Raw genomic sequence first — 72,089 nt, 5'->3', positions numbered from 1 at the left:
CAGTGAATAGTTTGAAGTTCATGATTTTTTCTAGGTTTTTTACTACTAGTACTTTCTACAGCTACATCAGTAGCTGCACGCTTTTTCCCTACTACTACCTGAGGGCAAGTAGATATTTGATGTACCTCAGCTAAGTGATCCTCATATCGCTCTACGTTAGCGAAATACACACTACAAACTTTACATAAAGCAGATGTTATGCTAGGGTGTTTTGTTTGCATATGGCGCATGAAGTTATCACGCCATGCAAACGTTACATTACATTCCTCGCAGCAGGGGGACATCTGTTCATGATTTTTTCTAGGTTTTTTACTACTAGTACTTTCTACAGCTACATCAGTTGCTGCACGCTTTTTCCCTACTACTACCTGAGGGCGAGTAGATATTTGATGCACCTCTGCTAAGTGATCCTCATATCGCTCTACGTTAGCGAAATACACACCACAAACTTTACATAAAGCAGATGTTATGCTAGGGTGTTTTGATTTCATATGGCGCATGAAGTTATCACGCCTTGCAAACGTTACATTACATTCCTCGCAGCAGGGGAACATCTGAAAAGAGAACGACCGATAGAGATTAGGTGAAAGTTACGGAAGAAGCCAAGTTTCAACGTATAGAGGTTGGGCATGGCTGTGAGTTAGGCCTATAGCATGAGGATTGAAGAGAACGACTAAAGTTATGATGTTCGGAAGAAACCAAGTTTCAACCTGTTGAGGGCAGGCATAGCTATGTGTACGTGTTTGAAATTATACCACGTCTATAGCGTGAGGATTAAAGAGAACAACTATTTATCAATACTCTAAAGTTACGATGTTTTAGAAGAAACCAAGTTTCAGCCTGTTGAGGGCAGACATAGCTATGTGTGCGTGTTTGAAATTATACCACGTCTATAGCGTGAGGATTAAAGAGAACAACTATTTATGATTAGCTTAAAGTTACGGAAGAAACCAAGTTTCAGCCCGTTGAGGGCAGACATAGCTATACCTCGTCTATAGTATGCAAGAACAACTATTTATCAATTGCTTAAAGTTACGATGTTCGGAAGAAACCAAGTTTCAGCCCGTTGAGGGCAGACATAGCTATGTGCATGTGTTTGAAATTATACCTCGTCTATAGCGTGAGGATTAAAGAGAACAACTATTTATCAATACTCTAAAGTTACGATGTTTTAGAAGAAACCAAGTTTCAGCCTGTTGAGGGCAGACATAGCTATGTGTGCGCGTGTTTGAAATTATACCACGTCTATAGCACGAGGATTAAAGAGAACAACTATTTATGATTAGCTTAAAGTTACGATGTTCGGAAGAAACCAAGTATCAACCCGTTGAGGTCAGACATAGCTATGTGCACGTGTTTGAAATTATACCACGTCTATAGCGTGAGGGTTGAAGAGAACAACTATTTATCAATAGCTTAAAGTTACAATGTTTTAGAAGAAACCAATTTTCAGCCAGTTGAGGGCAGACATAGCTATGTGCGCGTGTTTGAAATTATAGCACGTCTATAGTATGTGGATTAAAGAGAACAACTATTTATGATTAGCTTAAAGTTACGATGTTTTAGAAGAAACCAAGTTTCAGCCTGTTGAGGACAGACATAGCTATGTGTGCGTGTTTGAAATTATACCTCGTCTATAGTATGTAGGTTGAAGAGAACAATTATTTATGAATAGCTTAAAGTTATGATGTTTTAGAAGAAACCAAGTTTCAGCCTGTTGAGGGCAGACATAGCTATGTACGCACCTCGTCTATAGCGTGAGGATTAAAGAGAACAACTATTTATCAATAGACTAAAGTTACGATGTTTTAGAAGAAACCAAGTTTCAACGAATAGAGGTCAGACATACCTTAAAATCTTCGCGCTGCAAACTGTTACTCGGATGTATAAAATGCGTGCGTTCAAGCCTGAAACTCGAATGATAATATTCTGGTCGTACCTAAAGAAAAAAAGAAGAAACATATATGAATGTAGTGTAGGGTGCATCATCTAACCTAATTATCTTTACAACTCAAAGTTCGAAAACATACCTTTTAAAAAAAAATGCACGTGCTGCAGGCTGTTACTGGGATGAATAAAATTGCGTACTTTCGAACGGTACCTAAAAAAAAGAATAAACAAATATGAATGTAGATGTCTAGCGTAGAAGTTGCTTTGCAAATAAAAAAGTAACTAACAGTTCTACCTTACCTTAAGATAAAGGCTGAAGAATAATATTCACAGCAGACGGGGGATGTGTGTGTGTGTACGTAATAAACGCATACAGAGAACTGTGAGCACTTCGCGCAGACTGCAGCGGCTAAATATTCTGCTTGTTACCAACCGGATGTGAAAAAATCGCTGACAAACTGCGGGTACAGTCGGAACGAAGTGTTTATGCAACAAGAGTTCCCACCTGCAGGCTGACGTATTCGAACCTCCTGTTGATGCCGAGGTGTCAGAATTTAAGAGTTCGAGCCTTGGAAATTTAGCGTGTGATCCTCGACTTCTCGAGGGTACATACGCGGTATTCCTTACCTGTAGGTATTGAGCTAAAGCTAGATCATGTAATGACGATCGCGCAGGCCCCTCGCCTAGCATTTACGGCTTCTAGTTCGAACCCGCTATCTACCGAAGTAGCGAGAATGATTGAAGAATGTTGAGGGTGATTCATTTGTCGGATGGAGGCGTTAAGCTATGTGCAGGCTTCTTCTAGTCGGGGTAAGCGATTCAAATCCTGGTAACTTATGCCGTCGGGAAGGGCATCCGGCTAGATCATGCAATGACGATCACGCAGGTCCCTCGCCTAGCATTTACGGCTTCCAGTTCGAACCCGCTATCATCCGAAGTAGCGAGAATGACTGAAGAGTGTTTTGAGTGTGATTCATTTGTTGGATGGAGGCGTTAAGCTGGCTTCTTCGGTAGGAGTAGGCTATGTCGGGATATCGATTTAAAATCCTAGTCAGGAGGGGCAACCGGTCGTATAAAACTATGGTGTGAGGACGTTAAACCTTGTGCAGACTCCTTCGAAAATGATTTTTTGAGTACAAGACTTGACGGTGATTCATTTGTCGGATGGAGGCAATAAGCCTTGTGCAGGCTTCTTTGGTAGGAGTAGGCTATGTGTCGGTACCGGGATATCTAGTTATAAAACCCGCTACAACAAATTTATCGCGTATACTGCGATCTAAAATCCTAGTCAGGAAGGGCAGCCGGTCGTAAAACTATGGTGTGAGGCGGGGTGTGCAAAAAAGCCAGCATTAAGTAAGGGCTGTTGATAGGGAGAGCGTTAAACCTTGTGCAGGCTCCTTCACCAGGAGAAGCCTACATGCCGGTACCGTGCAGGTTCTTTCGATAGGAGTAGGCACTGTGTGTGTTTTAACCTCTCCGTACAATCATGATATTTTACGTTAGGAACTTACATAGGCTAAATGCTACACATTCCGTGGCAGAGCCAGGAATCGAACTCGGACCTCCGAGGGTAGCAGCTAATTACACTAACTACTGCACTACAGAGGAGGACTATTTCAGAATATTTTACAACCTTAATTAGTACTATGTTTTAAGAGCTTACATGCTACTCAGCTAAGAAGACGTTCGCGAGTTACAAGCACGCCGTGTCCTCGTTCAAGGTTGAGCCGGAAGATACGTGTACAATTTCAGCTAACACATGCATTCCACACAACTCGCTCAGAATGACTGTGCCGATACTTCGAGGACTGTAGAACAAATCTATAGCCTACAGTATGCATGCCTCTCACCCGGTAGTCTCGGGTTCGATTCTCTTGGGAATAAAAATGTGTTTAAATCACATGAATTTGTTGAGTTGTCCTTCCTGATGCATAACTAGCAGTATCTAACCTCATACACTATAGTTTTCAACCGGTTGCCCTTTCTGACAACTCGGATTAAGAATCTGTTTTACAACGTCTAACACGGGAATCGGGGATTTACAGCTAGATGCACTTCTTAGATTTTAAATCACGAACTATTGTTTTACGGCCGGATGCCCTTCCTGACTAAGATTTTAAATCGCAAGAATTTGTTTTAAGACTAGTCGCCCTTCCTGATGCAAAACTGGCAGTATCTAGCCTCATACACTATGGTTTTCGACCGGTTGCCCTTCCTGACGTCAAAGAACTCGGATTAAGAATCTGTCGAGAATCGGAGAGGATTTACAGCTAGATGCTCGCCGGATACCCTTCCTGACTAAGATTTTTAAATCGCATGAATTTGTTGGGTTACCCTTCCTGACGCAAAACTAGCAGTATCTAGCCTCTCACGTCATACACTATTGTTTTCGACCGGTTGCCCTTCCTGACAACTCGGATTAAGAATCTGTTTTACAATTTCTAACACGAGAATCGGGGATTTACAGCTTAAAGATGGCGGATGACGGCTGTCAGAAAAGCACATGGGTTTGTAAAGCACGTGGAATTTGCCGTCACCACATAGAGGGCAGCACGGTGATTAAAGATGGCGGATGACAGCTGTCAAAAAAGCACATGGCTTTGTTTCCAAACAGGAGCACGTAGAATTTGCCGTCACCACATAGAGGGCAGCACGGTGATTAAAGATGGCGGATGACAGCTGTCAAAAAAGCACATGGCTTTGTTTCCAAACAAGAGCACGTGGAATTTACCGTCACCACATAGAGGGCAGCACGGTGATTAAAGATGGCGGATGACAGCTGCACATGGCTTTGTAGAGCACGTGGAATTTGCCGTCACCACATAGAGGGCAGCACTGTTCTCTCTGGATTAAAGATGGCGGATGACAGCTGTCAGAAAAGCATATAGGTTTGTAAAGCGCATAGAATTTACCGCCACCACATAGAGTGCAGCACTGTTCTCTCTGGATTAAAGATGGCGGATGACAGCTGACGAAATTGCCAGCAGCATAGTGCTCTGTTGGTTAAAGATGGCGGATGACAGCTGTCAAAAAAGCACATGGCTTTGTTTCCAAACAAGAGCACGTGGAATTTGCTGTCACCACATAGAGGGCAGCACGGTGATTAAAGATGGCGGATGACAGCTGTCAAAAAAGCACATGGCTTTGTTTCCAAACAAGAGCACGTGGAATTTGCCGCCACCGGGTAGCACTGTTCTCTCTGGATTAAAGATGGCGGATGACAGCTGTCAGAAAAGCATATAGGTTTGTAAAGCATGTGGAATTTACCGCCACCACATAGATTGCAGCACTGTTCTCTCTGGATTAAAGATGGCGGATGACAGCTGTCAAAGGTAAGTAGCTAAAGAGGGCAGCACTGTGCTCAAAGATGGCGGATGACAGCTGTCAAAGGTAAGTAGCTAAAGAGGGCAGCACTGTGCTCAAAGATGGCGAATGACAGCTGCACGTAGCTTTGTTTACCTCATGCTAGTTAGGTTAAGTTGGTACCACTAAGGTTTAGGCCCGTCAAGATGGCAGCACTGTCGATGACAAGTGATGAATTTTACAGCTACTGCGATATAGAGGGCAGCATAGTGCTCAAAGATGGCGGATGACAGCTGTCAAAAAAGCACGTAGCTGTCAAAAAGCACGTGGCTTTGTTTACCTCGCGCTAGTTAGGTTAAGTCTGTACCACTAAGGTTTAGGTCCGTCAAGATGGCAGTACTGAGGTTAGCGATGCGTTGTTGTCTGTCAAAATGCACGTGGCTTTGTTTACAAATCTGTCGAAAAGCACATGGCTGTCAAAAAGCACGTGGCTTTGTTTACCTCATGCTAGTGAGGTTAAGTTGGTACCACTAAGGTTTAGGCCCGTCAAGATGGCAGTACTGAGGTTAGCGATGCGTTGTTGTCTGTCAAAAAGCACGTGGCTTTGTTTACAAATCTGTCAAAAAGCACGTGGCTGTCAAAAAAACACGTGGATTTGTTTACCTCGCGCTAGTTAGGTTAAGTTGGCACTACTGAGGTTTAGGCCCGTCAAGATGGCAGTACTGAGGTTAGCGATGCGTTGTTGTCTGTCAAAAAGCACGTGGCTGTCAAAAAACACGTGGCTTTGTTTACCTCATGCTAGTTAGGTTAAGTTGGCACTAGTGAGGTTTAGGCCCGTCAAGATGGCAGTACTGAGGTTAGCGATGCGTTGTCGTCGATGACAGCTGTCAAAAAGCACGTGGCTTTGTTTACAAATTCAAATCTCCCGCCAAAATTCAAATTTCCCGCCAAAATTCAAATTTCCCGCGGGCGGCGGCGGCGGCGGAGGAGGCGGGCGGCGGAGGATGCGGCGGAGGCGCCAGAACCATCCAATTATACTACTAGCGTAGCTAGGTTAGCCTTCCACAGCTGGTCCTCTTAGCAGCATGTAAGTTATTAGGAACGCTCTGCCATCTGTTGAATGTGTTTGGAAGCTGGGAAAGGTTAGAGAATCAAAGAGTATCTAGCAGGGAATAGTATTCTTCCGTAATCAGAGGAATTGTATACTCTCTGGCTTGACAGGTATTAATCAAGCATGGATGCATGAAGTGACTTTACTGAGGATGAAAAATCATATATCAGAACATTAATGAAAGTGCTAGTCGCTTAAAAACCGTCTAAGTACAGACTGTTTTGTGGGTTACGGTAAGCTTTCACCTGCCATTATTGGAGTAATCATTTAATGATTTGATTTTACGATCACTCAAAGTTGACTGAAGTTAGAGACCTATCAATGTCTCATGATTCACCAGCAGGTAATTTCGGAGAGAATAAAACAAAAATGAAGCAAATCGATCCAGTAGAACGGACGGACGGATTTGCCAAACCTTTTTTTTTAGTAAATTCTTTTAATATATGGATTATTATTGTCGTATTTGTTAAGCACTTTCGTGTATGGAAATAGAAAAAGAAATAACAAAGGAGAAATTCAGAATCGTCCAGTATATTCTTCTCTTCTTCAATCTTCCTTATGAAGGAGAAGTATAAGATAAAGAAGAAGAAGAAAACGAGAAGAAGAGGAGGAGAAAGGACAATTTTTAAGACCCTCCCGTACCTTTTCTTCTTCTTGTTCTCCAACCTTCCTTAAGAAGGATAAGAAGAAGAATGATTTTCGCAGTTTTCTACCCGTACTTCTTCTTCTCTTATTATTCTTATTATCTTGGTACGCACTCTCGTGTATGGAAATTAAAGTGGAAGAAGAAGAAGAAGAAGAAGAGAAAACGTATTGGACTGTATTTCTCCTTGCTAAGAGTGTTTCGTTCCACCATTTCCAATCTCTAAAGTACACTTGTTCTTAAAGTTATGAGTTCCTGCTGCGTATAAGGCTTCAGAGTGGCTTAATTTCGCATTAATATAAGTATTCTTCTTACTGTAGACGTCCATAGTTTAAATTCTAAATTCATTTTGTGTATTCGAGATCCCATTGATTATTTTTCTGTCAGCTAAGTTTCTATCTATTATTCTGGGTATTTACATTTCTCCACCTGAATTTTCCCACCTTCTCTTGTCCTCTATCATTATAGCTCTTCTGGTAAGAATGTGTTAATATAAAGGATGGGAAATTACATCTTCTATCATGTTTGCTATGTATACACAACCGCACAGAAATTGGCTTTCATAAAGGATGACTTTCTTTCAAAATCCGCTGGGATGGGATAGGATGAGCATATTGTGCAGATGGTAGGATTTCAGGTATAAACTCTTCGGCCTCCGGCTATCCACAGTTTAAGAGAACCTCGCGTTTTGAGGATGTATAAACTTATATGTCTTTGCCGGCCAATATTTATGTGGGGAGTGTACATTGCTTAGATAGAATTCTGATATATTTGTATATCAGTGAAAATATAACAATAGCAAACATCTCCATTGTCATTCCTCGTAAGATAAATAATCGGGGCAGGCTGAGATATTTACGTAGCCCCCTAGTGCGGAGGGGCCTGAAAACGTCTGCGCGTAAGGAAAGAAATAAAACTCAATTTCCAATGCGTTCGGAGAGATGACAATGTGATCAGTATCCTTCAAAGTTGTCAGAATTCAAACATGTTTGCCATATAACTAAGGGAAATGCTGTACCTAGAACTAGCTTTTATCAATCCTCTGCATCCTCCTTGTGCGTGCGTTATATACTGTTGATAGTGTCGTGCCTCGGTAGTCCTTTCTTGCAGTATTGAATGTGTTTGTGACGCAACCTCGTCGTGGGTTTGACTTACCAGTTATAACCTCATTGTCGCATAATTTCGATCCGTTTTTTTTTTTTCAAATAATTATTTTATTTTCTAGAGCAAAGTAAAGGATACATAATTAATCACTTTACTGAGGAACGGGAAGGCGATCCACTTTCGTCGGTGACCGATACACTATACAATTACATCGTTAATTTAGATTATTAAATGAAGAAACAAATAAATGCAAACAGAAACAAAGTATTATTTACACAACCTGTATCATCACAAGTTAAGAACAGAAAGTTCATTGAATTTCTCCTGACCTCCAGAAGCACTATACACTTTCAGTTTTTGTCTCGCTGTCTTGAGAAACTGCCTAAAACCTTGTACAGAGCATTTCTCGTTGGTCTGCGCATAATGAAGAAAGCCCATTGCTAGCCATACTAGGGCAAACTTGTTGTTCCTGTTGGGTACGTCCAAAGCTAACAAGATACTATATATATCGTTAGGGTTATTGGAAGATGTTAGCTGCTGCACCAAAGTCAGTGTCCATCGCCAAACGTCCATCATACCATCACATCGAGTTAGTCTGTGGAGTTGTGTATCAATAGTTGGAATCTCACATTTGTGGCACAAGGGTGACTGGACCAAGTTGTGGCGAAATTTTTTCTCCTCGGTTGGTATGGCATCTTGGATGGCTATGTATGCTGAACTTTTCCAGTCTGTTGGGATCTCTTGTGTTGTGAACTGCTTCCAGATGTTTTTCCAATTTCTGTTGGGGAATTTTACCATGATCTGTGGGGTAACAAGTTGACGGTTTAAAAGACGACGGTAGATGATTTGCGTGGGTGGAATGCACTGTTGATTCACATGAGGATAGAAAGATTCAATAGTATGCAGTACTCGTTTAAAGCTTCCAGTTCGAGGTGATGTCCAAAAATGCATATCATTAATATCCCCGAATCCGTTCTTTGCCAGTAGAATTGACCTCAGAAGCAGAGCTTGGCATTTAGCGGAGACGGCGATGAGACCTAGGCCCCCTTGATCAACTGGCCTTCTGAGCTGATTTCTTGATATGCGATATATGTATCCTCTCCATAGATAGTAACTAATTCCAAGTTCTACTCTTTGTGCATGTTTCTCTGAAATGGGGAAGACCTGAGCCGCGTACCATATCTTGGACAGAGCGAATGAGTTAATGTGCCATACTTTCTGTATTAGATTAAGATTTCTGCTGAGATCCTTCGTCATTGTGTTCCGGACAGTGTTGATGACTGCAGTCCAATTCTTTTCGACTGTCTCCTGAAATTTGCCTGTAAATTTCAAACCGAGAATTGTTATTTCTTCTTTGACAGGGATTCCAGCAATTGTGATGTGGTTTGGCCAGGCACCGAGAGGTAACAAGACAGATTTCTGATAATTCACTTTCGCGTTGGCGGCTCTTTCGTACACAGATATTATGCCAATCAGCTGATCCGCTTGGGCTCGGTTCCGTAATAAAAGTGTTACGTCGTCAGCATACGCTCGGACGGTAAACATCTTGTGCGGATTTGGTACATCCTTTAGGAGGTGATGGACAGCTCGAATGAAGGGTTCTATACTTAAGGCGAAGAGGATCATAGATAGAGGACATCCTTGTCGCACTGAATTTCGTATTGGAATAGGCTTGGAGAAATGACCATTGAGGAGAATTCGGGAATGAGCATGAGTGTATAGAGATCTAATGATACTACATGTTGACTGTGGAATACCAAACTTATCGAGAATCGTAAACAAATAACCATGGTGAACTCGATCAAAAGCCTTTTCAAAGTCAAGATTAAGTATTGCTGCGTCATTGTGAGGGTAGTGTTCACATAATAATATAGCATCTCTAATTGCTTGGAGATTAAAAGTGATTTTCTTGTTCGGAATGCCACACGTCTGCCCTAGCTGAATGATGGTTGCCAGAAACGGCCGTAACCTGTTGGCCAGAATTTTCATAAATAATTTGTAGTCTGCATTTAGTAAGGTTATAGGACGATAGTCTGATAAAGTTCGGGGCATTGACACTTTTGGAATAAGAATGATTATGCCTTCGCTGAATCCAGTTGATTCTTCGGAGTTGTTTAATAGAATGTTCATCAATTCTACGAGCGTATGTTTAATGACTGGCCAGTACTTTTTGTAGAAGGTGAAGCTGAGACCGTCTGGGCCAGGAGCTGATCTGTCACTGGCAGTGCGCAGGGCCTTTAGAACTTCCTCCTCGGTGATCTCACGGGTCAGCTGCTGTTTTCCTTCCTCAGGCAAACGTTGATCTAAGTAAGAGAGTATTTTGTTTTGGTCGGGTATCGATATCTCACTTTCACTACATGTTCTCTGGAAGAATTTTTCGGCTTCAGTAATGCAGTCTCTTGTAGTGGTAAGACTCCTATTGTCATCTGTAATTAACGAGCGAATGATTGCTCCTCGGAGAATAGTTTCCTGTATTGACTTGATTCGGCGTTTAACAGCGGTCAAATGATTGGATACGTCATTTCCGGCTTGCTGACGGGTGACAAGATCGTGAAGAATCACGTAATAAGAATGCAGCGTACGGCGTCTGTTGATGGCCTTTTCTACTCCCTTTCGTTTGAAAAAGCTCTGAATAGCTGGCTTAAACTTGTATAGCCAAGATTTGATCGAAAGTTGTCCACCTCTTCGCACTCGAGTTTCCAGATCATTCCACAGGAGTGAAAATTCATTTTGTATATCGTCGTCAGACAGTAAGGAGCTGTTTATTTTCCAGTAACCCCTTCCCATCTGTGCCGCCGGTCTATGCCCCGCAGTCTTCATCACTACTGCATGATGATCGCTGAATGGTGCAACATTAACAGTTACTGCTCGGATATTATTCTCTGATTCTTTGTTTACATAAAAGCGGTCGATACGTGAAGCAGCCGTACCTCGGAAGAAAGTATATTCGACTCTGTTACCATGAAGAACTTCCCACACATCACAAAGCCGAAGTTCGCGATATACTCTCCCTAATGCCAGGGAGGGATGGAATTCACCTGTCTGATCTTTTGCATTTAATACACAGTTGAAATCACCTCCGAGAATAATATTATCATAATTGTGACGCAGAAAATAAGGCAGTTCCTTCTGAATGAAATCTTCCCGTTCTTGGCGTCTGTGTGTTCCTGAGTGTAGATATATATTAATCATCAGTGTATTATCTTCGGTAAGTATGCATGAAATTCTTCCACTCGGGTGACATTCACTAAGTTTTATATTTATCCCAGCTCTATAGACGATGGCAGTTCCTCTTAAATTTTCTCCGGCATTGATTATATAACTGTATTGAGATCCAAGGAAAGCTAAGTTCGTGACGTTAACCTCTTGCAAGAAAACTACGTCTAAATCATAATCTTTAATAAATTCTTTTAGCAAGACCTGCTTGCTCTGACTTCGGAGGCAGTTCACATTCAGAGTACCGTAGCAGCTAACTACTGACGTCACAGCTAAGATTACCAAGAAAAAAACATTAGCACATTCCATACTCGTTTGGCGTTACCCAACAGCACGTAAATATTCTTCAGATTAGGTTTGTGAAAGACATTTACTTAATTTTATTACTTTCTTCCTATCATTCCCCTCAACCGATCTTTTTAATCTTGGATCCCTGTGACTAACTGCTTGGTTGGATTTTGAATTGGTGGTTTCCGTTTCCATTAAACTACCTTCGTCACCGCCTACTTTATTTGTGCACTGTGCGGAATGCGTCTGCACAGACTGTGTGGTGGTGTCATTTTTTAAGCCATTCATGTCACTGGTAGGTGTCGGGGACGGTTCGCTGACAGGTTCACAAGGTTGTGTCTGGTGCTGTGAGGGTGGTTCTGATAGTACCGGTACATCATTTAACTGGGTATTATTTTGGTAGGTTGATAAGCTGAGCGACTGTTCCACTGGGGAATTTCTATCGCAAACAGGTTCTGTTGTCTCCTCAAGGTGGTTGTGAGCTGGCTGCACTACTTGTGTCTCTTCCTCTTCTGTGGTTATTTCTGCCTGTTGTGCGGACGGTGTGTTTACACGTGAGTCTGGTGTATCAGCTGATCGTGTGTCCACCTCTGGAAAATCTGGGGTGAGTTGTGTTGTTGTGAGAGGTATACGTTGCGTCGGTAGCTTCCCCAAGGCTGAAGTCAAGGTCGCCCAGGTTGGCTTGTCGGGTGTAGCAGGTGTTTGAACTGGTAAACGGCGCGTTGGGCACTCACTACGGTAATGACCTATCTTACTGCAGCTGGCACAGGTTGGTGGTTGGTTATCATAACTTACTAAAGCCTTATTTCCTGCTATGTCTACGTAGGAAGGGATATGTTTTTTAAGCATGATGCGTACTGCACGTATGCCATTGTGCACCTTATATCGAAAATTGGAACTCCACGTTTCATCACTTACTGAAAGTACAGTCCCGTACTGACGCAAAACGTCTGAAATGTGTCCATGAGATGTTTCGGTGGGCAGGTTAAAAACTCTCACAAGTTTAATCCCTAGGCCGGCCGAATCAACAGTTATTTTACTACGATAGCCATTGCTATGAACAAAATATTGCTCACCTGCATAGTGCTTGAGAAGATGATCAACTGTCTCTTGCCTCCTGCACTTAATGAAGACTTGTCGGGAAATTCCGTTGAGCTGTAATGTTTCGATGTCGGCTTCATCAAGTTTCAAATTTTCAAAAATCCACTCGTGGATTTCGTAGGGGGCTGGTCGTGGTATATCTCGTTCTGTGAAAGTGATGACGATTGTATTTTTCCTTTCAACTATCATCGTTCGGTAATGTCGTTAGTTCCCTAAGCGTATAATACGCAAAACACTGAAACCAAACGGGCTTTCCCCACTTCACTGTACGGCTCCACACTTGTACACACTTGCTCGAGATACGTGTTGCTCGGGCTAAGGCTAAAGCGGAACTGGTTCGCACTTTCGGTCTCCCCCTTTTTACGTAACTTTTTCTTTACAGTACTTTCTGGCTCCATGGCCAAATGTTTAGCATGCTGACCTTTTGTCCAAGAGGTTATGGGTTCGATTTCCGGCCGGGTTGTGGATTTTAACTTCCATTAGTTTATTCCTTTGGTTCAGGGGCTGGGAGTTTGTGCCGTCTTCAGAATTAGGATTCTTCCTAGATAGCGCCCCTTCCTCACAAACGCGCAAGTCACCTATACGGCGTCAACTAAAAAGACCTCTAACAGGCCCCTCCGGAGGCCACAGGCGATTGGTACCAGGACATTTAGGTCAATGAGACATTTCGATCCTGCGAACTCTTTCGTCCATATTCTCCAATCCCTCTATGATTCGGTCATTGTTCATTTTCTGTCATCTGGTTCCTACTGAATGTAACATATCCTAGCAACGACAAACACAATTTGAAACTTATAACAATACTAGCTGTAGTACCCGGCGTTGCTCGGATAGTTTCTGAATATTTACCTTTAAGATTTGCATTACCAGTTAGTTATGTGTGATGTGAATTGTTATAGAATTCCTTTTTGACTTGCAGATTGATGTGTTACGATCTATTATGTAGTTTTAGAATTATTCTCATTAGTCCAGCCCGGAGGCCACTCACGCGTAGCGACTGTCGTTTGTTTCCTCGCTCGCGGCCTACTCGGAAAGGATGTTCTCTTGCAGTGCTTGTGCTGCCAACCTCTGTACTTAGGAATTATGCTTGCTTCACTAGCTGGTGGTGGTGATTATTAGATTCTTGCCTCTGGACGGAAGACGATTGGTCTGGACGGTTAGGATTCTTTCCGTGGACAAGACCATTGGCCTGAATAGTTAGGATTCTTGCCGTGGACAAGACCATTGGTCTGGACGGTTAGAAGCCGCGAAGCGGCGTTAGGCCCCTAGTTTCGTAAGGAAAGACGATTGGTCCGGACGGTTAGGATTCTTGCCGTGGACAAGACCATTGGTCTGGATAGTTAGGATTCTTGCCGTGGACAAGACCATTGGTCTGGACGGTTAGAAGCCGCGAAGCGGCGTTAGGCCCCTAGTTTCGTGAGGAAAGACGATTGGTCTGGACCGTTAGGATTCTTGCCGTGGACAAGACCATTAGTCTGGATAGTTAGGATTCTTGCCGTGGACAAGACCATTGGTCTGGACGGTTAGAAGCCGCGAAGCGGCCCTAGGCTTTTAGTTTCGTGAGCGCGGCCACTTGCGCTTTTATTGTGCTGCAGTTGGTAACGCATTATGATTAACTTCCTTCACGGGAAGGAGATCACGTGTCACTTTACATTGACCAATAGGAATACAAGAAGCTACTTGAGAAATGAATATGGCGTGTAATAATCTTAATTAGGTTATAAAAGTAAATGTACTTCTTTGGGCGGGTTGGCGGGTTCCTGGACATCGCAATGAACACATCTCTCCTCTCAGACGCTCTCCAAGTAAGATTGCATTAATTTCCACTCACTTATAACATTACAAATGTAGTGGCCCCCGGGCTGGATTAATACCGAATTATTTAGATGTGTTTGATTTCAAGTTTTAAATTAATTTTCGAGTAAAACTTCGTCCTTTTGGAAGCTCGAATCGACTGGGAAATATTTGATTCTGTCAAAAATTAATAAGTGATAACTATATGTATATAGCCGTCGCACTATAGACACGATGTACAGGATTTCATCTTTTAATGAGACTGTCCCCCTCTCGCCCCCCACCCCTAAGAGATAAAAAGTCTGGATTGTCACCAGTCATCTCAGTAACCCAGAAAACTCTAGATTCGACACTGTTTTCGATTATTTTTATATCTCACTCCCCCCTCAACCACACCCCAAAGGGGGCTGAACATGAACTTTAAAAAATTCGGAGTGTCAATATTCATTTCAGCGACCACGTAAACTATGGATTCGATAATATTCTAGATTATTTTCATACCAATCCCCCTCGCCCTCTGCCCATAAGGGTGCTAGGGGTGTCTTATCCACACGCGGTTTGTCTCCTGATACTAATTGATAAGTGTACCAAGTTTGGTGAATTTGCTCCGGTGGTTTAGGAGGAGATGTGTCATTTACACACACACACACACACACACACACACACACACACACACACACACACACACTGAGACAATATTAAATTGTGTGAGCCGCCCCTTTATAAACATTTTGAACTGGCCTTGCGCCCTAGAATATCTGTGTCAATTGGTTGCTCTGAAATATACCGTTTTAAGCTAATGTATCCCGCGCGGCTTTGTTCTGGCTCCGTGAGGTTGCGCATAACTGCGCATGCGCCGGCCTACTACGAGAGAGTCTTGCTTCTTCCTCGCGTCTGACGCGAAAGCCAGTTCGCTTGGGTCAGCCATGACGCTCGCTTGTGTGTTTGAGTGCTACGCCATGGAGAGGTGGATTTCCAGAAAACCCCCGTGATACCTCCATTAACGGGGATTTTCCCCGGGTGAACTAGTTGGAGACCTCCTGCCATTTCTTCTGATCATATTTTTTGATTTATTTTTCGTCTGGATACTTCCCAACGAGGTCTGGATGCCGGTCGTGTGACTGTATTCTTCGTCAACAATGGTCAGGTTTAAATTCCTCTCATTTCTTCATCACCAAAGGTATGTACCAGTGTTTGAATCATTTTAAACGTCGTCCAGAAGAAGATTTTGATATTTTCGAAGATTTCAGGAAAAAAAAAAAAAAAAATATTTGGACTTCGTCGTTAAATTAATTCCTATTTGCGTGTGTGGTATTGAAGATCTGAAAAACAGTTTCGGCAACTAATCACAGTAATGTGGAAGGTTCACAGTGAACTGAATTGGGATTATTAATTTAAAATTTAAAAGGTTTCTTTTTGGCACTTTAAATTGTAACTTTCTTTGTGAACCAAGGTACAGTCTCCAAGGTAGTGAGCTTTACCTTCTTCGGCTTTCTGTTTGCTTTCCTGTGTTTGTTTTCTAATTCGTTTGGTATGTTTTCTTCTCCCCTCCCCCTTCTGGGGTTTTGGGTGAATTAAAATTTTTTCTCTAGCCCGTTTTCCTCCTTGTTATTTGGAGGCGTTGCTTTTGTTTGGTGGTTACCTTGGCAACGTTTGGTGTGTGTATTGTTGTCGGGTTTTAATGTTGTCTGGCGTATGGAGCCTGTGTGCATCTAGAAGTATATATTTCTGAGTTGAGTGTATCGTTCTCTGTTTTAAAGTTAATTTATTAATTTCGACCACCCTTTAAAGTTGTGTTACTATTTTCTTCCCCCGGGTGGTGTGTATTTTTACGTAAAATTCTATATGTCTTGGAAACTGTCCTTGGTGGAAACTGAACGTTTTTAATTTTGGTAATTATGAGAAGCGGCCGCGTTGAAGATCCATTTTATTGAATACCTGTTAACTGAGTTTTTATTTAATTAACTATCCGTGATCGATCACATTTTATTTCAAGGTAGTATTTATGTAAGGAAGTCAATTGGTTTTCCGTTGTTTTCTGATCACATTTTATTAGGTACGGAGGTCATCCTTTTCCTTTCTTTGTTGTTTTCATAAAATTTTCAATTTATTATCTGTTAAAGAGTATTTATTTACCATTAATTGTTAATTAATAATGAATTAATTTTTCTTTTAAACCATACCTGGGTATATTCTGATTTATTTTATTTATTGTTAATTACCTTTTCCACCTTTCAACTTTACGTTGACTTTATTTACATTTTTTCTTTACGTCTTAAAATAAACATAGGTTTTATCAACTTAATGACTTGGTTTGTTACCTACAATTTGCCCTTCAATTAAAATTCTTTAACTTCAATGACGTGCTGGTTTTCATTCGCCACGTTCGGTGGAGCACTGCCACCGATTTTCTTGTGCATTAACTTCCACGGCCTTAAGTCGTCTTCCTCCGCTGCTTCCGGTAAGTTATTTCTATGGTTTCTTGTTTTTTATTGTGCTTGAACTTTGGTTGTTGCTCTTCTTGTGCCCATCTTCTCCCTCGTGTTCGCTGTAACTCCCATTTTGGGGCGGACACGCTAGCAACCTTCTCACCAGGGTCTCTATCTATCTCTCTCTCTCTCTCTCTCTCTCTCTTCCTCTCTCTCTCTGTCCTTTTTCCTCTCTCTTCTTCTCTCACCCTGGTGGGTAAGGTTATTCACCTCATCATCCCTAGGTCGTACCGGGGTCCTAGAGGGTGGTGAGCGGTGAGAACACACACACACACACACACACACACACACACACACACACACACACACACACACATTGTTATATATAGTAAGATTTTTATACTTCACCCCCTTTCCACCCACGCCCAAAGGAGTCCTATGAGTGCCTTACACAACAGTGTATTTTTTTACAGATAGTAAGTCTTATATGTACCGATTTTGGTTGGCAGCTATGCCCAAACGTACATACATAATCTCGCTGCTCTAGAATCCTGGACCTGACGTTGCCATGGTTACGGCAGTTCATTTCTTTTATCCGATTCCTAGAGCAGGGGTAGTGTGGTGCCAATGTCTCCGTAACGGTTGGTTTTGGGGCCTTAAAACATGGTTTTCGGGCCCATAGGGCTTACCGAGTTTTGTTCTTTGCGTCAAGTGGATTAAATTGAGATTTGTCTCGTCCTTATACCACAAATTCTATATTTTGCATATATTAGCCTATTATTTCTAAATCTCCCCCCCCCCGTTCCCCCCATCTCGAATTGTTTTGAAAATAAAATACAGCCCATGTTACTCACTGGAAATGTAGCTTTCTATAGGTGAAGACATTTTTAAATCGGTTCAGTAGTTTTCGGGTCTATACGCTACAAACAAACAAACAAACAAACAAACAAACAAACAAACAAACAAATTTTTCCTCTTTATAAAATTAGTATAGGTTTATGAGTGAAAGTAAAATCAATTATAATATAACCTGGCTGAAAACAATTGTTCCATGAAAAATAAGTCTACGCTGGTCTTGAAAGCATTTTGCTTAATTTTTCAAAACTTTAACAAGCAAAGAATACGTCGTCATTGGAGATGTAAGGTCAGGGAATCATGAACGGAATCATGCACAAGTGGAGTTGATCTGACCAACACAGCCATCTTTCCGGTGTGAATGCCGATATGCGTAGAGTACGTAGTGCTTTAAAACGACGTGCTGCAGAACAAGGAAATGAATCTCTCTGGTCCAGGTTAAATATACTCTAACCCTGAGGGTTAATATGTTAACTTATTCTTACGAGTCACGCCTTTCACCAAGCTATTTCGGCAGAGGGTCAACTTACACCGCATTAACCCTCGCCGGAAACAGCTGTCATACCAATCAAGGTGGCAGTGACTAAAAATCAAAGATTATGAACACACTTCTTGCGTGGTTCTTCTGTTTATTTTTTGCGCAGTATTTTGTTTTCTTCCTCAGTTCCGTGGTAGATATTATTCTTTCGTGATCGTGACAGAACTGATTGCAGTGATCGAAAATGGAAGAAGTTCAGAAGAGAAATAGGGGCACGAATTTTTCTGCTTTAGAAAAATGCTTCTACCAAAGCATTATAGAATGCAAGAAAACTGGCGACGTAAAATTAAAAGAAGAAAAGGACACATCGGAAAATAAACAGTGTAATTTAATAGAATTGCCCACGTTACAGGCTATCTTGCAACTATATAACGAAATTTGAGGTTAGATTCACTGATTATTTGACGACAAAAAATAACCCTTGTTGTCTCCGAGCATTATACAAAATGACCCTGTGGCATGAAACCTTAAATGCAACCAATACCTTAAGTATAGGAGAGAGAGACCTGTTTCGGTCAGTTGTGTATTCTATCCTCTCCCGAATTTCATTGACGACTTTACTGACGACGGTTTGTGACAATCTATTGTACCGGTTACGACGTGTACATGCATATTTTTTTGAGAGTTGATCGTATTTTATCACCACGCGTATTACTCCGTGCAAGCCTGGTTTGTTTACATTCAGCAGGACGAGCGAGCAAGCTGAGAACAGCTGTATGCGTGACGTAGCCGCAGGGGCTAGTTAGATCACCCGCCTGGCATGCCACGTGCAGCTAGCCTGAACTCGTATGTTCCAGATTCAAGCGTCACACCTTCCGGAACATTCGATGGAGAAAAAATTTAAAACTCCTATAATAATTGTGGTAGCGACTTGATAAACATGTCATTTTAAAGGGAGTTACATAAACGTCGCTATGCTTGAATTTCAAGAAAATCCGTCGAGGGATTCAGGAGATAACCAGCTTCACGGCATATGCGACGTAGATGTCCCAAAACCAAATATAAGGAGGGCTCAATATAGCCTGATATCTCAGTCAGTCAGTGACAGTCGAGTAGTCAGCGTGGCTCTACTCGCTGCCATTATCGTCGGAAGCTATCTCCGTGTGGTTAAAGTCTCACTGGGGAACTCTGAATTTCCTCGAAGTCTTTATTTACGTGTGTTGAGGAACGAATTCTTCTAAGTCTTTCTAAATGTGACTTGTATTATTTGCATGTGTTGAGGAAGGAATTATTCTAAGTCTTTATAAATGGGACTTGTAATATTTACGAGTGTTGAGGAACTCTGAATTCTTCTAAGTCTTTATAAATAAAACTTGTAATATTTACCAGTGTTGGACTCTAATTTTTCGCCAGTAAGACTTGTAATATTTACCAGTGTTGGACTCTAACTTTTCGCCAGTGATTATTCAAAGACTTGTCATATTTAGCAGTGATGGACTCTAACTTTTCGCCAGTGATCATTCAAAGACTTGTCATATTTAGCAGTGATGGACTCTAACTTTTCGCCAGTGATCATTCAAAGACTTGTCATATTTAGCAGTGATGGACTCTAACTTTTCGCCAGTGATTATTCAAAGACTTGTCATATTTAGCAGTGATGGACTCTAACTTTTCGCCAGTGATTATTCAAAGACTTGTAATATTTACCAGTGTTGGACTCTAACTTTTCGCCAGTGATTATTCAAGGACTTGGAATATTCGTAGTTTCCATGAGCATAAACTTGTGATTCTTGCCAGTGATTACTTAAAGACTTGTAAATTTTGCCATTGATGAACTATAACATCATTGAAAGTCTTCATGAACACGGACTTGTCATTTCCATGAGTGTTAAAGAGTGAATTCTTGAAAGTCTTTATAAACATTGACTAGTGATTTTACTAATGGTGTGAAAACTAATTATTTAAGGTTTTCATGAACTTTGACTTATCAATTCTGCGAGTGACGAAGAACGCATTTTCGGAGTTTTGTGGGCATCAACCTCATTGTACTTGGGTAATGTGATTACCCTCAACATCGTCAGGAACCAGCGGAGGTCATCACGAGCATCGGGAATTTGAGGCGTATTCCATGCAACCAACCTGGATGGTCCGTCCGCATCTTGACGGAGTATTTGGGCATTTCTGGAACGCGTTCCAGCCGGTGCGGCCTGGTGAGCTGGAGACCCGGGCCATTTAAAGGACAATGTGGAAGATAACCCCTATCAACCATGCGGTAATGTGGAATTTAATATGCATTACATGAATAAACTCTTATCAAATCAGATTCAAACTTTTCTTGTAGATAGGACCCTGCCTCCTGTACCAAGCCCTAGCTAATATTCATCCAGTTTAGCCCTGAGAACTATTCAATGCTTACGTTGACAATAAATCTTAAAGTCAGGCTCTTCTACTGGTACACTATACCTCTTCAAAAATTGTTCCTCAGATAGATTTTGAAAGTTGTTCCTTCTTGTCGTAGGCCTATTTCTGTTAGGAACACCATTTAACAAATCTAAATGAAGCAACTTTGCACCAAATGCATGATTCACAGCGGCCATTTTGCTTTCAACCTCAGGTAAACAGTTTAACCTAGGGAAAGGAGGGGTTAACTCAACTCCTGGACTAACCTAGAGGTAAAATTAACCCTCCTTGATGAAACAGAAGGAATAGTCACACAGTTAAAACTGTATGACTCGGGTTTAAAATTTAAACCATGTCGATGAATATTTTTAAATTAAACTTGAAAGGACCGTTCTTTAGTTCTACTATTCATTGTACGACCTAACACACAGCAGAAGAACGCATAATTTTAACTGAGTATCTTGAAAACTCCTGGAGTTATCAGGGAAAGAGATTCGAAGCAAACGTTTTACAGAAAACGAGCGACAAACTCAATCACGTGTTGGAAAGCTTCTAAAATTCAAATGGATGACCTGAGTGATGAGCCTGCACTCTTTGAGCAAAAACGTGGAAATTATTATAGATATCTATGAAATTCCAAAACTGTTCCGAAAATGATTCGTAATTCAAGAAAACTTGAAAAAAATACATTTTATGACTCCGGAAAGTGTTGTCCCGCCTTAAGCATCTATAGCGCAACTTCTGTTAAGTACTGTGAGTTTACTGTGCACTAAACTTTGGAAATATCTTTGGAGGCAATTAAAATATCAGGACCACATTCGATGACATAGAAGCAAAGTAGGAAAAAGGGAGAGTGAAAATATGTTTTACTGCAATGAATTATGCGCGGATCAATTAAACGGGAAGAACGTCAGAAAGGGAGTTGTACATTCGGGTGGTACCGATATCAGACTGCCCAGAAACTATTCGCAAAACAAGACATGCACAAACATTTTTATTTGCTTTCATGAAACAAACTACATTATTTCTACAAAATACATCACAGGCACACCTGCCGACTCAAGGCGAGAAGCCCCTTCATTTGGAATATACCAACCTCCTCGTCTACTGATAGTCGTTCAGTTGTGGGCAACTACAACCTCATTTCTTCGGTTTGTCGAAAACCCATTTCCAGATCGCTTTAACTATAGTTTTCAGGACTACGCTTATACACGGGGTATTGTCGCCGGTGTTGGGTGATGGCTGTGGTTTCGGTTCTGGTTTCGGTGGCGCTTTCGGGGGTGGATTACCCTTGGGCTTTGAGGGTTTGTCCACTAGCGGCTTCTTCTCCCCGTCCTCGACGACATTCCCATCTTCCTTCTCATCATTTAGCGTCTTCCGATAGCAGCATACCATTAGCGTGAAGTAGGCGGAGAACACTGCAACAATTAGACAGGCTCTAAAGATGAAGGAAAATGCTCAAGAAGTGTGGTGGTTTCGGAACTGGTGTCTTAAGAACAGTGACAACTTAAGTAGGAATATCAAAAATTTCCAGTACCTCTAAAATTCATTGGTTTTGATAAAAGGGAAAAAAAGTCTACGAATTACACCTAAATGATATACTTTCGGGATCTAATCATCATCATCATCATGATCATCGATTTCCACATTTGTAATTTCTTTTGATCTAGGTATTTCAAGATCTTTCTCGTGGATATTTTACTTCAACGAAGCCCTTAGCCACAGTTCTCAATAAGTTGGAGTGGAGAACTGTGAGACCCCAGCAGGTCAGGTGTCTGTTCTGGATTCTGCGAAGGACAGGTCTCCATTGGTTCACCGTGCCTTGACCCTGGCGCTTAACTTTTTATCCCTCCATGTCACATTTTAACATTTTACGATAGCATTACATGTCGAAGGCAGCAAGACGAGTCCTTTTACATATTGTCTATGTTTCAGAGACATACAATACAAATTTTCGTACACATGCATGAGGAAGAAATTATGCTGGATGGCCGAATGTAATATCTTACTTTGCGTGAAAGCTGTTTTGGCCTGAGCAGTACGAAATTTACTTCGGTAGAGCACCATCTGTCGGGTGTCAGTGTCAGTTCTGAGAATTTCCGAACTGTCAAGTATAAACTTGCAGAGCTAGAAACATTTAAAGCACTTAGTTTTGAAGAGATATGAAAGAACTGGGGAGATCAGAATGGGAATTGCATTACGACGGAATTTATATGACGTCATTTGGACTGCCCGAATATCCATTCAGATGTCCTGCCTTACGCTGCCAGATCACGCAGAAAGTAGAAAAATGAATTTTTGTTGATTTTGTCGCGTAAACTCTGGAAGTGTCCCAGACATCGTGTATTTGTCAATATCATACGACATGGCGTGGCATATGGACCCTTCCCGTCATTCAAACATATTTCTGTCGGTTTTTAAGCTACGGTCTTCCTATACGGAATCCTTCACTATTGGAGGGCTGAGAGTGTGACTTGTGTTCCGTGTTCCACCAGTCAGTGTTGGAGTTTAGTAGTCGGAACGGGTCGACAGTAGTTTTGCTTGCCGTCGGTGTCCCAGCGGTGTCAGGATACCTGAGTGGACGGTCCGTGTACTGTTCTAGAGTACTGACTGGAGTGCTGTACGTGTACAAAGGTGGAGTGTGCGGCTGGAGCAGCTGTCTTGAGTGTAATTGGAGCAGTGTTAATGGTCGGTGTTGTGAGGAGTATTATCCTGCCGTTTATCATTGTTGAGTAGTTGCTGAGCAGTACGAAATTTAAACTTCAGTGGAGTATCATCTGTCAGGCGTGTCCTTCTGACGTTTAAACGAAGACGTTCTGAGAATTTCCACACTGTTAAATAATACATGTAAGTGGAGTGGAATTCGATCTTTCTACTGCTCTGGAGTACTGACTGTACGTGTGCCGACGCTGAGTGTGCGGCTGGAGCAGCTCTCGTGCTGCTGTCTTGTCGAGAAGAAAATGATTCTATGCTCATAATTCAATTATTTAGATCGGATTCTTTGCGGATCAAACTCAATCTGCCTCTAATAATATTGGCTACCTGACCACCGCACTATTTCATCCCATAATCCCATAATACTCCGTGGATAGGGGATATCCGTATTTTTCGTTGGGGAATCGACGAGCTTACGCCATTTTTCCACCGATGTCATATAAGGAACTAATCACCCTTTGCACACACACACACACACACACACACACACACACACACACACACACACACACACACACACACACACACACACACACACACACACACACACACACACACAGTACTGGTGGGAACTGTTTGCTGGAATTTTGTGACTACGTCGCTAGACTGACTTTGAGTGAAATGAAAAACACAACGGTACCGCTTCGTATTATTCTGAACCAGTTGGTATGCGCACTTATGTAAGACGGAGGATGCCGTGCGATAACAGCTTCTGAAGATAATTCTTCAATCCTATTCAAATTTCTCTTTCTAATTCAGGGCCTCTCAAACGCCCAAAATCTCACGCGTGCAGATCGAGGCGCAAGAGCTCCGTGCACTGTGCATCGGTGCCGCTCGGCATGGTTCGGATCAACGCTTCGTCTCTGGGCTACTCGGCTAAGCTCGGCTCTACTCGGCTCAACTCAGCCCGGATCTGGAGCGCTACGGCGCAAGTGGGGCAGAGGGAGACAACGGAGCGAGCGAGACAGACGTGAGGAAAGAGAGAGTAAGCGGCTATTACTCCATATCGAGGAGTAGGGGGTCTGCACTCTGGTCAACCAAGCCAAGTCGTCTTTTGCACCGTGCACAGTGCATGCACCACGCGCATGCACCCTGAGAGGCCCTGTTCTAATTTCTCTTTCCAATATCTTATGAATATACAAACATACAAAACGAAAACTGAACAATATTGACGTAAGGGATAGGCGTACGACTGTCCAGCCATTGTATGAGAAGCGTCCAGAAGTTGAAAAGGCAGATCAAGCGAAAGCTCTCCTCGGGTACTCGTAGACAATACAGTATGTTAGATGAGGGATTGTTTAAGTTTCCCGCAGCCACAGGCAGGGGATAATAAAATATTCCTCTTATTATACCCGACAGGGGCATAATCCGAAGGATATAAAATATATGGGAGAGTTAATTTCATTGTCTGTGAAAGAAATTCAGCGTGATCTGAAGCGTGAAGTGCTAAGAAGTGTCACCCAAACCGTCCTCAAAGCGGGAAGAAAAGATTGCGGAACGAACCAGGGAACCCTCTAGAGTAAAGGCGTGGTTTAATTCAGTCACAAACCATCAGACTAGTGAGTGAACTCTCCAACCTCATCGTAAAACAGTTTGACCAGCTGTGATTTCTTTGCATGTATTTGAATTATCTCATTACCGCATCGTGTGACACGAAGTCAGAAAGTGAGGATATTATTGTTTGAATTTATAAGGAACATTTACTCTGTTTACTATAAATGATGTGAATAGGTATTTGTGTGTTACATAACAGCGGAAAATTTCACTAGGCAACCTAGCAATTAGTAGCCAGGCACTTCAGATAGGAGGTTCGCCTCGAAAAGAAAATGATTCTATGCTCATGATACAAAAATTTAGATCGGATTCCTTACTGACCAAACTCAATCTTCATCTAATAATATTGGCTACCTGACCACCGCACTACTTCATCCCGTAACCCCCGTGGACAGGGGATATCCATATTTTTCGTGGGGGAATCGACGAGCGTTCGTCATTTTTCGACCGATGTCATATAAGGACCTAATCGCGCGCGCGCGCACGCACACACACAGCTATTCGATCTCTTGCGGGAAAGATGAGCGACGGGTCTCGCAAACTTTCTCCTTTGTGAAGCTTATTTATGTGGACATTGCGAGGGAGAAACATTATTTGAATGATATAGATTCGCTAACTTGTGCCCGGTAAAGAAGCCGTGAGCGCGGGCGGATTAGTTTATTAATTACTTTATACTCAAACTTACAACGTTATTATCACTCCTGACAAAGGAAGTGAGGCTTGAGCTGTGATCATGACAGGAAGGAAATACGCAGAGATAGACACTAAAAAAACGTAAACAAATTAACTAAACGTGAATGCTTAAGGAGAATCCCTAATTTGAGGACCTTATTTTCTGGACATTATGTCAGTAATATCCGTGCCGTAATGTGCGTGTTAGAGGGAGACGTGCAAACAGGAGATAAATACATGGTGTATTTTGTCGCAGCCATAGGATTGTAAGGACTACAGGAGCATGGATTCATGTGCCAGGAGTGAGGACCAGGACCTCACCATCGTGGAAGTCAACATGGAGGAGATGTTGAACTAAGGACCACCATCATGGACTTCTCGACGTGAGCGCAGGCATCAAAAGGGCTGAGGCTGAGTACAGGTACGAGTACATTGTACAGCATGGCATATAGTGTAGCGGAATTTCCTTTCAAACTTGTTAATATGTAAACATGAAATGCTAGCAGCAAAAAAGGACTTAAAATCTCATATGAAGAAACTAAATTTATGACAAATATCCAAACTGATCCTCCTGAACTTACCATTGATATGAATAAAATTGCAGCATTAAAGGAATGTAAGTGAATGGATGACTGAAAATTGCAGCAGCTTCAAGAATTCAGAAAATGGAAATTGCTTTTCAATACACAAAGCATGTTCAGAACGAAATATTGCTTGTCCTCGAACAGTAAAATTCAGTACTTAATGGTGATCAAACTTGAAGCTCTTTATGCTTCAGAAACCTTAAATTTGCATCATAAAAATTTAAAGGAACAATTAGAGATTAAAGAAAAGTAATGGGAAATATTTAAGTTCCAAGAATTCAAAATGGAATCAAATCAAACCCAATTCAAAAATATACTTTAAAATATTTCAACTTACTGATAGAATGAAAATGCGACGGATTACATTTATTAGCCATTTGTAAAGAATGAATAAGAATAGACTTACTATCAAATACACAAACTTTTGAAAGTCGAACGCACGAGATCAAAATGGTATAAGCAAGTAGGGAAAGACCTCACTGAATAAGGATCAACAAATCTGCAGGATAGAAATGTAATCAGGAAAATTGTTCACACAAGGGGATTTGAGAAAGATGAGAAGAAACCAACACGACGTACGAAGTTACAACAATCGATGAAAATGAAGACCTATTGGGCAAGGAGGAAAGCTCAACAAATATTGATTCCGCGTGGTCCTAAGTGACCCATTCGCGCAGAAGTAGAAGAAGAAGAAATGCTGGGTTTTAGACTAAATGTGCCTATAATGCAAGGCACGCGTGTAGTTTAAGAACAATCTGAATGGCGTTAAAATTTTTGTAAATACGCATATCGGTAGTTTTTATAGGAGTTTATTCTCATATTTGGGATTTTCACTGTATGCATTTTTAGTTAGATTTGTAATTCATGATTGTGGGTGCCCGTAGTTTTTGGGGGATATTTAGCTGTTGTATAGATGTAAGCATCGTGGTAATATTTACGCCGAGGAGACGGCCAATTCAATGAGTAGTTTGTGTCACTTGATTACACGTCATAGTGTGTATTTGTTTTTTGAATATGGGAATAGGACTGGCATTCCAAGTCTTAGTATGATATACATGCGGGTATGTTTAATGTAGAATAGTCATTTTACACTGAATGCTGTATTGGAGATATGCATCGTGGTTTGAGCTATAATAGGTAGGTTTCCATCTTGCAGACGAATGGTGTTTTGCATTACTCCATTTTTGTCCTTTGTAAGAATTAGCTGTAGAGAAAGATTTAGGTTGTTAACGGAGGATTGATGTTATTCTATGATATCACAAGTTTGTGAAGGCAGGACTTCTGGTGTGGAATATGAACGCTGTTCATTGTGTCGGTATATGTATTGCCTCATTGAGCTGAGTAAGTTAATTGTTTAATTGTGTGTTACACGAGTGCATGCCAAAGGAAGACAAATAAGAGATCGAAAGAGAGATTTTTCAGGAAAGAAGGAACTATGGCTCTCCGACGTGACGTCTGTTTAGCGTTCACTGATATCCCGAGTGAGCCATGCGACTTACGTAGCTGAGGAACGCCCTCTCAGGCTGCAGATGGAGATGTCAATAATTTCCCTCTCTATGAAGGCATAAGTAATATTTGTGAGCCGACACAGTGAAGTGGGAGTGTGAAAGGCGACTTTTAGAATCTATTCATTACGGAATGTAGATCGTTCAATTTCTCAGCCTAATTTAATGAGAGTATCAAATGAGGCGTTAGGTTTCCCCTCTTAAATACTCTTTGCAGGGTTTTCCCAGTGCCCCGTCGGACACCACTTGCTCAAACCTCGAAGACAGGTGCATTTGGTGGTGCCACCCGCAAGGAAAGCCTTACAACCAGCTATATTCATTGCGTTTATATTATCTTATGTGTTTTTTAAATATGTGAACAGTTTACATATGGATGATACGGGTTCTGCATCGTGATCATTTATTTTGTTTGTTTATGTGCCATGGATTATTTCCTCGAATAAGGAAGTTTTGGTAAATTAACGTTGTTTATTTAAGGATATCTTGATGTATTCCAGAGGGAAACAGGTGTGGTAGAATAGCCTCCCAATCAGATTTGCTTATTACTTTGTAATATGATCACAGTGTTAAAGGGATCGCTTAATTAACATGTCTCCTCAGGCAAATGTCTATGATAAGAGCATTTCTTATAGAAGAATTCCTTCTTACCCTCGACAACATAATTCACAAAATCTTTTCTTTGGTAAACTTCCAGATCAAATATTACTTTGCTCCATGATTATATTATTCGTTATGTATTCATTTTGGTTAATTTTCATTCATTTTCCGTCGTCATCAAGAGGTAATAAACCTTTATTTTACCTGCTACCATTCTCCTGCCCTTGTAGGCTCATACATTTATAACAACATCCATTGAACGGACCGAACGCGACCCTGAGCCAATGACGGAGCACTTACTGGGGCAGGTTCACGGGTACCTTATAAAGTGAAGAACCTCTTCTTCTGAGTCCCACCCATAAAAATTCTAGAAAAACGTTACCAAAACATATTAAATCAACTGACATGAATATTTTGACTTTTAGGACAAATTAGAATACGAAAAATCATTATTACTAAGATATGTTGAACACAGAGAGTTAAACATCGATGGAGCAACTTCTGTTAGATGCTGTGACTTTATAGTGCATTGAAACTCTCTTAATTTCCTTGAAGGCTGATGAAAATGCCTATGCCACATTTGGTGACATAAAAGCAAAGCAGGAAGAAGGCAGGGTGAAAAAATATTTTTCTGTGGTGAGTCTGGTGCTGATTACAAATAAATAGGGAAGAACTTCAGGAACGAAGCTGGACACTCGTCTCGTACCGATGACTTTCAGAACATTCCGGAAACTATTCGCAAAATAAGACATACGGCATATATATTTACATTTGCTTTCATGGAACAAATTACATAATTTGTGCAAAACACACCTTAGGCATTCCTGCCGACTCCAAAAAGGAAGTCTCTTCATTTGGAATATACCAGCTTCCACGTCTACAGACAGTCGTTCAATTGTAGATGGCCACAACCTCATTTCTTATAATGCTCGGAAATCCATGTCAAGATAGCTGGAACTACTGCTCTCAGAACTTCGCTTAAACGCGGGGTTTTGTCGTCGGGTTTGGGTGGCGGCTGTGGTTGCTCTTGCGAGGGCGGATTAGGTATGTCCACCAGCGGCTCTTTCTCCCCGTCTTCGACGACATCCCCAGCGTCCTCCTCATCTTTTAGCGTCTTGCGGTAGCAGCATATCATTAGGATGAAGTAGGCGAAGTACACTGCAACAATTAGAGAAGCTCTAAAGATCGAGGAAGATGTTCAAGAACTTTGATGGTAGTTCGTAACAATGACAACTTGAATAGGAATATCTAAAAATTCCAATGTCCAAAAATTCATTGATGTTGTTGCGGTCGAATTTCTTCCAGAACGGATGTATGCATCTCAAATGACTCAATGCGGTGTAGGTCATCGGTGCGTAAAGTCTATGTATCTGATGCGCAGGAAGTAACAGGGAACACAAGGATGATGACAAGGCTGAATTTTCTTACATGCTTTTTGATATCTTCTGAGTCTAAGTCACGTCACGTCACTGCCACGGCCAGTGTGAAACAGGGCGCTACACGTTACTACCCAGGTATCTAAAATTCAACTGCACATCAGTGTACCAGGTGTATGCATAAGTCTTTTCCGGTTTCACCAAGAGATGGCGCCAGCGAACAGTATGCAGCGTATGAATCGGACCCAAAAGTCAGTTTGTTCGTCTGACATTAAGCTACCAATACATCCAAGTTGAGTCCGCCAAACACTAGCGTCAATGTTTCGGTGATCATGTCGACGTTTGTGTCTGAGAAAGAACATTTGCGGCTGTGTTAAGTCATCGTTTGCTTCTAGAAACCTATGGTGAATACGTTCCATCGATTAGAACATGTGATGATTGTGGTGGTGATTGTTGTTTTAAGAGGAAGTACAACTAGGCAACCATCCTCTATTAAACACTAATCAGAGGGAAAAATAGAAGGGATCCGACACTTCGAAAAATGAAGATATCGGCCAAAGGAAGACAAGGGCCACGAAGGGCGTGAAAATGAAAGACTCCCTAGCCCTCGCACACCTAATAGCGTCGGGGTCGGAAAAGAACAAGAGTTGACCAAGAGAGGTCGGATAGGATAGATGAAAGTGAGGAGTCTGGCACAAGTAAGTGGAAGCAATGTCAGGACTCAGCTGAGGGCCCCGTGGTCGCCAACCCACTCTCCAAAGTTTAGAGCCCCTGAGGCCCCTCTTAGTCGCCTCTTACGACAGGCAGGAGATACCGTGGGTGTTATTCTACCGCCCCCATCCACAGGGGGAAAGAACATGTGAGACAGTTTAAACGTAGTGACGTCACCGCGTGCTCTGGTGGCGGTATTGTGTATTATGAAATCTTGAAACCCGGCGAAACCGTTAGCTAATTCACAACGCTCTTGCCAACAAATGATTAATTTAAATCACGCATCGATCGAAAGGCGGCAAAATGATTTTGCTGCACGACAATGGGCCACCTCACACAACAAAACCAGTAAAAAAACACACCTTGAAATAGCTTGGATGGGACTTCCGCACCAGCCGTACTGCTTCGACTCGGCGCCATCTGCATCAATGGCACACGCGCTCGCAGAGCAGCACTTCAGCGATTTCGAAGAAGTTGGAAAATGGCTCGACGAATGGTTTGCCTCAAAAGACTAGAAGTTTTTCTGGCATGGTATTCATAACTTACCTGAAAGGTGGACGAAGTGTATAAAAGCCGATGACCAATATTCTGAATAAACAAAAAATGAATTTTCCTTGAAAATTACGTGTTTCTTTACTGAAAAACCGGCAGAAAGTTAAGCATACACCTGGTATACAGTGCGGGGTGTTGATCTTCTGGGTGTGTGCTGCTGAGATGGGATTGTGGATCAGTCTATTTGATGAAAGTGAAAAATGATTATATTCCTGAGGGTTTCAAAGTCAAGTCTACTGCAGGCAAACTTACCGAGAACAGGCTATGATGGGACGGTCATGTCATGAGAAGCCCACAAAACCATATGATTCTGACAGTAATCGAAATCAGAACTCAGTCCAGAGATCGAGAACGATATAGAGAAACTTGAGTGTCTGTTATAAATAAAGTCCTGTGGGAGGCTCAACTAAATCCAACGTGAGCTCGGGACAGGAGGATATTTTGTTGAATTTAGACTTTGAAAGCCGCCCCAAACGAAATAGGGTAAAGGCCAGGACAAAGAAGATTGTCAACTTTGACACATACGAGAATTGTTACTTTCATTTGTATAAAAGAGAAAAATGCCTGAGGATTATAACTAAATGATGTTGACTGGCAATACGAAGTCAGATCAATTGCATAAATCACTTCCAGATCATCCTGTAATTTACATCTTCCTTTACTGATACATAATTCTGGCTGGATGTCATTTAGATTGTTTTAAATCTAGGTATTACTAGGTCTTCCCCGTGGTTGTTTTCCTTTAGTGAAGCCTTCTGCAACAGTTCTCATTAAGTTGGAGTGGTGCATTGAGTGACACCGCAAGATCAGACGCCTGTCCTGGATTGTGCGAAGGATTGATCTGTGTTAGTTCACAGTGCCTGAATCCCGGTTTTTGACTCTTTATCTCACCGTATCACATTTATCATCTTACAATAGCACAACGTCTCCAAGACGAGAAATATCCAGAACACTCCGCCTGACAAAATTAGTGTGTCACTCTTTCGATAAAAAGAGATTTAAAAAGTCAACAGAGTATGTTCCTTCAGAAATTGGAAGGTATTTGGAATTTTAGAATGTTTAGATAAATATTTATCCACTCATCCTACAAAACTACATGGTTTGTTGGTCCAAAGCAAAAACGAGAACTCTAACATACGCATTCAGTGAAATATGTCCGAAAACTGTACACATTTATTTCCAATATTGAAGCATCCTGTAGACCCTTCGTGGCTTTAGCGGCAGCGCGCCGGCCACTCATCGTTCGGTTCCGTAGTTCAAATCCCGGTCACTCCATATTTGATTTGTAAGGGACAAAGCGGTGGTGGGGACAGGTTTTACTCCGGGTACTCCAGTTTTCACTGCCATCCTTCATTCCAGCAACACTCTCCAATATCATTTCATTTCATTTATCAGTCATGAATCATTGCCACATAGTAGTGCGACAGGCTTCAGCAACCAGCACAGTTCCTTTCCTCGCCGCTAGATGGGTGCTTTATTCCTTTCGTTCCAAACACGGTTGAAAATGGAAATAGGCTGTGGATTTTCATTTCCATTGGAACACCCAGTATAGTCTGTGGCTTTTCATTTTCATTGAAGCACCCTGTATAGACTGTGGCTTTTCATTTTCATAGAAGCACCCTGTATAGACTGTGAATTTTCATTTCCATTGAAACACCCCTATAGACTGTGAATTTTCATTTTCATTGAAGCACCCTGTATAGACTGTGAATTTTCATTTCCATTGAAACACCCCGTATAGACTGTGAATTTTCATTTTCATTGAAGCACCCTGTATAGACTGTGAATTTTCATTTCCATTGAAGCACCCCGTATAGACTGTGAATTTTCATTTCCATTGAAGCACTCTGTATAGACTGTGAATTTTCATTTCCATTTAAGCACCCTTTATAGACTGTGAATTTTCATTTCCATTGAAGCATTCTGTATAGACTGTGAATTTTTATTTCCATTGAAACACCCCGTGTAGACTGTGAATTTTCATTTCCATTGAAACACCCCGTGTAGAGTGTGGCTTTTCATTTTCGTTGAAGCACTCTGTATAGACTGCGGATTTTCATTGAAGCTCCCCGTATAGACTGTGGCTTTTCATTTTCATTGAAGCACCCCGTATGAAGTTTGGCAATGTTGCTTTATATTTATTATTAATATTTGGCTGAAGAAGAATTTCATATTCTATGTTTTGATGTCCATCTCCCTCTGGAAAATGGAAATATAAGAAAATATAATTCTACGTTTTCTTCTTGTACTGCGTTATCTGTTGCTTTCGCCATGGTGATTTCGGACGAGTACAGGATACAGTGGCATGGAGTTCTGCATCAAACCAGTCTAAGGACTGATGACCCGAAAACAAACAAAACGTACTTGCCAAAAATACAAGTACAAAAGTTACTTTAATCCTACTGTAAGTTTCAAATGGTTCATGGTAGAATGTATAAGAATGAATAAACTATAAATAAGAGTTCGAGGACACTTATCCCGCCCCCAACCATTACTTTGGGAAATGTAAAATCGACTGATAGCTCTACGTTACATTTACATGAAACAAAAAATAAGATCTGACGTATGATAATATTACAAATATGTTCAAACATCTACACGAGGCCAGCCAATTTTCAGTTCTACGAAAATTATTTTCGCCTGAGGATAAGGCTTAGGTTCAGTCAAATCCGGAAGCAGCTCAGAGTAAACAACTAAGTGACCATGCCTTACTTTATATTAGAAAGGAAGAAACCAAATCACGAATTAATTTGTTGCGAATGTTTTATATTGTTGGAGCGAATATTTTAGGATGCTCTTTCATGTAAATACAATTAATTATTCATCCAATTACAACACGAAGGGAAGTGTAGATGCACCAGATAACAGTTCTGAATAGTCAGCGTATTGGTATTAGGTTCTGAGAACTCCGGGTTCGATTCTCGGTCGCATCCAGGATTTTAATCTAAAATGATTGACTCCGTTGGGGACTGAATGTTAATGCTATCCCTCATATCACTCCATCTCCGCAATAACACCAGTTTCTCATTCACAGCAGATGCCACCAACGTTCGTCGGAGGGTCTGTCTTATAAGGGCTTCATCGGGGTAGCAGTAGACCCACGAAATGATTATTATTCTTATGTCCGCTCCTTGGCTGAATGGTCACCGCAGTGCTCTTGGGTTCATAACGCCCCGGGTTCGATTCCCGGCCGCGTCGGAGATTTTAACCGTAAATGGTTAATTCCCTACGATCCGGGACTGGGTATTTGTGCTGTCCCCAACATCCCTGTAACTCACACACCGCACATAACACTATCCTCCACCACAATAACACGCAGTTACCTACACATGGCAGATGCCGCCCACTTTCGTCGAAGGGTTTGCCTTACAAGGGCTGCACCCGGCTAGAAATAGCCACACGAAATTAAAATTATTATTATTATTATTATTATTATTATTATTATTATTATTATTATTATTATTATTATTATTATTATTATTATTATTATTATTATTTCGGATAAGGAGCAATTATTTCTGTGTATCACAGAGTAAAAAGCTAAGCCCACAGAGATAAATAACGATAAATGCATTTAATTCTTTCCTCAACAGTTAGGATCAGCATGCTTAATCACTTCACTGTGAAAGTTCGGGTGGAATGATTGACCTGAAGTTCTTACGATGTGAAAGAGACGAAGACTATGAATAGTTAATTTATCGGTTTAAGAAAACTTTTGTCCGCCTTTGTGGTGTAGTGGTTAGTGTGATTAGCTGCCACCCCCCGGAGGCCCGGGTTCGATTCCCGGCTCTGCCACGAAATATGGAAAGTGGTACGAGGGCTGGAACGGGGTCCACTCAGCCTCGAGAGGTCAATTGAGCAGAGGTGGATTCGATTCTCACCTCAGCCATCCTGGAAGTCGTTTCCGTGGTTTCCCACTTCTCCTCCAGGCAAATGCCAGGGTGGTATCTAAGGCCACGGCCGCTTCGTTCCCTCTTCCTTGTCTATTCCTTTCAATCTTCCCATCCCCCACAAGGCCCCTGTTCAGCATAGCAGGTGAGGCCGCCTGGACGAGATACTAGTCCTCCTCCCCAGTTGTATACCATTGTGTCACGTTCCAGGACACTGGCGGTAGAGGTGGGATCCTTCGCAGAGTACGAGGGAAATACTAACGCTGGAGGGTAAACAGATTAAGAAGAAGAAGAAGAAAAACTTTCGTCGATGTTGAAATACGATAAAAAATAAAATAATAATCTATCATTCAATTGATTGTCGTTCAGCATGGTTGCCAATAATTAACAAAATAATGCTGTGAATGTATTGATAGTTTCTGGGAAAGTGATACCAGTATTCTAATAAGCAAAATAGCTAAGAATGTTTCCGCGTCAACGTTGAAGGACTATGTAATAACAAGATGGTTGCAGAAACTGTGATGTGAAATAGTCTCTCCAGTTTGTATTGAAATAATAGTGAATTTAACACCTGTATGTGACTATACAGTAAAAAGTCGTTTGTTCTTGTGGCAATCTTTAGGCAGGTTATTACATTTTATAGAGTGTGCTCTTCTTACTTAGTTTTCAAATTTGTTTTGTGTGTGTGTGTGTGTGTGTGTGTGTGTGTGTGGCTTGCTGATTGAGGTGAAGATGACGTGGTAAAGCAACAACAGCAGGACGGTAGATATAAACTTGGCAAACGGAAATAAAGCAGTCCGCCTTGTTTTAATAATTTCGTGTGGCTATTTCTAGCCGAGTGCAGCCCTTGCAAGGCAGACCCTCCGATGAGGGTGGGCGGCATCTGCCATGTGTAGGTAACTGCATGTTGTTGTAGTAGAGGATAGTGTTATGTGTGATGTGTGAGTTGCAGGGATGTTGGGGACAGCTCAAACACCCAGCCCCCGAGCCACTGGAATTAACCAATCAAGGTTAAAATCCCCGACCCGGCCGGGAATCGAACCCGGGACCCTCTGAACCCAAGCCCAGTACGCTGACCATTCAGCCAACGAGTCGGACGGTCCGCCTGGTGACCATGATCGTTAAGACGTGGTTAGCTTGTTCGAGTCCCGTTGGTCGAAAAATTTTCACCATCAGAATGTTGGCCGGTAGGGTAGGGGGGGAGGTGGTATACAATTTCTAATCACTAGATTGCGTGCCAAAAGCCTGGATTAAATTCCAAACCTCTCCGAAGTGCTCATATGGAATGAGGGTCTATGACACTATTGACGGTGATTCTTTCGTTGGACGGAGAGGTTAAGCCTTGAGCCCCCTTTTTGCTATTCGACAGGAGTATGCTATGTGCCGGCACCGCCTTTCACCCTCTCCCGTTAACATGCATCAAGTCATTCATTTCATCTCACTAACTCCTCTGATTAGATTGACGTCAGGAAGGGCATCGAGTCATGAAAAACCGCCATGTCAGATTCATCTCACCTCATACCTGACCCCCTAGAGAAACGGAACAAGGGTTGGGCAAACACACGGAAATAAAGCACAGTCAAGTGGAACAAAATAGAGACAGCAATGAGGTCACAGAACATACAACAGATCGGAACCCCTCCAAAGAGCAATCTGGAGCGAAGTCAAAGAAGTAAAACAATTGCGGGCAGTGCACAATCAGCTGATCTTGCAACAGGTATTGAGAAAGTGGAATGATTGACCTGAATGTGTTACGACATGAAACCAGTTTAAGAAAACTCTCGTTTTTGTTGAAATACAGTAAGTAACAAAACATCTATCCTACAATTGTCGGTCAGTATAGTTGCCGATAATAACACGTGTTGCTGGGATTTCGGAATAGTCCCTCTGAAGACATCTGGGACCAGTTTCCCAAGTTCATTAACATGGAGACCCGTCGGCGTCCTCTGCCTCGCTCCATGAATATCTTTTCTTGTGTACAAGCTGGAGTAATGTGGGATTTTCCTTCATTCTTCGTGATATCCCCGAAGTATTCTATTTTCCTTTGTTTGGTTTTATTCAGTCTATAAAACCACATTTTTTCAAAATTTCTATCTTCTTCTGATAAGCTTTGTTCTATGCCGAGGACTCAAATCCATAAAATAAACACAGGGGAACGAAGAAATTTTTAATTCTTTTTTTCATTTCAAATGTTAGGTGTCTCCCCCTGTGGATGGAGGTGGTAGAATAACACCCACGGTATCCCCTTCCTGTCGTAATAGGGGACTAAAAGGATCCCCAGGTGCTCTAACTTGAGTTGGTGACAACGGAGCCCTTAGCTGAGTCCTGGCACTTCCTCTTACTTGTGCCAGGCTCCTTTCTTTCATCTATCTTATCCGACCTTCTCTGGTCAACTCTTTTACTTTTCTGACCCTGACGTTATAAGGTGTGGCCTAGAGAGTCCTTCATTGTCACACCCTTCGCCCCCAATGTCTTCATTTTTCGAAGAGTCTGACCCCTTCATTTTCTCTCTCTGATTAGCGTTAATAGAGGATTGTTGCCTAGTTGTAGGCTACTTCCTCTTATAGCAAAAAGCATCACCACCTGTTAAGTGTCTACAACAGAGCAAATGCTTCATTTTCATACAGGAGAATCTTACTTTTTTCTCTTCTCATTCGGATCTTCTCCTCGTAGTTCCAATATGCAGTGAAATGACTTCTCCTGCAGTTCTACGGCTTGTAGTTCTGTTTATGACCAGATACTTGGTGTTCTGGAAGTTGCTATCCAAACCATTATTTTCACCCAGGTTTCGATTCCTGAAAAGTGAGATTGTATCTGGATCCCAAGTCTGTTTCGGGATAGTGTCAGATTTTAGAAAGAACAATGAGGAGCTATCTCAGTGTGAGATAGCAGGTTGTTAAACCAGCAATAGGTGAACATGAGTGACGTTTCAGTGCTCCAACTATCAATGAAGTGGCCATTGTCATGGGTGCAGAAGAATTCATTAGGCGTGAAATCATCATTCATAGATGTAGTGAAATTTTGTAACGCATGCAAAAAGTATATGAGGGATGTAAATAAAATAGTGGCAACGTAGTTCAGACACTCGCAGGAGTTCGAGCATGTGCAAACAAGATATGGGAGTGATCAGGTGGTGCTGTTGTCGATGTGTTGTGTACATTTGACGGGCATCCAGTTGGGGGTGTTATTGTTGTGTGGCGTTGAAGTGAAGAGTGTCGATTTCACCGCTCTAAAGCATGTTTTCAAAACGCGATCAGCGTTCGTGGATTATGATCGAGGTTGTCCGTGGCAAAAGTGTGTCGGAATGTTATTGAGGATTACGCGAAACGTGTGGCGAGAGTGCTTTTCCTGTGTAGGTCTGCTGCACGATGGGTCAAGCGTTTTGTGCGGGTAAGAATGAGACTGCGGGTTTGCACCGCACAGGTTGGCCGTCAATTCCTCAACATCGTGAATGGTCTCGTTTCCGCAGAGCATCCATGGACTGTCCGGAAATTATCCGGAGATGTTGGTCTTAGTCATCAAACGGTGTGGCGCCCAATGACGAATTGTCTTAACGTGAGGAAAATTGCTACTCGTTGGGTTCCACATAAACTCACCGACATACAGGAATGGTATGCATTGGCTGGCATCCACTGGACAGATACCGCAACGAAACAGATGCATTTCTGCAGCGTATTGTCGTCATCGATGAGACATGGGCACGAGCTTACGAGCCTGAATTAAATTGTCACTCGAAGGTGTCAACCAGCTTCCCCACGTCCACACACATTTCGACAGGAACCCAGTCATGTGAAGCTGATGCTGATTGTGCCATACGACTACGAAGCTTTTATTCTTACGCAGGCTGTGCCTGAGGGACAAACCGTCAACAGTGACTACTACTGCCCATTTCTAGAGCAACAACTGCGTCCGACTACGCGGCACAAGCTGTCTGCAGTGTCGACACACAGGACCTACACCAGGAGTTATTGTCTAGAAAGCGATTTCCTTTAGCAGCAGGAGCACTCTCGTCTTTATCCCAAGAGTCTTGTCAGCGGGCAGGTGATGGAACCGGTTGTGATGCCATTCATTCACAGTATCCTAGGTGGAATTTTTTAACAGATTAGAGCTCGACTTCACACAGCTCCTGTCACCCAACGTGCTCTTGGCCTGCGAGATCACCACACCTTTCACCTATTGAGCACGTGTGGGACATTGTGGGATGCCATATCCAGCGTCATCCAATTACAGCATTAACCGTTGCTGATTTGAATGATCGAGGGCAAAAGACGTGGAACTCCATCTCACAAAATAACACACGGCACCTGTACGACACGCTACATGTACGTTTGCATGGTTGCACTTAAAATCATGGTGACTACAGCGGTTATTTACGTTTCACCATGAACCTGTAGCCTGGAAAGTTTAAAGGGGGAGACCCAGCTTGAGACGGGGAAAATAGGCCAATATTCACTTGATTGTTAAATATGCTACAAACATTGTTGACAAATGCTGAACATATCCCAGTATTGGCATACTTCCTAGAAATCAGCAGCAACTTCAATAATGTCAAAATTCTACTTATAGCAATTTTAAATAAAATGTTCAAATTTTTCGCCTTTTTAACAATATATCACGGTTTCCTTCAAAACTATCTTACTGTTTCACGGATAATTATGATTTTTTCAGCGTTTTCTCCCATAGTGTTGTACTACAATCTATACCTCATTTAGATCAATAGGATTTATATTAGATTTTATATAACATATTTATTTACAAAAATATTAATATTTTCAGGTGCTCGGAATAAAAACTCGACAAAAATACCTAAATCACAGTTTGTGTTAGTGATCAAGGTTCATTTTGTAGGTGGAGGTTTGATACATAATTTAAGAAAGGGAAAGTACAAAAATTCTAATAAACTTGGAATTTATAAGTGATATACTGTTAAAAAGGCGGGGAATTATGAACATTTGATTATTATAATTACTGGAATTTGACATTATTGAAGTTGCTTATGTTTGCCAGGAAGCATGCCAATACTGGGATATGTGCAGCTATTGTCAACAACAACTGTAGCATATTTAACAATCGAATGAATATTAAGCGTTTTTCTTCTTTGTTAAGGTGAGTCTCCCCGCCCCCCCCCCCTAATCAAATACATATGTTTGGTTCCACGTCCCTGTGTATGTTGGTCAGACAAGAAGAAAGATGTTAAGAAAGTTCAGGTACATCGTTCTTACCAGGCAAATAAGCCTGTTGTAGCTGAATATACTGCACAGAATGACCATCAAGTTCGGTTTCGATAAAACACATGTATTTGTATTGAAATACATTTCACACACCGGAATAATTCTGGAGGCAACGGAAATTGCAAAATACCCAAATAACTTCAATGAAGATGAAAAGGCCGCATTTAAGACTAAATCTCGCATGTTTGAGCCTGATACCACGAAACTAAATTAATAAGAACAAGCTCTATGCTCTCATTAACAACGATTCGACTGGCTAGTGACTTGTGTAACAATTATTACAGACATTTGGTATATTAAAACACAATACAATAAAGAGTTCGTAAAATACTCGTATTCTGTGTTATCAATAATGTTGATTTATTATCTGACCGAGCTCGATAGCTGCAGTCGCATAAGTGCAACCAGTATCCAGTAATCGGGAGATAGTGGCTTCGAGCCCCACTGTCGGCAGCCCTGAAGATGTTTTCCGTGGTTTTCCATTTTCACATCGGGCAAATGCTGGGGGATGTACATTAATTAAGGCCACGGCCGCTTCCTTACAATTCCTAGGCCTTTCCTCTCCCATCGTCGCCATAAGACTTATCTGTGTCGGTGCGACGTAAAGCAAATAGCAAAAATAAATAAATAAATAAATAAATAAAATAAAAATGTATCTGCAGTTCTTTTATTGTCGTAATTTTCAATTTTTCAACTTATTTCCAAATCATTACGTCATTTCTGTCCGCCTCCGTAGCGTAACGGTTTGCACTACTATCCACCATCCTCTGCGTCCCGTGTTCAATTCCCGGTATGTCAGAAAATTACAATTGGCAGGAGGGGTGTTGTGTGGCTAAAATGGAACATGCAGCTCATCTAAATTCGGGAAGGGACTGAAAACTACCTCGGGACGAATTTACGTTTACCTCGATTCTGCTATTTTGCGTTGAGATATGCACTGAACAAAATGATGAATATTTGATTGCTGGGATGGTCATAGGATGTCACCCTCTTGAACGGAGTGTGCAGTGAACATATACGAGAATCATTTCATACGTCCCCTATCATTGAGAAATTGGAGGAGAGGCATTTGCGCTGGAACGGACACGTACAACGTCGAGATGAAGATAATCCTGTTAAGACAGCTCTCGCAATCGAAGAGCCAAGGAGAGGACGCAGGCGTCCGAGAGGAAAATGGTGTCGTACAGCCGAAAAAATCGTGAGTAGAAACGGCATTTTAGTGGCAGAGACATCCAAGCGGAGGGTGTACTCTCTAAGGATCAGAAGAGCCGACCTTGAGTGATACTTTGGGAGTGTCATTGTGGGCACACACACGGCCAGGAAAGAAGAAGAAAATGAACACGCATTTGAAAATGGGGTATAATAAATAGAATACACGTGTGAAAGGTTTGGGAAACATTTTCTTCTTTCTTTCTTTCTTTCTTTCTTTCGTTTTGGACAACTGTGGACCACGTCAATTCTATTTCAGCTGCTTCTGGGCTTTGATCTGCGCCCAGTAGTCCTTCATTCTTTCACTCTGAAACTTTCTTCTCTCTTCCGTCCATGGTGTTTGGGTCCGCAAACTAACTTTTTCCTGGAAACTCTTTGTGTTCTTTATTTTCGACTTGTAAGTTTCCCCTGTTGCTTATTTCCGATCCTCGTATTCCTATTTCTGTCAGGTCCTTCTTCACCATCAAATTCGGATTGGATGAAACTTTTTTTGTTAGTTGCTTTCCGTCGCACCGGCGACGATGGGATAGGAAAGGGCTAGGAGTGAGAAGGAAGCGCCTATGACCTTAATTAAGGTACAGCCCCAGCATTTTCCTGGTCTGAAAATGGAAGACCACGGAAAACCATGGTTGCATTCAAAATCATCGTGACTAGCCTACAGCAGTTATTTAGGTTTCACCCTTAATCTGTGACCTGCAGAGTTTAATCAAATACTATATATGGTTTCACGTTCCTGTATATGTCGGTCAGACAATATGCTTGTTGTAGCTGAATATACTATACAGAATGAACATCAAATTCGGTTTGGATGAACCACCTATTTCTTGCATTTTCCTAATCTCAAATATCCTTACTATCTGGTTGGTCAGTCTTCCGGGGTCCATTCTGTAGATGTGTCTAAAGAACATGGCTCTCCTCTTCTGGATGGTGTCTGAGATCTTTTCTACCTTGCGGTACACTTCTTGGTTTGCTTTCTTTCTATATGATCCATCCTCTGTTGTTTGGGCTCCGACTACCTTCCTTAGAATTTTTCGCTCCACCAGTTCTAACTTCTTGACCAATCCTACCTTTATCAGGTTCAAACATTCCGGCTGCATATAAGGCTTTTGGACGGATCACTGCCTGATAATGCATGTGTTTTGCATTGATTAAAACCTTCTTGTTATAGGTGTTCATACTTAGCTTGTAGGCCAAATTCATTTTTTTTATTCTCTATATCAGTGCCTCTCTCTCTGACAGGTTGTTATCTACTCACTCTCCCAGAAATTTAAATTTCTCTACTTTCCGAATCCTCCCTCCCTCCACTGGCATACCTCTGGGGACTGTTTCGATGTCGGTCATGTAATGTGTTTTCTCGAAGGAGATCCGTAAGCCTGCCTTACTTGCTTGTTCGTGCAGTTGGGAAATCCGGTTCCGTGCCTCCTCTATTGACTCTGACAGAATCACAACGCCATCCGCAGAGGCTAGGCAGTCGACTACAGTTCCTCTATTCTTATATCCTATTCGTATACCACATATTCCTTGCATTTTCTTGCGCCACTCTCTAATGACCTTGTCAAGAACACAGTTGAGTGTCTGAACCCATAATGGGCGGTTCAGGGGCAACTCCCCTGAGGCTAACAACCTCAGTTTCATCTTTTGTCGATGTCTAGGCATCGGTCCCAAGCCAAAATCATTCTACTCAGCATGATGGGGAACACTTTATTAAACGGATATTGTAATTTGGCACATTGGTGACACTCCTTTCTTAATTGTAGTCAATACCTTCATATTTATCCCTCGGAATGGCTTTACAATCCACCATTCTCACCCACGACCTCTCCTCAATTTACGTTTGTCAAGTGTGGCAGTGTGGATGATTAGTAATGAAATGGCGTCTGGCTTTCGGTGCCGGGAGTGTCCAAGAACATGTTCGGCTCACCAGATGCAGGTCTTTCGATTTGACACCCGTAGGCGACCTGCGCGTCTAGATGGAGATGAAATGATGATGAAGATGACATATACACCTAGCCCCCTTGCCAGCAGAATTAACCATTTATGGTTAAATTTGGCGACATTGATGGGAATCGAACCTGGGGCCACTGTGACGAAAGGCCAGCATGCTAACCATTTAGCCATTGAGCCGGACGAATTATAAGTGATGCCACATGACGTGAGATGATCAGCTGAGGAAAACTATTTATACTGGGTGCTTCAGATACTTACTCCACAGTGGAGCGGGTAGTCTGTCGGGTTCGCTTTCATAGTGATGCACGAAATGCCAATATGAAACAGCATTAAATCAGACAAATTTCCGATTGTTTCAGGGACTGCAGCGGATTTAGTTCTCGGTTAACCCTTCAGTCCCTACAACACTCGAAAATTTCAACCTTATGTTGTTCTGTGTGGACTATCAGATATCCAAAGTTTACCGAAGTATTTCATACTTACAAGAATATACTGGTATGAACAATGCACTAGGTCTGGCTACATGGGGGTCAATGTTCCATATCTTGTATGTGTACATGCCACCAACACTGGCGAAGATTAACAGCGTGAGAATAGCCATCCATATCCACGGCGTAATAAGACACTTTTGTTTCTGGAACCAACAATCAATAGTTAATTGTAATTACTACCTCTCAAATGAATGATACAAATATGTCTAAAATCGGGACAAATTACTCCAAAAAGGACTTGAAACGGAAGAAGGTGAAACTGAAAACTCTATGTATTTAGGAACATCCGTAAGTATTAGGTTCTTCAGTCGAAACTAATGGAATAAATAACATTTAGATAATTTCTGAAAAAATATAACAACAGATTTTACCTGAAAAATAATCAATTTAATTAAAATACAGTGACTTATTTTATTTCTGAATGAACATCATCAGTATACCTCCGATTTATAGGTGGTAATAAGTTAGACTGCAACGTAATTTGGTTTGTAGGAAGTGTCATGCAACCCGTTGTACGATACTGTGGGAAGAGTAGCATAAATTCAAGGAGTTCTCTAGGCTGTACTCCTAATATCTATGCAAATCTCATAGCATAACCGTTGTACAGTGTAGGGTATACTTGTTACTGGCTTAAGAAAGTTTGCATTCTAACCTAGCAGTACCTAATAATCCGGACTCTAATCATCAGGTTCTATCAAATCTCACTCTTTTATTTAAAAAGTGCTGAATATCACTAATAAATAAAACACTCTTTATATTAAAACTAGCATGTACCCGCGACTTCACCCGCACTTATTAACTCAACCATTAGATGCTTAAACCATTTATTTAAAAGAAAATTAAAAACATAAACACACATCTGCTTTTACAAAAATTGCATAAAATACATTATTTTATTTTTAATAATATTACATTCAGTGCTTAAGGTACCCGTTTGGTGGATGGTCAAAATAATATTAAAACAATATAAGAGACCATATTATATTAAAAAACTTTTTCCTTATAGAGCTTCCGAATAAACTATATTAAACGTCCTTCCATTATAAGCTAAACAGTATAGTACGTTTTCCTTCCCAAATCTTAAAAAAAACCACGTGCAATTGACCATAGGAGAAGCACCGTTTTCGAAGATGGGAGTCCCACAACTTCACGCGATTGTCCTCCTGCCGTATTGATGCACATAGTGAAACTGAAACGAACGGGAAGCTGCAGACGTCTGAACTGAAATGATATATCCGAAGGTATGGTTAGAACCCGAAGAATAAACACTACTTGGCCTGCGGCATTTCCAGTCATGGCTTCAATAATATTCGGCTTCAGTTTCTTGACTGAAAGTCGTGTTCCGTTGCAGAGGAAAGGAGTATTCATATTACTGAGAAGGATAATCGTTGCCACAGTCGTCTGCTACAAGATGTTCAAGGGTAGTCCAGGAGACTCCTAGTTGTTCCAAAGCTCGGTCGTGTAGTTGACAGCTTCATCTGTATTACATGTCGTGTCGATAGACTTTTAAATTTGTAGAACACCAGGCAATTCTTGTAAAAGTTGCATTTTGATGTTAACAACTTCATTTCTTGGAGTAAGAGCAGCTTTTTGGCACAGCCACGTGCGATGTTTAAAGTACTATAAATAATTAATGAAAGCAGGTACACCCGTATAAGCATTCATCTAAGAATACGCCTACGTTATAAATTTCAGATCCTTGTGTGCTAAAGATTTTTCTGGGCATCGCACTCATACACACAGACAAACACTCAGGATATTACGGACTAAATATGGCTCCTCATATCGGGGACCGAAAATGGCTTCCTACCCCCATGGACTTCAAATGGCTTCTTGACTTGTATTACGCATCTTATGTACGTTGCCTAGCGACAGTGAATTTACACATTTGATGAAACAATTTGGATTGTCATACTCAAACACGCGTTTTCCGCCTGTTTTACATTCATAACTCACCAATGAAGGCGAAAATTTACAATCCGGCTTCAAGATGCATGTGGGCCGCCTTCCATCTACCTATGTTAAAAATTTCAGATCTCTGCGTGGCGTAGATGTGTCAGGGCATCGCACCAAACCCCCACCCCCGCTACGCACGCAGACAGAGAGGAAGGCAAATAATTATTTTTGTAGATGTATGTCCAATTCGTGATAATTGTTAAAAAGTAATGGTAGTAGGAGTAGCAGTAGAAAGTACATGAGGGCAACCATCCTCTATTAACACTATTGGAAAGGAGAATTGGAGAGATCCGACGCTGCGAAGAATGGAAGAATCGGAAGAAGAAAAGAAATGGACTGACAATGAAGCACTGCCTAGACCTCGCAAACCTAACACCATCAGAGTCTAAAGAGAACAGTATCTTTTTGCTAGCTGTTTTACGTTGCACCGACACAGATCGGTCTTACGGCGACGATGGGGCAGGAAAGGGCTAGAAGTGGAAAGGAAGCGGCCGTGGCTTTAATAAAGGTGTCGCCCCAGCATTTGCCTGGTGTGAAATTGGGAAACCACGGAAAACCTTTTTAGGGCTGCCGACAGTGGGGTTCGAACCTACTGTCTCCCGAATACTGGATACTGGCTGCACTTAGGCGACTGCAGCTATCGAGCTCGGTAGAACAGTATTTGACCAAGGGAGGTCGGATAGGTAATATGAATGCGAGAAGCCCGACACAAGTAGCTCGAAGCAATGTTATAGCACTCGTCACGTACGGCAATAAAGTGGGGGGCAAATATCGTCACCTTATTTTCTTTTTTAATGACTCATTACTGCAGTCAACTTGACTACTTATATATTGAGATCACAAGACATAACCATCAACAAACTAACCTCAATGCAAGCATCAATAACGGAACGGAGGCTTTCTTCATACATATAAGTTTGTCTCGGCAAGACTTCATCACCCTCAGGTGTTTAAGGTGTGCAGTGTGGTGTGCCCCAAGGGTTGGTGTTTCTATTTACATTAATAATGTCTCCCAAAACCTAACGCACTGTAAATACCATAGTTACGCTGATGATGTGCAAATGTACCTCCATACATCTCCAGATCGAATATTTTCGACCATAGAGAAAATCAATCAGGATATAACATCGCTTCCTTCTTGGTCTTTGAGATGTGGTCTTACGTTAAACCCAGTAAAAACGCAAGCCATCATCCTTGGATACCCGAAACTACTCGCGAAGATCAATCGACCAGAGATTCCATCTATAAGGTTATATAATACTAACATACCATTCACGTCATCAGTAAAAGTCCTAAGCGTTACTTTCGATGATGACATTTCATGGAAAACGCATATTACGAACATCACTCAGAAGACATTCTCTGCATTGCACATGTTGTACGGGTATAAATACTTATTTTATGGGAAAAAAAAAGAAGTTTCGACTATTGTGACGTGGTTTATAGAGACGCTGGGTGCAAGTTATTGAGCACATTACAACGTGGTCAAAATGCATGTGTGGGTACGTCTGTAACCTACGGTACTATGACAATGTAACTCGTTCATATAACGACCTATCTTGGCGCCGACTAGAAATCCGTCGCACTGCTCATACCCTATGCCATCTCCATAAAATCCTTCAGTCTTCACAGCCATTTTACCTTACTTCATATTTCAAATACCTATCTTCTTATCACAGTCTTAACACCAAATCTACTAATAACTCCATCCTTGCTTTACCTACCCATAGATCTGCCATCTACGATAAATCATTCACTGTAATTGCCTGCCGGGAGTGGAACTTCCTTCCCGAATGTATCAGAGGGTTAAGCGCTATTCGCACTTTCAAGGAAGCTCTGTGGAGACATTTTATGCATCAGTAAGGTTCATCTTTAAACTTGATGCTGCTACTTACAACCATTCTATTGTCATGGGTATTCTGGTAGAAGATTAACCTAAAATTCTTACCCGATCTGTTTCACAAATGTTATTCAATTTTATGTACTAATTCTTTTTACATGTGGGATATTAGTTTTAAGAATTTATCCTTTTATTATACCTAATTTATTTCATCTTCATTTATCCTTATCACTCATCATTCTCGTATTACTATTAATTTAATTAGTCTTAAATATATTATTGTAAAGTGATACAATGTAACATATGTATATTTCAGTGCCTGGTTAGATGGAAGAGAAGGCCTGAAGGCCTTAATCTTGCCAGGTAGAATACAACATTACTAACTAACTAGGGAGAGGCCTATGAAATATGAAATTATTATTATTATTATTATTGTTATTATTATTATTATTATTATTATTATTATTATTATTATCTTCGTGACTTTTCCGTTCCTTTTACTGACATCTTCGCACGATTTATTATTAAATGCGCACATTTTATTTCATTCTTAAAAAATGTTGTCACGTAACAATTTCACGAAAGTCATAGCATGACAATGAAGGAAAAGAAATGAACAAATTCAATTTAATTCAGCCAACAGAATACCTGTTTCTTGCATCGAAACATTTCACATTCATTTTCGAAAAGTCGTTCACCAAAAGAATTTCTGGCAAGTATGCCCAAACAGAAGGAAACCAGTTTCACAAAATTTGGTACTTCGTATTCCACGACCAATTCTCTCACCAGAGACATAATAATGGTAATAATATTAACAATAAATAATCAATAATGAGCCTACGTCGTTCAGGCGGAATCGCGCCGGCCTCTCACTGCTGGATACCATGGTTCAAATCCCTGTTACTCCATGTGAGATTTGTGCTGGATAAAACAGAGGCAGGACAGGTTTTTCTCCGGGTACTCAGGTTTTCCCTGTCATATTTCATTCCAGCAACACTCCCCACTAATATTTCATTTCATCTGTCAGTCATTTATCATTGCTCCGGAGGAGTGCGACAGGCTTCGGCAGCCGGCACATTTCCTATCCTCGCCGCTAGATGGAGGCTTCATTCGTTCCATTCCTGACCCGGTCGAATCACTAGAAACCGCTGTAGATTTTCAATAATAGATTATTATTATTATATTGCCTCAGATACCGTGAGCAGGCACTTTGAATTGATGCCATTTAGACTACGTCTGCATCAATTTCGAAGATCCATTTTACTTTACCAGATAGCAGAATAAACTATTTCTCTCTTTGATGGTCTATTACTGAAGTATAGCCCATCTGGTTGCCATGAACATTAAGGCGTCGAGTGCATACCCTCTACACTGTTGTGAGCTAGTTCGATTCCCATTGGTGAAAATAGTTTTCACCATCAGAATGTTGGCCGTCAAGGTAGGAGAGGTGTTAGTGTACAATTTATAATCACTAAATAGCGTGTCAAAAGCCTGGATTCAATTGTAAACCTCTCCGCAGTGTTCGTTTGGAGTGAAGGCACATGCCACTGTTGATGGTGATGGTGACTCCTTGGTGTTATATGACAGGTGCCGACACAGGGTTTCACCCTGTCCCTACCTCAGTATCATCATTCCACACCCAGACGTGCAGATCACTTGTGGGATTCAAACCGAAAGACCTGCACCACCTGAGCCGAGCATAACTTCGAACACACCCGGCATAAAAATCCATACGATAAATAAATACATTAGCTAAATATGGCTGCATTTTAAATAATTTTTGTCGAGTAAATATAAATTGTTTCATCAGAGACCGTTTAACCCTTAAAGTGCCAGGTTTTCTTGTACATTCCCATACATAAATTGCAAAGTTATTTTGACTGAAAACTCAGGGTCTTGCCTGTTCTTTTCTTTGTTTTGCAGCATAAGGTTTGTTCTACCGAAAGTATGCGCCTTTGAACATTTAAGTAACGAAAAACCTATTTAAAAATCATAAATTTTCAAAAGTTTTAAGTTGTCTTCTAGTGTTTAATTATTTTAAATCTCCAAAATTGCCAGATACGATTTAATGGTATCACCGGATTTCTTAACTGAGCGTTCTACTTAGAATGCAGATGATATTGTATCTGTGTCACGACCAACTAGATAGTTCAAGCTAACATTTCCTTGACCGTATCGGTTGTTACGAAGGCCATGGATATAAACAAATGAATGCTCTTCGACTCTCTGTGCACATCGAATGTAAACAAACAAAAGCATCCACAAGTACTGAACTTGACGAAGAAATTCCTAGTTGGCCGTGACACAGATATAATCTCATCTACCTTCTAAGTAGAACGTTGAGAAATGCGACTATGCGATTAGATCTTATCTGTGAATTTTGGCCATTTTTCTGAAATACGTATATGGTATTCTAAAGGTTAAATGCCGACATAGAACAAGATGGATCATCCAATGGTTTGCACTCGCAATCTTGGAATCCAAAGTTCAAAATTCCACTAATCGGTAAAAATAATGATAATGCATGATTCGCTATGCTTCATGATCCTAATATGTTTATGATCGGAAGAGAACAACAGTTCATCCAAGGGGGGTCGAGCGAATATCGACACTCTGCCACTGACCCACAGAGGGCCCGACTCGTTGGCTGAATGGTCAGCGTACTGGCCTTCGGTTCAGAGGGTCCCGGGTTCGATTCCCTGTCGGGTCGGGGATTTTAACCTTAATTGGTTAATTCCAATAGCCCGGGGGCTGGGTGTTTGTGCTGTCCCCAACATCCCTGAAACTCATACACCACACATAACACTATCCTCCACCACAATAACACGCAGTTACCTACACATGGCAGATGCCGCCCACCCTCATCGGAGGGTCTGCCTTACAAGGGCTGCACTCGGCTAGAAATAGCCACACGAAATTAATTAATTACCCACAGAGGGAGCTACGAAGACAATATTATGAAAGATTCTCGAACGTAATATCATCGGGATGGCAAGACGACATTAGACCAAAGGAGGTAGAATTGGAACGGTTCAATATTTGAATCCTGGAAGAAGAAAGTGAAAGAAATATCAGATTCGGCTAGGGGTCCTGTTGTTACCAACCCACTCTACCATACTGAAAAGCTATGAGGGGTCACCTCTTAGACCTGTAATTTTAGGCAGACATGAGGTAGTGTGGGTGTATTGTATATCTCCATTCCCCAGAGCTTGTCTGATAACGTGGATGTCAGACGTGTGTTGGAGGTATGTCGGAGGTAAGCAAGTCGGGTTTGTATGTCCTGTGTGTTGTTTAACAAGCTTACTTCCTCCTGGAATTCAAGTGAGATGATTTGATCTAGAATGTCTGCGATACTCTAGTTCTCAGTTTCCCTCGCACAGTGGAGTGCACATCATTTAATCCCTCGCACCAAGATTTAAATAACCAGTGAAATAGTAAGGAACTGAATCCAATCCAGATCGGCAGGAATGATCTAAACTGGCCCATAAACCCGGCACTTTTTAATGCAGACTGTAAATTCAGTATTACTGACCTTTCTGAATCTCCTCCTGCCGCAAACGCCTCAGTCGTGAACACCGCGATGTTTTGTGACATTGTCGATTTGAAATCTTTCAGTGCGGGGACTAGATCCAGCTCTCCGCCAATAACAACGAGCCCCTGAGGATGACAGAGTTTATGGTTAGGCCAAGATTAAAATGAAGGAGCGGATTATAAATTCAAATCAATTTAAAAACCATTGTACTTAATAAATTATACTATGCCTTTGAATGGAATAAACTTTCAGATTTTGAAATTAACGCTTGCGTTCCACTTTTGTACACTATTTAGAGTGGAGTTTGTGGAGATGAAGACACGTGGTGTTATGCGAATACATGCAGGTGATATTTTTAATAATCTACACCAATATTTCGGTACTACTTTCTGCTGTATTTACTCTAGAGCTTACTACTCTCAGCAAGTAGTGCCAATATTTGAGAACACTCACACCGATTAAAATATTAAAGCTTCGTGAAGGATTTAAATGGAATTTTACGCACAGGATAACTTTCTTTAAAGTAAGTGTTTAATTGAAAATATCAGTGCCGAGTGATCATTAACATAAGAATTGAAAATTTAAATTTTAAAATTGCTTTTGAATTACGTCCTGGAAATAAGTCGTTGTATTCGTTCTTACAATAGATACGTGCGTAGCATTCGCAACTCTCCTTCCTGTTTATGATTGTCGAAACTAACGTCCTAGCTGATACCACCCCCTCTATTGACAAACAGGCAGGTGAAACCATACTATATCAGGCAGACACATCATGGTGGATACCCCTAAGGGTGAAGGTCAAGGAATATTCAAGGTATCCTCTGCCTTCGTAAGAGGTGATTAAAAGCAGGACCCATTGGAAGCATGACTTGGCAAGAACGGTGCCCCTACCTGATTGCTTCAGCTTACTTCTATTACGCTCCTCAGTTTCACCTTTCCCATCCAAACTCCCGTGGTCAACTCTTGTTCATTTTGGAGTCCATGTATTAGAAGGCCTAATATACTTTCATTTGCACACATTTGATTTGTGCAGAACTGTTCCTAGGTACGAGGCTAGTTGGAAGACCATAATTTCCCTCCAAATATCACTGTCAAAATGACATGAGCCAGACTGATATTTCTCTCAGCGAAGTGGGAAAGCCCAGCCGACGGCCGAGATACATGATGATATGTGAGGGACATGGGGTACAGAGAGTGAAGGTGAAACTGAATGAAAATATGAGGCAAAAAGGGCCGGACAGAAAGAGACAGCAACTTTTTCACAAAGCTCCCTCGTGACAGCACGGCAGATTAAACTGCCACTCCACGATGGACCACTTCAGTCTCTGAAGACGCTGAAGAAACTGTATCAGGGTGTTACATCACACGAATGGATGCATATTGTTATGAATCTAGTACTGAACCGATTATCCCCAGTCGCTGAAGACAGCGCACCACTTGCATACTCCATGTTGAAGTCACATTTTTATGAATGCTTTGCTCTTTGCGTGTTCGGAAAACGATGAATACATTTCCGTCTGTCGTTTGTTCGCTGAGTGCGTGAGAGACATTAATCTCCTTCGATGGATTATTTGCCCTAAAACGTCATTTTCCGAGTCCAGGACCAGACCAATGAGAAATCGTTGTAATTCGTGGATCAGCGGTATTCAGAATCTCTTTTAAGAATAATAAAGCAATTTTGGAACATGTAAGGCCCTAATTTTGTACGCAAAATGCCAAAAACATACGATAATTTTTCCTCACAAACTCCCACAATAGTCACAAGTCTGAGAGGAGGTCTTGGAGATGCGTACGAAATGTCCAGGTCATTAAACCTTCCTTTTTATGACACTCATGGTGAGAAGTGCATGAGATGCTTTGGACATTACGACTCGTCATGAAAATTATGTGGTTATTCAATTTGCAATGACCGGAATTTTATCAACTTAAACAATATAATTTAAGTTGTGAAAATCAGCGGAGAAATAAAACGCAGGCCATATTGTAAGATAACGCCTTATTTTTGGCGGAAACCTGAATTACTATGAAAGAGCGGAAGGTATCTGGCAATCCTTCATTAATTGCGAGTTGCGAAGTGTGTACCCACATTACCCCGTTTCGGAGTTTCTCCACTCGGGAGCATTTAATCATTTTCTCAAGTGAGCGTACGGACTCTGAATATTTCTTTAAAGGTACAGGTTGGACTTGAAGAAATTTGATGTTGAAATGTTCAACACCAAGAAACTGACGCGGTTGTATCGTGTTCTTTTGTCTTCACTTATAACATTTTCGTTCTAGCCTATTTGCGTAGAAATCTGTGTCACGTTTTATTTAATTCCCAACTTTTCTTCCAATTATTTCTCTATGCGATCGAGTGTCATGTTTTTGAAATTTGTTAGCCTACGCAACTGGAGCGACTAATTCTTACGTTTTAAAAACCTTGAATGTTCTATTTCACCTTCTAGGCACTAGAGAGAGCATATCATATTGTTCGTTCTGGATAGTTATGAAGAATTATAAAAAATTATGTTTCGAAACAAACTTTTCCAGTGAATTATACTAATAATAATAATAATAATAATAATAATAATAATAATAATAATAATAATAATAATAATAATAATAATAATAATAATAATAATTGTGTTTAGTTTTCAGATATCGTACAATATACCATGAGCTCTTGGAAACGGAACTCTACAATGGGAGGGTACTCCCTTACTAAGTTTGTGGGCGATGCTTTGGAAGAGATCACTGTGGGTCAAATTGATTCGGAATTTGGCGGGGACAGTGAAGCTGAAGGTGAAATAAGTTTCAATAATGTGTCAGTGGGGAGCACCAACAGCTTTCAGTGTACAAGTAGTAATGAACATTTAGGCGCACAAATAAGGAAGGTAACAAAGAAGTAGTAGAATGTTCCAAGGCCATGGGAGGGGTGGATCGGTTCTATCAGCTCCATTACTGTTATTCAGTGACCTGGAAATCAAGAAGGTGGTGGGTAAAGATATTTTATCACCTGCTAGATGCCTGCATTGTCAATAATTATATTCTGTACAGGGAGACTGTACGACTCAAAGACAATAATGTGAAGCCAGTAATTCATTTGGAATTCCGTAGTACTTTGGCAAATGAACTGATTGGCATTTTTGTGATAAAACGCGGAGGGGCGCTCGGTCAAAAATGGAGAAACAAAAATCCTGAAAAAGCCAACCGTGGGGCGACCTAAATAGACGGGTGTAGGTTTAGGCTATGTAAAGGAACATTTGCCTGTACCAGGAACATGGAGACGGTGTGCATATTGCAGCAGAGGGGACAAACAGAAGCGCAGTAACCTCATTTGTCAGAAATGTGAAGTTGCCCTCTGCAAGTCTTGTTTTCATCCGTTTCATACTGAAAATTATATTAGTCTTACATTACTAACAGTGAATTAAATTTTATCTTTTCAATAATAACCTACTAAGCCTTTAGCTGTACTTTTATGTGTCCTAATGTTGTATTAATTTGATTGAAAACCAATAAATTAATTTCGGTAAGAATATTTACCGAAGAATTTGTAGTGATCTTATTTACCCTAAATATCCATTGGTATATATATTTACCAGAGCATTAGTGCAAGGAAACAAATGATTATGGCAATATTGCATTATATAATACTATTAGGCTCTATATGGAACTGTTTGGAAATATTTTTTAATAATAAGCGGTCTTAAATTAATTTGTCACTTAAAGGGTTAAAAATCACCTATCTTCGATATATGCAGTGTTATCGGGTTCTAAATTTGTATTTTACGATCAGATTACTACCACGATATGATTGTTACTCTTAATTTCAGAAGAGTTACCTTATGATAATATTGGGTGTTCAATGGAAATCTGTAATTGAGTTGTTAAAGAAAGCACGCGAGTTTCTACAATTTTTTAATCATTTAGGTTAATTATTTTCTTAATATCTGCCTCCGTTTATTTGCATTTGATTCTATTTTCTTTTGGTGTTTTGCCTATTTTTTTACCTTGTTAGTGTAGGTAAACCATGTTTGCTCCCCGCCATGGTTGCCCAGTTGCCCAGTTGTACTTCCTCTTAAAACAATAATCACCACCACCTTCCCGCCATGTTAGCGAATCTACGTTGCCATGGTAACGTCGTTGGTGACGTTATTGTGTTACATTGATACTGTGTAATACTGGGTGGCGTGATGACTTGTTTATCTACTTATTTTTAAGATTTTTCGCAGATTTTTGCTTCATTTGTTTTGCCTTTATTACCCTCTGTGTGTGTGTGTGGTTCTATTGCCTACAAGTTACTTCTTGGGGTCGTGATGAGATATTGTGGAAACTCACGAGGCGAAACTTCACCCCAAACAAAGGGTCCGGCTCCGTAGCTAAATGGTTAGCGTGCTGGCCTTTGGTCACAGGGGTCCCGGGTTCGATTCCCGGCAGGGTCGGGAATTTTCACCATCATTGGTTAATTTCGCTGGCACGGGGGCTGGGTGTATGTGTCGTCTCCATAATCATTTCATCCCTATTACGACGCGCAGGTCGCCTACGGGAGTCAAATCAAAAGCCCTGCACCTGGCGAGCCGAACTTGTCTTCGGACACTCCCTCCCGTAAAAGCCATACGCCATTTCATTTTACCCCAACAAAGGGAATATTGTTTAAAGGAAATTAAAATAACAAATACCCCATGGCACTACAGCCCTTGAAGGGTCTTGGCCTATCAAGCGACCGCTGCTCAGCCCGAAGGCCTGCAGATTACGAGGTGTCGTGTGGTCATCACGACGAATCCTCTCGGCCGTTATTCTTGGCTTTCTAGACCGGGGCCGCTATCTCACCGTCAGATAGCTCCTCAATTCTAATCACGTAGGCTGAGTGGACCTCGAACCAGCCCTCAGGTCCAGGTGTAAATCCCTGACCTGGCCAGGAATCGAACCCGGGGCCTCCGGGTAAGAGTCAGACACGCTACCCCTACACCACGGGGCCGACTTAAAGGAAATTAGGAACTTAAAATTCTGTAAAATACCTTTGATTAAGAAAAAGGGGTACTAATGTGAAGTGATGTGTACTCAATCTGTCGCTATCGTTTTGATTTTATTTTCTTATTATTTGAGCAAGTCAGCTGGCTGCGTTTCAAGTTTCATAATCATAATACATTAAAAATCTAATAAATAGTTTATTCTGAAGTTCAACCAAAGTGGCTGGTTACCTTACTTGTTAACCTGATTTATGACAATTTCTTGAAATAAAAATAATTCTACTTTCCTAAGCATGTGTGTTCTTCTTTCGGATAACATAAGCATTTTGATACCAGGTACAGTTGCATATTTAAATATCCACGGTTTGTCGTTACACCCCTCCACAAGTTCAGGTAAGTTCTTGTCTGTTTGTTAGTTTGTTGATTTGTTTTGTGGTATATTATGGTGTCTGTCTTTCTCTTCCCGTTTTCTTGTTTATGAACTAGCTCATTTGTGTAACAGCTGGTTCTTAGTTTGACTCCCGTTAGCGTAGCGTTGGTGTTTGCCTACGTAACGGGTCAAAACTTCCGTCCGAATGAAAGTGAGGACTCTAAACATTTCATGAGTTAGGGACTTGAAATTATTTCTTTTCACGAAACGCAGCACTTAGAAATGTTTCCACCCATGTGAAGGTGTGGACATTAACAGATTTCCATGGAATGAAATAGCATGTGGCTTTTACTGCCGGGAGTGTCCGAGGATATGTACGGCTCGCCAGGTGCAGGTCTTTTGATTTGACTCCCGTAAGCGACCTGCGCGTCGTGATAAGTATGAAATGACGATGAAGATGACACATACACCCAGGCCCCGTTCCAGCGAAATTAACCGATGATGGTTAAAATTCCCGACCCTGCCGGGAATCGAACCCGAGACCCCTGTGACCAAAGGCCAGCACGCTAACCATTTAGCCATGTAACATATTTCCATGCAACGCGTTAAGAACTTAGTGGAATTATCAATAGAGTGAGAACTCTTAGCAGAACTTTCTTCGGTATCTCAGCGTACATAACATTGCTTAATTATGGACGAAGATTTAGCTTCAATTGTATTATAGTTATGATACAGTGAATTCAGCTCTGTGTGTGGGAGCGGAACAGTATAAATTACGTGACTCACTGTTGGTTACAAAGTCGAGACGTGCCACTTGAATATGTGCAAGACGAACCGATTTGATAACAGGTCACTTTCCTTGTTTACTGGTTGGCGAGACATAATCCGCCGGTATATGTTCCAGCAAGATAACTGTCACGGGTGCGCGAAGGACGAGTGTGAGTTTCGCAAGGAGATTTGTGCAAATGCGGTGGCTAGTAACACCACCAAGTGTAATTTTCATGTTCTGTTTCAGATACTTCGTGTAAGTTGTGTAATAATCACAAACGTGTGTAATGAGTATTTGCCAAGAATGTATCTGTCCGCCTCTGTGGTGTAGTGGTTAGTGTGATTAGCTACCACCCCGGAGGTCCGGGTTCGATTCCCGGCTCTGCCACAAAATTTGAAAAGTGGTACGAGGGCTGGAACGGGGTCCACTCAGCCTCGGGAGATCAACTGACTAGAGGTGGGTTCGATTCCTACCTCAGACATCCTGGAAGTGGTTTTCCGTGGTTTCCCACTTCTCCTTTAGGCAAATGCCGGGATGGTACCTAACTTAAGGCCACGGCCGCTTTCTTCCCTTTTCCTCGCCTGTCCCATTCAATCTTCCCATCCCTCCACAAGGCCCCTGTTCGGCACAGCAGGTGAGGCCGCCTGGGCGAGGTACTGGTCATCCTCCCCAGTTGTATCCCCAGACCCAGAGTCTGAAGCTCCAGGAAACTGCCCTTGAGGCGGTAGAGGTGGGATCCCTCGCTGATTCCGAGGGAAAACCCGATCCTGGAGGGAAAACAGATTACGAACGAACGATGTATCTCATGGTATCAATGGTTTCCATGATGGAGTAAAAGGACCTCGAGGCAGCCAGCGAGCTGATAGAATGGCCAAGATACGTTGTAAAATGAAAATAAGGTCTGTCAGAGTTTGTAATAAATAAATGTGTATTTTTCTTGTCGTGTTAACGTTTATTCTTATGACAAGGTTCGCCATAAATGTACGTAATATAAAACGTTAAATCCCTGTTGTGAAGTAAAATCTTGCGTGTGGACATTTAACATGTTGTGTGTTTTAGAGCATTGAATGTTAATCATGAGTAAGTAATATATTTATTTTCTGTTATTTCTAATCATCCTTTTGTCTATTCAGTTTTCCTCTTTTTCATTGCTTTCGTAAATTTATTATATAATTCCTTCAGCACAAATAAATTTGCGCCATTACAATTCTCGTATTTTGTTTAAAGTACTACGTGTATCTGTATACCCTGAGCATCATTCGACGAAGTGATGAGAAGAACCCATCAACCCTCTGAGATGTACAAGAGTCTACTACTGCACGTCGCCGCTGTAGCCGCGCATAACAGTTATCGATTAAAGGGCACAGTGTTTCTTCTAGTAGGGGATAGAACGTGTTTGTTGCTTCCTTCGATCTTTCCAATCTGATCATAGGCTTTGGCAATGTGAAAGGTTAAGGTATTTTTTTTTTCACAGTTTTCTTCTGCTTGTTCATAGGCATCCACCTCATGCTACAAGGCAGTAACATCTGTACCTGAGCCCCCCTGTTAGCCTTTATTTTTCAAGATTTTTATGAGGCCTTCACAACTACTGTTAGCGGACCCGGAGCACACCTAGTCTCCACTGTATTTCACCCCATAAAAGCAATCCTTTGCTTCGTAAAATTTCCCGTCTCCTAAGACGTCGAAGTAGGCCTGATCTTATGGGAGATCATAGTATTAGTTGCTGTACATATTTCAGTGGTCTAGGCACTGTTTCTAGCATTTTCAGGCTCATTGCAAAGTAGTGGAAAATTACTTCGAACCTCATTTGCCTTGTACTATTCCTCAGTGAATTTTGGGCTATCCATGGTTATGGTTCCCTGCTGGACAATATTTTACCGGCAGAGCTGGAAATATTCCTTTTATTCCGGTACAGACTTCTTCACGGATCTCTATATAATTGGTATTTTAGTTTTAACTCGATAATAATAGAGCCTTTTGCTATCATTTCAAATGACCGTGAGAGATTTTCGATATTGTTTGCCCGCAATATGTGCAGATTTTCAGCGGCTTTAACTTAGCTGTCCGTCGCGCAGGGTGCACCATTATGGAAGTTTTCTACATGCCTCTCACTTTAAGCTGGCTGCAGGCGCTAGATGACAATTTGTGATAAAGAGTTCGAAGCAAATAGCTTTGATATAATATATTTTTAGAATAATTAATGATTTTTAATGGATTGGCCTTAAATTCCAAGACGTTGATACTCGAGAAACAACAGTGCAAGAATCCGTAAATACTATTTTTCCCAACAAGCTTCCACATACTTTCTTTTGTAAAATATTTACGTACGACCCTAGATGGCCTATGTATTTTTGTTCCACATTTCTTTGTGTGTTTAAGAGATATTTTAATAACATACGATGAACGAATAGAATGGAATAAGGCAGAGAAAGGAATTTTCTGTTTCTAGAAGGAAAAGTTTTATTTGAAAAGGCAAGTTGCATGCAATTTTTGATTCCAGATTGACAGAGATTATGTTTACAAGTAGATGTGTATACTACGTGAAGCAGGACTTTCTGTTTTAAAAGTTTTTCAAAAGCTGAACATTTGTCAACTATTTCCAAGAAAGATGTGCATCAGGCAATTTTCTTCAATTAAAGGCTATAATTCAACAAGATTATTCAGGTTGTTTTCAACTACAAAAGGTTTATAGACTGATGAACGAAATCATCTGTATGTGTCATTAGTCAAAGCGAAACTGCCTACAAGACAAAATTTAAAACTTACTTAGATCAAATTGTATACATTTCTTGATCATTCAATGCAGTTTACGAACATTTAAAGTACATGTTTACAATGTACTGTAAATTTAATTTCTGAAATTTAACTTTCTATCACGTTATGCAATAAGTAAAGGATTATATTGCATTTACTGTTAACTGTTTTCATAATTTTTAAGGAGTATTAAAAACACAACATTTAGAATGGAAATATTCCTAATAGTAACATTTAGAATAGAGATCAGTCACATTTCTTTCACTATGCAAGGCTACTTGTTACCCTGAGTAGTGAATTTACAAAACTTTTGTTTTCCATTTAACTTCAAACTTTGTGTAATAAACTACTGGTGGCTGAATTGAGGACTCATGTATCGGGAAATTTTAAAAGGTGATGTCGGAATCTTAGGAACTGTTCAAAAGTATTTGTATTTCCAAGTGTTTAATGCTGTAGACTGTATATTGTGTTATTAATTGCTCAAATTTAATTTTGTTACCTTTTTGATGAGTTAAACTTTGTCCTTGTGGCAATCCAGAATGTCTGGAAAGTTGTGCGTTCCTCAATAAAAAGTTTTCAAATGAGATCAGTTCACAAGCCGTGAATGGCCACAGGGACCCCGAATCTTTACAATTTATACAATGATAAAATTAAATCTGGAAAAGTTCCGAAGAGGAATAAAAAACTTAGGGGTAGTGTAGATGATGATTTAACGTAGTCATTGATTCATTTAGAATGCACATTTTACATTTATACAGGTACCTAGTAACTCCTAAGACTCACCAGGAATCTTTAAATACAGATGTAATGTGAATCAATTATAGAACATTCATAAACTTGCGTAATCTCGTAGTGAACATTGACTTACCCTCAGAACACCGAAGAACAGCAGGATACTGAACGATGCGATCACTATTCCATACGTCAGGTAGGCCAAACTTAGGGGATTGGTGGCTGCGGAGAAAAGAGAGAACTGGCAGTAGAGTAAGATATAGTTGTTGTTTCACTTTGAAACATCATAATTACAGGCACGAGATGTAGTACTTAAGCGATAACGCAACAAAAAAATTTAAAGTGACTTTGAGATAGCTTTACGAAGTTATATAATCCTGGCACTTAATGATACCATTTATTGCAAATTACAGTGATAAGGTCAATTTAAAGTAGAACTGTCTTTTTATGAAATAAGCGCAAAATTTATAGAAAATAAGTTCGAAATGTGATTTCAAGATTGCGTACGTTACCAGACCAGCTCCTTGACTAAATGTTCAGCGTAGCGGTCTTCTGTTTATAGAGCCCTCGGCCGAGCATATTAGCCGTGTTTGGTTAATTCGTGTACTTGGGGATTGCTTTACTTACATACAGTCACAAAACACAACTAATTACCGCGGTAACACGACATAGCCAATACGTCCCTCCACACTGGGCTGACGTTGGAAAGGGCATCCGCCCATAAAAGTAGGCTGAAAACACATTAGTGCCCATCCATTTTACCGAGCCAGTTGAAGTATTTGGGCTGTTGTCCTTGTGATGGCTAGTATCATTCCACTTTTGATATTGGCGCTGTTTGATAATTGACTACATTTTCTCTTAACTGGTGAGGGGCAGTTTATTAAACTTTTTGATGAATAATGTGGCGGAGGTTATCATTCATTCTTTCTTTCAGTCTATTGGAAGTCATCTAAGTGAGTGGGTGTAATACTTTTCAGCTTGCCCTTGGAACTACTGATTTTCTGCATCAGGAGTTCACCGAATATCATCTCGTGTAAATACCTAATGATGTGTATTTCCGGCTGTACTCCCGTCTTTTGATATTTTTATAGTTTGAAGTTTGCGGAAGCGGTATCAAAATCGGTTTGGATTCCCTATTCATCTGTTCACGAAGATATATTTCCTTTTTAAAGGCATTCTGGGCTGGGTAGTACAGATGGTAGATTGATAATTTTCTCAGCTTGGCGTGGAGGATTCAATACCAGCTCTACTCGGTGGTGTATGAAGGTGTTTAAATACGCCAGCCTCATATCGTCATATTCACTGGCACATAAAAGAACTCCTTTTTCAAAGCATCATTTGGTTCTCAGTGACTAGTGGCAAGTAATGAAAGAGAAGTCAAATTTAATATGCTATCTTATCTTTAAATAAGTACCGAAGGTATTAGGGATGGGAGTACTTCCACTTCTGTAGACATCACCTGTTTCTCAAATACTTTCTAAACGAAAGAAGAAACACTCCTTAGCCACCACATTTAATATCGCGCCATTTGATGATTGACTACATTTTCTCTTAACTGCTGAAAGAGAAGTTTACTGAAACCCCCCCTAAAAAATTCAAGTCATCACTGTTTGATGAATAATGTGGCGGAGGTTATCATTCTTTCATTCTATTGGAAGTCATCTAAGTGACTGGGTGTGGTATTTTGCAGCTTGCCTTTGGAACTACTGATTTTCTGCATCAGGAGTTCACCCAATCTCATCTCACTGGATAAAACTTCTATACCTCAGTAGTTTGATGTATTTTTGCTTATTGTTCGACAATGATATTTTAGTTTACAAGCTTGTATACCGACAATTTTTCTTTGTATTTTATTATTGCCGTCCTCGAAAACAGCTTGTAATGTGAATGATGGAGTCAAAGTAAATTCCATTGTCTACTGTGGAAGGTAGAAATTAAATTGGCAATGAAGGTCACACTGTTGCACCAGTTTTACAAAATGATCATAACGGAGGAACGGTATGAACAGCTCCGATAGAGAGGATGAATCATGAGATACCCTGATTACAAAACACCAAACCCTGGTACATGTACAGTGAAAGTTTGCACTGCCAGCGCTCTCTATGCTTACCTTCATATAAAGCAGTGACATTAGTCTCCCAAATCGATACTGAAGTTGACATAAACAGCACAGCAACGAATTTCCCGTAAATAATTTTAAATACGTTAATTACATTTATGAACAGAAAGTGGATTTGCTGACATTTTTCCAACATGCACATTTTAAATTATGTTTATCATTGCGGTACGGTAATATTGTTATTTTGTTTCTCCGTTACTTATGAGTATCAAACAGTACATTTAATATTAAGGGGAGGTGTGGAGGAAAATTAATTGATTTCCTAAATTCTCTGTAACTTGAACACAATTTGAGTTAGAATAATGAAACTTTGCAACACTGATTTAAAATACATTGTCCTTAGCTATAAATATTAATGAGTTAATTCAGATAAAATATTTTTGAAATAAAGATTTTTCAAATTTGAATTTTTATCATATTGATGTACCTTTCCTTCAGCAATGCTGAGGTCCTGGACCTTATATGTATATATTTTTTGTGATTTCTGAGCTCTTGATTAATTAATGACTGTAGGCATTTTTAATTTCATTCTTATTACGATTTTTAAAATGACAGCTTCCTCGGAGTTGTTAGCCACGATCACGATGTCGTCTGCAAAGGCCAGACACCTAATTTCGATCTTTTATAATACTCGCTTCAATGGTGACAGGTTTGATTCCTAGATATCTCATTTTATTTTCCCAGGTTTTTGTCAAGTACCAGGTCGACAAACTGGGTGAAAGGCCATCTCCTTGTCATACCCCGGTTTTGGTCTTGAAATCCGATATAATTCCTCTCTGGACTGCACTTTCGTAGTGGTGTTCGCAAAAGTATGTTCATTGAAGGTGCATGTGCCAAAGTCCACGCCTCGTTCTTGTAACCCTGACCCTTTTGCTCTACGGCATGGAAGCTTAAACACTCCGGCAAAGTATGGTCAACTGAATGGAGGCTTTCAAGATGTGGACTTAACGTGCAATTCTCCGTGTTAAATGGGTGGAGTCACAAACGTTAAGATAACGCGTAGGATTGGTTAAGAGGTAGCTAACGCCGCCGCATAAGCTGCAGTACCTGGGCCGTACAATGATAGAAGAACGATATCGTTATCTGCAAGAAATCATTCAAGGGAAGATAGTTGGGAAAGGAATCCGTCATAGAAGACCAATTTCTTGGTTAGACAGCCTTTAAATGCGGCTTTGTTGTACTTCCAGTGAACTATGCAGTGCTGCTAGATACAGTATAAGGACCAGATTGTTGTTATGATGGCCAACCTTCTTAGAGAAGATGGCACATGAAGAAGGAGAATAAGAAGAATAGGAAGATGTTGAGAACGGGTCACAGGTTCAAGTGGCATTCTTTGCTCAAAATATCTTCTGTAATCTGTTCCACTATAGGTGGAAACTCTTTGTGAACCACCGTGTGCAATACAGGTTAATGACACGTATGGGATTTCGCGTCATTTACTTCTAAACAGTTATCTTACGGAGCTTGACTTCGATGCAAATCTCGGCAAAGTCATTTTAGTTTGGAGATCATTTCAGTGTTTGCTGGTATACAACATTCTTAGTTGCTTTCAGGAGCATGAACATAAGGCTTGTTTATACCGCTCACTTTCGAGAAGACCACATACAAGTGGCCTTAATAATGTAACTGCGGAAAACAACGCATGCAAAGTCAGTCTTGCCCTTGGGAATTAGGCCCTTTTTAGACTAGCTTCCGGGAGTTATGTCCCTCAGTGACTTGAAAGCTCGGTCTGCTCGTGATTTGACCATCTCTCATTGTGATATGAGAGGTACTCGGAGGCCGTCGAGGCTCCGCAAGCCTAGTTGGCGACATCTGTTCATTTTTCAAACATGATATTGGAATTCTTTATTTGCAACAACGTGGAATCGATTTTTCTTACTCTCGAGGAAGAGGAGAGGAGGTTGAGTGAACATTACATTTTCTCTCATTAGAATGATGGAACTCATGGAAGTTGGCGTGATATTGCTGCTGAGAAGGTGAAAAACATACACAGAAAGAGGCTGGTGTGGGTTCACCCTAAAATTGAGAGTCGTCAAACAGGAGTCTAATGCAAATATTTAAGAATGTTTCAGATATGTGGAGAAATTGTATAATTATCTACGACACCATCGATTAGTACCTTAACATACAAAATACGCTAGTAGTCCATGTGACTTACTAAACCCCTGAAAACTACCCCATACATACGCCACGGAGTTATAGTAGCTCTTCCAACCCTCATATCAGTCCATTACAAGCGGTTAATATCTGGTACTATCCAGTCCACACCCATTTATTGGCTCCCAATTCTGTCAGGTATAATGCCGCCTGATTTTAACTCGAGACCAGAACACTGATATCGACTGTGGCGTATAGCTCACCTTTCGATTGATGAATTGAGTAGTATACCCCCACCATACTCAGCCCCTGGATCTGAAACAAAACAAGAAAGGAATTACATACGGAAGCATAGCAGGCCATGAAGGCGTACACTCTCGGTAAACTTGACACTGGGCCGATGACCTTCGATGTTAGGCCCCTTAAAACAACAAGCATCATCATCATCAAACTTGACACTTACTATGGAACTCTTTTGGTTGAACCAGGCTGGTTGCAATGAAACACGACGTGATGGTCTATAGGTATGTGAGAATTTTATTCCTATACTTGGTTAATGATAAATTAGATCTATGCAAGATGAAGCCGTGAAATTAACAGGACCCCGAAGAGTTAAAAGTCATTAGTATTTTGCGTGCAGTGCTGGTCGTAAACGTAATGGCAAAAGCCGTTCTGCTGTAAAATTATGCTGGTACTGGATCACTCCTTCTGAGCCCCGGCCTAGAACCCTGTGTTTTCCATCTCTGCGGGCTGTTGATGACCGTTGATGAGCACCTGGGTGGTAAGCGATTATTATTTATTATTTAGCATATGATGCTACAGTTGACAATCGACTATGTACAAGTTCTTAACAGGCCCCAAAAATGACTCTATATACATAAAATATGTACCTATATACAAACTCCACATTATAAAGGTTAATGTGGGGGTCTTTCAGTTTCCTAGAGACGAATGTCCAACTCAGGGTTCACTCGGTGAATGTCCTCGATGGAACCAGCAAATTCGCAGAAGACAGTCCTTCAGAATGTGCAGGATGGTTTGCACTTTAGCACCACAGTCACAAGCTGGAGAGTCTTTCCGGCCCCAATGATGCAGAGCAGAAGCACATCTTTCTACTCTGCAGCGTATCCTGTTGAGTGTGGTCCAGATGGAGCGAGTAAGTTTGAACCCAGGCAACTTTGTAGTTGGATCCTTGATTTTGACAATGCCATAAGTGTGTGACTGAGACCATTCGTGTTTCCATAATTCATCAGGCTTGAAATGTTAATTAACTATTTCCTTTGCCGTCTTCCAGGCAGGTTTCCGTGACTTGAGTCTCATTACGGTATTTTCATCTGTATCCTGATGTATTGGGAGGTAACTGTTCTTCGGTATCCTGGTCCACAGTCTAACAAGGCCGCTTTGCCGTCTGATGTGAGGAGGCTGAATGTTGCTCAGTAATGGTAACCATTGAATAGGAGTAGAGCGCAATATACCAGATATAATTATCATTGTGTGAAGCAGTTGGACATTGAGCTATTGAGCCATTCAGAGGAGCAATATTCAGCTGATGAATATACTATTGCTAGAGCAGTTGTTCGTAGTGTACATGAATCTGCGCCCCATAAAGTACCAGGTAATCTACCTAGCAAGTTGTTACGGCTTTTAACCCGCGAGTGGTCGCTAGCCGGAATGTAACGTGAGTGGTCGCGCGTGAGACTTTCTCTCACATTAAAATAAATATGATATTTTTCACAGTTTCGTGGGGCGTAAGGCTGAAATTTACTACTGAAATGAAACGCAAGTTCTACCTTATATATTTTAGATAAAAATGAAATGATTAGCTGTGAGAGAGAGAGATGGCGTATGGCTTTTAGCGCCGGGAGTGTGCGAGGACAAGTTCGGCTCGCCAGAAGCACGTCTGTTGATTTGACTCCCGTAGGCGACCTGCGAGTCATGATGAGAATGAAGACGATACATACATCCAGCCTCCATGTCAGCGAAAATAACCAATTAAGGTTAAAATTCCTAAACCCGCCGTGAATCGAACCAAGGACTTTTGTGACCAAAGGCTAGCACGCTAACCATTTAGCCGTGGAGCGGGACATGATTAGCTGTTTATTAAAGACACAAATTACTACTTAAAATAACATATGCAATGTACATAAAAATAACTTCCGTCCTGAAGTTGTAAAAAATAAATCCTCACACATTCATTACATCTAGTAATATTTCCGTACAAAGCAAGGTTTCTGAACACAATAACATTTCCAAAAACAAGAAGTGCTCATAATACAAAATACTAACACGTACAACAGAAGTAAGTTTCCCGCTCCACTTCAAAATAACACCAACGCCATTAGTCGCGCGATGAGAGAAACTCTCACGCAGCGCGCACGGACACACAGGACCCTTAGTTCTGACGAAGGGAGGGGGTGTTTACCCTTCAAATGTGAATCGCTATACTTACGATAGTTATAAACTCAGCTACAAGAGAGAACAGTCACCTCCCTTTCTTCACTGTGAAGTAATATCACAATAAAAAATGTTGTGAGAGAAAATCTCATATAGCGACCACTCGCGGGTTAAGATTAGCAGCCAGTTTCTCACGATGGCGTCGATAGGTTAAGGACCTATCTAAAGTTACACCAATATATTTTGGGTTTGTATTACACTGCAGTGTGTAGTTTCCGAACCTGATCGTAGGTTGATAGTTTGCCAGCCTGTTATTTAGGTGGACTAGGTTTCAGGCGCCATTTTTTGAAATAATCACCCATCTTGTCACGGTCTTGGGATAGAATGTCTTCTGCCTCATTGAAGTATTTTGTTTGTATGGTGGTGTTGATATCATCTGCATAGATGAACTTGCGAGATACAGTTTCTGGGAGATCATGGATGTATAAGTTGAAGAGAATGGGAGATAAGACCGATCCCTGTGGCAAGCCATTATTAAGTTTATGGAATCTGCTACGGACATGTACTGTATGAATTTGAAAAAAAAATTGTTACTGAGAATATTATTTATCAGGGTGAAAATTTTAGGACATTGTATAGTCCTGATGAGTTTCAGGAGAAGGCCTTCTTTCCAAACGGTGTCATAAGCAGCCGTGAGATCAAGGAACACAGATAGATTTTTCATTTTCCTATTGAATTCTGCTTTAAGGAAGGAAGCCAAAGCGAGAACCTGATCACTGCAGTCTCGACCATGCCGAAAACCAGCTTGCTCAAGTGAAATAAGGGGTTCAATTGCAGGAGATTTTGTATTGAGGATCAGTCTTTCTAGAAGCTTATATGTAACACTTAGTAGAGATATGGGTATATAGCTTTGAGGTGATTTGGGATCCTTGCCTAGCTTCAAGATAGCAATAATATTAGCTGTTTTGAATAGAGCAGGCAGGCGGCCCGAGTGCAGAAGATCACTGAAGTAGGAAGCAAGCCAACGTTTGGTTGCTGGACCACTGTTGTTTATAAGTTCAGTGTATATGCCATCAAGTCCTGCAGCTTTATCATTTCTGAGTGTGTACGAACCTTTTTGTACCTCTTCTGGAGAAAATAGACTTGTATACTGGTCATTTGGTTGGGTGTCTTATTTTCTCTGCCTTACTTCCTATTTAACCTGCTTGGTGAATTTCTTATCCCCTGAAATCCGCGATGTTGAGACGAGGTGATTAGCTATTGTTTTCGCATTAATTGGGGAGTGATTTCTTGATGGTGTGGAATTTGGATCGAGGTTGCGGATGAGAGACCATGCTTTTCTGCTGGAATTTGTGAAGTTGAGCTCCCTTACAGTTGTTATCCATTTTTCTCTTCTAGCATTATCTAAGGATTTGAGGAGTTCGATTGCTTTCTCTTGACTCTCTTGACTACATTCTTCCTCATATTCAGCGGACAAGCGACTGGTTTCCTCATTCCAACTTGGAATGTAATCCCTCCGATAACCTTGAGAAATGGTTCTTTGTGTGGCAGATTTTATTAGTCCAACAAACCTACCGTTATTTTCTGAAGTTGGAGCTATCCATCTAATATTGGCATTTGTGTGCAATGCATGAGGGATTTGACGACGGTACGGCCTTTCTGCTAGCCGTCATGGCATGGCGTGGCTTCAGGGACTGGACGCAGATTTCTTCCATGCCTGCAATAATGCCTCGGGGCACCGTCGGAACAAAAGCTTGGGCAACAATAGAAACTATGTTCGAAATGCCTGTAAGTTCCTTAATAAGTATTATTTTATTTACGTGTAAAATTAATCCTTTGGGGTCTAATTAATTTCCCGGCTGCATTCTGCTCAGGTCCAATTTATCATTAAGCAAGTATGGGAAGGAAATACTCACATAATTAAAATGCTGAATTTTGACATGAAAAGTATAAAATAGACATTTATTTATTATTCATCATGTTAACACAATTATCAGCGATAGTATGGTGAAGTGTGGTACTTCCGGAGGCGTTTGTTTAGATACAGTCATGGATTCCCTGGACAGGTCTCACAATAAAATGATGCCTCGTTTCTGCCTCCTTTAGCCTTCTCGTCGGAACACATGCCACAGTACTTAGTATTTTGGTCTCACGAGCATCGATGAGATGTACCTTCCCATTCAGACAAACTTTATGGTCACAACTGTTTCGTCAGCGGCGCTTACGGATTTTTTGTTTTCTAACGATCCCCCATAACCCCACGATAAGTAGATCCCTGAAAGACTTATGGCTTATTTTCTGCCTTTTTATGCATAATATAATAATGTATATACTATAGTTGAAAACTGTTCACTAAAGCTACCGGCTTCTTTCCATAGCACTGTTGTGACAGTGTCTTGAAAAATCACGGTTACCTTCATTCATCGTCCCCTACTTCACAAATAAAGTCACCACTGCCACAAAACCGTCCATTAATATCATCACGTACCATGCCGCGACTGAAGCACAAATATAACAAATATAAACACAACAGCGACAAACTATCTCCAAAGAATAACATATTCAGTTGAAACACATTAACAGTATATGGCAGCACGTAACAGAGGCATATCCAGATTAAATACTGCGTAAACCCCAGCGCCATTTTCGCTCCAACATACGAGATATATAACCTGAAAGTTATGTCGAACTTAGTCTGACACGGGACCGGAATGGAAAATTAATGATTTCGGACTGAGTCCGACATTGGACTTCATTTCTCCATGCAAGCTGTTGTTGCCATATTTTATGGATGAAACACATCTTCCAGTGGAAAGATACTCGAGCTCCTCCCTTATTCAGTTATCGACATTCATGATTCAGACTATGAAAACTTCTTGAAGGAAGATAACGGTGTACTTGCGTTAAATTGTAGTTAGCTATTACTTATGTGTATTATACTTTAGTATTAAAATAATTCCTGTTTGTTAAATTTAGAAGTCAAGTGCGAGTTTACATGTTATTTTAGAACAATATATGTACATCCCCATGGATTTTGAATCACCCATGCAAATACTGCTACGAAATAGTAACGACCACCTAACTGCTGCGTATTTCGTTATGTCCAAAGGATTTTTAAGATTCAAATAAGCTGTATTGCTAATATTTTATGATTCTTTAGGATTGTAATGTAGTAATTTTATATTAATAATTCATTGGTCACAATATTATTATATTATCATTAATAAAATAATATTTTTTCCTGTTTTCGTGAATACTTTGTTTATTTGTATATGACGGCTTCTGCGAATTGACTACTCATACGCGATACATATATGCGGAGGGTGTTACTGCGTGCCCTCTGGAATACTGGTAATCTGTCACTTTTTCCACATTATGTCAAGGTTGTGCCATACTTTGAGCTGAAGCTACATCTGTTTTAAGTTTGGTGGATAGTGAAATGTTTTCATACAAAAACTAACTGTTTCTGAGAAGACATGCCCCGGACAGTGCAGCATTAGTGCATTTGCCATAATAACTGAAATATGAATAAATAGACCCATAATGATGAAGGGGTGATGAATGTATATTTTACGCAGCTCTGGAGATATGAAAGTTTCAACAAGAGAGTCGGCCATTGCCTTCGTGATGCCCAGGGCCTACTGTAGCGAGCACGGGAAAAAGCAATCAGCTGATCGCTAGGCTGGAACTTTAACACATGGGTTAGTTGAGGTGGCTGTGAATTGTTCCATTGAAGATTTAAACGTTGGCCGCTTATTTCTTCTTCTTAATCTGTTTACCCTCCAGGGTTGGTTTTTCCCTCGGACTCAGCGAGCGATCCCACGTCTGCCGCCTCAAGGGCAGTGTCCTGGAGCTTCAGACTCTGGGTCGGGGGATACAACTGGGGAGGATGATCAGTACCTCGCCCAGGCGGCCTCACTTGCTATGCTGAACAGGGGCCTTGGTGAGGGATGGGAAGGTTGGAAGGGATAGATAACGAAGAGGGAAGGAAGCGGCCGTGGCCTTAAGGTAGGTACCATCCCGGCATTTGCCTGGAGAAGAAGTGGAAAACCACGGAAAACCACTTCCAGGATGGCTGAGGTGGGAATCGAACCCACCTCTACTCAGCTGACCTCCCGATGCTGAGTGGACCCCATTCCAGCCCTTGTAGCACTTTTCAAATTTCGTGGTAGAGCCGGGAATCGAACCCGGGCCTCTGGGAATGGCAGCTAATCACACTAACCACTACACCACAGAGGGGCCGCTTATTTACTCAGAAAAATTAGAGAACGGATCCTCATCGACTGCATTTTTAGGTGAGAAGTGTTTAATTAGCGAAGAGAACTGATGTGTGGACGTGTATGCGTATGGGCCTATAGGTTGAGAAGGTCGCCCTTCAGTGGTTTAATTTTCTAGTTTACTTGTGTGGTGTTATATTCATAACAAAAAATGAATTGGAATAGTACATTCGGTGTTTTGTTATCAACCACGATCTGCACATAATTAAATTGAACGAAATCACTATGCTGAAAGCTGCCTCTGTAGATCAGTGGAGGAGTGTCGGCCTCCGGATCGCAAGATAGCGGGTTCAAACCCGGCAGAGGTAGTCGGATTTTTGAAGGGCAGAAAAAACTCCATTCGACACTCCATGTCGTACGATGTCGGCATGTACAAGATCTCTGGTGACAGATTTGGTGTTTACCCGACAAAATTAACTACATCTCAGCTATAGACGCCCAAGAGAGTTTCGGTTTACTCGGTCTGCCATCTAGTCGGCCTAGAGTAAAACAGAACGTCGAAATAGACGAGCAGACAGCCAGATGGCGTCACATTGAAATGTCTGCACACGGTAGCTGAGGCCATACGATTATTATTATTACCATGATGAAAAGCTGGTGGTTGTCTGGCTGCAAAGCTAATTATGGATGTAGAGAGTATACTCCAGTATTTGT

General features: G+C 41.1%; 1 protein-coding gene across 1 annotated transcript; it reads right to left on the bottom strand.

Moving 5' to 3' along the window:
* Nucleotides 1-21,593: 21,593 nt before the first annotated feature.
* On the bottom strand, nucleotides 21,594-60,808 carry LOC136874638 (uncharacterized). Its single transcript, XM_067148264.2, has 3 exons — nucleotides 60,685-60,808; nucleotides 43,639-43,789; nucleotides 21,594-22,030 (listed from the first exon to the last, which is right to left on the bottom strand). Exons 2-3 carry the CDS (start codon nucleotides 43,754-43,756, stop codon nucleotides 21,753-21,755), a joined length of 396 nt encoding a protein of 131 aa, XP_067004365.2. The 5' UTR covers nucleotides 43,757-43,789; nucleotides 60,685-60,808; the 3' UTR covers nucleotides 21,594-21,752.
* Nucleotides 60,809-72,089: the final 11,281 nt, after the last annotated feature.

This window comes from Anabrus simplex, chromosome 5, assembly GCF_040414725.1.
Source record: "Anabrus simplex isolate iqAnaSimp1 chromosome 5, ASM4041472v1, whole genome shotgun sequence".
In the NCBI taxonomy this organism is placed as follows: Eukaryota; Metazoa; Arthropoda; class Insecta; order Orthoptera; family Tettigoniidae; genus Anabrus; species Anabrus simplex.
This window is presented reverse-complemented; position numbering and strand designations above follow the sequence as displayed.

Bases quoted from the DNA above. Each gene is read 5' to 3' on its own strand.
- LOC136874638 (XM_067148264.2), bottom strand. From the start codon at position 43,756: ATGGCTATTCTCACGCTGTTAATCTTCGCCAGTGTTGGTGGCATGTAC. The intron at 22,031-43,638 runs GTAAGTATGAAA...TAATTGTTGCAG, and splicing joins GTTCATACCAGTATATTCTT to TGTTCTCCGCCTACTTCACG.